This window comes from Pimephales promelas, chromosome 6, assembly GCF_988280905.1.
Source record: "Pimephales promelas chromosome 6, fPimPro1.hap1.1, whole genome shotgun sequence".
Taxonomy (NCBI): domain Eukaryota; kingdom Metazoa; phylum Chordata; class Actinopteri; order Cypriniformes; family Leuciscidae; genus Pimephales; species Pimephales promelas.
Window position 1 is genome coordinate 23579881 of NC_142774.1, and position 55987 is coordinate 23635867.

Below are 55987 nucleotides of genomic sequence, written 5' to 3' on the forward strand. Positions count from 1 at the left end.
ATAAAATAAAAAATATATATATATATATATATATATATATATATATATATATATATATATATATATATATATATATATATATATTTAGTCCAGTACAGAGATCATTTTTAGGTTGAAATAATTAGGCTAGGTGATTATTTTAACTCACAACAGTTAACTTTATAGCAGTTAAAAAGAAGTTGCTACTTAACCGGGCTTTTACCCCCACATAACAGGGAAGTCAAGGATTTAATTCATGATATTACTAGTAAGAATAAAGTGATATCAGTTCATAAAGTTATAATAACATTAGACCGTTTCCCGGCCGGGAGGTAGGCCTATATAACGTTACTTACAAAAATGAGTTATCAATTAAATAAATTAATTCAGCAAATAAATGTTGTACTAAAATGTAAATGTTTGACAATATAGCCTATAACAGCAATAGAATAGCTCTACAGTTTTTTTTTGCAGTACTAATGACCGTTAAAGCAAGACTAGTAAACAAAAAAAAAACACAGCCAATGTCCAAAGTGGCAATTAGTTAGGATAAGGGACACAGCGCATCAATGATTATCATGTTTGAAGCATGATCCAGGGGATTAAAACGTCCAAAATATATTTTAGGCCGAGTTGGTAACTAATAATAGTAGTAAAAGTGTAAAGTTGCATACAATGGAAATACTCACTAATGCAAGAAAAAAACTACCTCAAAAAACTGTTATCTGTGCTGTTGTCCAATAACTCCAGTTGGAATTTTCACCCCGATATGGCGCTACCGAAGCGCCATCTAGTGGCTGTTACCAAAAAAAGCATCAGAGTTTCGCCTGTTTGGTGGAGATATATAGATACAGTCGGTTGGTCTGGGAACGCCCCCGGGAACGCCCCGTCACGTGGTGTGAATTTAGCCCGTGGGGGAAAACATTGCCTTGGCGCTCATTGAAATACATGGGACAATCATGCCGAAGAGTTGCGGTGTCGTTTTCTGTACCACCAATAAACAAACAAATTATAAATTGAAGTTCTACAGCCTTTCTTACATACATACAGAACCGGATAGGAGGACAAAATGGCAAGATTAATCATATCTTATTAGATTACTGTGTGAGTAGAGGTCCGTGTGATATAGTAGTAGATGTTAAACTCGTATTAGGCAGTGGGCCAGATTTGTCTGACGTTATCCCTTACGAAAAAGAACTATAGTAATCCTATGGCTAGTATTCTATAGTAGTGTATAATACTTCTGTGATGTTCATTAATACCTATACTTCTAGGCTATGTCCCAAAATACTATAGTATTCCTATAGGATTAACGTTACTATAATATTTTGTCCTAAAATAGGCTACTACAAGATTCCTTTAGTTGTTTTTCATAAGGGATGTTATTAGCGTTATCAGCTGAAGGTTATCAGACTGCAGTCTGTGAGAATTCGGATAATGTCAGCAAAGTCCCTCTGCAACTTCGTAGCGACTACTAATGATCACCGTTTTACAAAAGGATTAATAGTTTGGAGTGAAGCATACGTACAATTGGTAAGTGACATGGTTTTATGGACTTATAGTAACTTATACGCAAGTTGATTGAGTTACAGGCTTGTGTTGCCGGTAGCTTCCGCGATGTCTTACCTGAAGATTCAACCAGATATAATAGTCTGGAAACGACACCTCCGGCCATTTGGTTGGGTCATTGACCCAGTTTTTAATTAAATAAGGGCAATCATAACCTATTACAGTTAATTTTGCAATGTACCGTTGCCGGTCGGCAGGCATAAATGACTCGCAATATGACATTTTTGTCATTCAAATACATAGGATGGTCGCGCTGCTTTCCCCCACGCCGACCACGCCCCCCAACTATGACGCGTTGCCGACTGTATCTATCCAGCTGCAGACCCGCAGCACCACCTGTTTCAGAACCCCAGCGCCAGAACCGGAAGTGAGGGAGGAGCGGAATTATTATTATTGCATTATAATTATTTTAGCATGAATGTAAGGACAAAACGGGCCTGAGAGTGAGTTCCCTTTATTTATTTTTATTTTTTATTTAGTTAGTTATTTGACAGGGACAATGTACATTAATTGACATTACTGTAAGCACCAGATATATATATATATATATATATATATATATATATGACTGTATATATGTATGGCTATATATGACTATATATATATATATATATATATATATATATATATATATATATATATATATATATATATATATATATTGTAGTAACAAAAGAATAGTATAGTCACTATTGAAACAAGTACCAGTATGAATAAAGTATCTAAAAGGGCACTGTAGGTCTAAATAATAAGCGCTAATTAATAAGTATGAAAAAGATTGTTATAAAAATAAGTACTACTTAGCATGAAAATAGAGAAGGTTCAAATGATTAAATGTTAAACGGCTTGCCATAGTTTTGCCTAGTCAAAATTGAATTATATCTTTTTCGATTAGTCACAATTATATGTTACAGATATAATACCCTATCCAAAATGCAATTAGCCTACGACTAGTCAGACAGACGTTGTTGATATCTAATGTTAATTCCGGACTATGATTCCGGATAGTCAAACTTAGCTTTTAAATGATAAAACAAGAAAGAGAGTTTTTAGTTTTTAGTTTTTTTCCGCGTCACATTCGAAATCCTCAAACTTTAAAATACAGTTACATCCCTCAAATGCATTTATAAGGAGAACGATTGGTAAACCATTATCGAAAGCATTTCCGTAACTGCATAGTTTTTCATGTCCTTTGCCCCGGTATGGTTTTCAGTGCGCGGCCATCTTAAATCCACTGCAAAACAGCCGAGTTGCGTGTGTCAGTGTGACAGATGAATGATACTGTCTATGGTTGTGGACCGACGAATCTGATCTTTCAATGTGATGACTCTGAAAAGATACTGATCGGGGAATTGGGAAACCATACATCTTCAATCAAGTTGGGAAAACGCGCTTAAATGTCTAGAGATATTATATATTTAATCGCATTGTCGGAATCTTTTAACCACCACCTGGACTTTGTTCAAATGTTTTGTGTCATATTTATGTAAAATGATGCTGCCTTTAGCATTAATTACAAATGCAAAACTGCTTAATTCTGGCTTTAGAATCAGGCATGGGATTCATAATGGAATAACAAATACGTCATTGTTGTCCAATTGTAATATATGCAGCAGGGCGGAGAGAAAGTGGATAAAACCAGTGGGCTATGACACCGGTGTTATGACTTACAACAGTCTGACCAAGCAGAAAGAACCCCTGGTTTTGGCTCAAGAAAGAATTGCTTCCTGGTAAGTTACACAGTGGTCCTTTAGATTTTCTTACATGTTATATAGGTTTTTTTCTATAACATCTTTTGTCAATTCCAGGTATAGCTGTGGTCCCACTGTTTATGACCATGCCCATCTCGGCCATGCGTGGTAAGTGCTTGCTAGTTAGTTTTTTTTTTTGTTTTTTTTTTTTTTGAGCATCTAAAATTCACAAAGGTAAATCTAGTAACAGAGGACAGCATAGTAGGTCAAACTAAAGAAAGATACATGTGCAATGAATATGTAAGAAAATAAATAAAAATGTGAATATGATGCTCAAAAGGAGTAGAAGCTAACGCCTACCACCTTTTATACATTTATGCAGTAGATACATTACTACAATCGAGAAAACAATTGATACATATTTGTGTTGGACGTTTCCAATTCCCATACAATCAACAAAATTAATATTCTTCCTTCCTGTACTTAGACAGTATGCAGTATGCTTGTTTTTACTTGGATTTGAACTGGTGGTACATTCTTGTTATCCGGACCCCACGATGTACCCCTAACCCCGCCCCTAAACCTACCCGTCACTGGGGTTAAGACCAATCAGGGATGACTATAGTTCCGAAATGTTATATGGTGGGGTCCGGATAACAGGATAGTACCGAATGGGCACTGCTGGGCTCTCAGGTTATTCCAGAGCCTGACGCCATACACAGACTCACACATACTTTTCCTCGTAGTTCTGAAAGCTGGTACTTTAAGTTGGCCATAACCTCTCAAATTGTAACAGCTATCTCTTTTTTTTGAATAATTTTTGAATATTTGCTGGTAGTACGACCCGATTTGCTTTATACACTAATTGTACAGTATAAAAATCAATGGGCTCTATGCACGGCGGTATTTCCGGTGAAGGTGTAAGGGTGCTCGATAACTTCCGCCGATCATACAGGGGTTGGACAATGAAACTGAAACACCTGGTTTTACAACACAATAATTTGTTAGAATGGTGAGGGCCTCATTTTGCATCCAAATACAGCACCAATTGACAGATAAAAGTCCTTCACAGTGACCAGAGGGATTATGAGCCGTTCCTCTTCCAGAACAGTGTCCAGGTCACTATATGATGCTGGTGGACTCGCTCCTCCAAAACACCTCAATAATATTCAGATCTGGGGACTGTGCAGACCATGGGAGATGTTCAACGTCACTTTCATCTTCATCAAACCCTTCTGTCACAAGTCTTGCTGTGTGTGTTGGTGCATGATCATGCTGATACACGGTTTGAGCATCATGATCCTCCAGAAGGGTTTGGTAGTCCTCGGCAGTGTCGTGTCCATCAAATACAATCAGGATTGTCATGATATTGGAGCTCAAACCATCACTGATCCACCCGTGCTTCACTCTGAAGATTGGCCGTCAGGCATATAGATGTGAAACCTCCAACATTGGCCAGTGTTTCAGTTTCATTGTCCAACCCCTGTAGAGTCCAATGCAATACTGAAAATTTATATTGAATTTTATACTCCATGGTTATACTAAAGAAACGTTAGTCACAAAAACAGTTAAAACAGACACCCCTCGTTGTGTTTATGCTTGTTTTTGAAATTATATTAAATAAACATAACTATATATAAAATTACATCTAAACATATGTACGTTTCGTTTCAAAGACGGGAGGACAGTAAATTTTGAAGACTCTGCCATAATCCCGTTTTTCCTCGATTTTCCTCCGCTTAAATCTCCACAACCGGAAATGGACGAGCATCCTTGCATCAAATGCGGAACTTATGCGTGCATATAGCCCACGAATTTGAGCATGTTACTTTGTAAAAACAAAATATTTTCGAGGTATCCTACCTTATGAATAGCTAAGCTCTGATTGCTCGTTTTTGAAGTATTACAAGGGAATGAAGGGGACTTTTATAATTATTACCCCAGACCTCAATTCCATAAATTTAGTATGGTAAAATAAGACAGGAATATAATATATACAGCGCCTTGTAATTTAAAACGTACTTAGCTTTGTTTATAATTGCAATATTTTTTGATATCTTCCTTTGTATGTGTCCAATGTGTGGTTTCCAGCTCAGTTTGTTGTCTATCGTGATTCCCAAGAATTTAATTTCTGTTACTTTTTCTATTGTAATACCATTTATATTTATCAGTAGTTCAGGATTTTCCTTATAATTGCTAAACATAATAATAATTTCAACAGCAGTTACGTAGAAACATGATTTGTTTTAGGTTTTTGCTAGGTTAATATTAATTCAATTTGTATACTATTATAGTTCATATTAAGATTTTAAATTTGAGTGAATCTTAGTTTTAGCAATTTTGTTGTTTTTATTTTTTATTATTATGAAATGTTGCCTTGACAGGTAGCTGAAATTAAATCATTTTATATTTTATTTCAGTTAACATTTATTTTATTTCAAATATAAAAAATGCTATTATTTTAGTTCACTATAATAACCCTTGGTTGGTGTTTGTTCAGCAGTAAATGCATTTCTCTGCCAGCTTCCTTTATTTTCTTCTTTTTCTTTCTTGTATGCAGCTCATATGTCCGATTTGACATTCTGCAAAGAATCTTATCTAGACTTTTTGGAATCAGTGTCATCCATGTTATGGTCATCACCGACATTGATGATAAAATCATACAAAGAAGCCTTGAGGTAAGTATCAATACTCTTTTACCCATGTTTCAGTACATAAAGTATTAGACATTTATGTGGAAGGATGTTTATACTTGGCAATTCTAAGACATGTAGAATTTATTTTTTTTTTTTTTTGGTTTAATTTCTTTTGCAGGAGAACATCTCTCCCACCGTCCTTGCAAGAATGCATGAGGAAGAGTTTAAGAGGGACATGCAAGCACTGCGGGTAAATCAATTTTTTTTTTTTTTTTTTTTTGTGGTGGTGGTGATTTGACTGAAACATTAATGTGTATTTGTCTGGTCTTTGTTCATTTGTCCAGGTTCTTCCTCCAGCTGTATACATGAGGGTGACAGACAACATTCCCCAGATTGTAGCTTTTATAGAGCGCATTATCAGAAACGGACATGCCTATGTCACAGATCAAGGTGACTCTCTTTCTTGTTGACAATTTTAAGGTCAAGTCTTCCAAGTTTTTTTTTTCTTTTTTTTTCTAAAAAGGAAGAGAAGATAAAACTAAATATCCAGTATGATTTGTTGACTCAGGGAACGTCTACTTCAACACTCAGTCCATTGGTAGCCGTTATGGCAAGCTTGTGAATCTCGGAGGCGTTGTTGAGGAGCAAGGTATATTTATGACATCTGTTTTTGTTTTGTCTTGGAGGTCTTCATCAATAACAGTAAATGTGGGTATATTCAATCTTTTAATCACACATCAGTTGTCATTACACATTTATTATAATATTTACTGTGTTATTGAGCTAACTTGTTTTACAAAACTACTGGTAATAGCTACAAAAATTACTGATAATATAAGTAATGTCTGTAGATAAGATCTATTTTTTTCTGAGATAATTAATATGCTCTTGAAACCATGACGTAAATCTAATAGAGTATTTACAATTTCTTGTATTTTAGGGGTTCAGGATAAAAGGGATCCAAGGGACTTTGCTCTGTGGAAAGCATCCAAACCACATGAACCTCACTGGGTTTCATCTTGGGGACAAGGGAGACCTGGGTGGCACATTGAATGTTCTACAATTGCAAGGTAAATGCTCTGCCTTAAGGCTGGCCCACAATAAAAGATTTTAATTGCAAGGTAAATGCTCTGCCTTAAAGAGCATAATGCAGGTAAAAATATAATCTAAATTAATAGATAATCTTGTATTAAAATACCATATGAAAAGTTAATGCAGGATTTAAAATGTTTTAAAACAACATAACGGCACTAATTTAGTAAATAAAGTGAGCGTTTCTTGGACTGCTCGTAAAAACGGCTTGTTTTCAACATCGCATCATTTTACATCACGTTACGGAGCCTCATCCTCGGCTCAGTGCAGAGTAGGCTGGTAATAAGTGAGAGTGATCATCAGTAAGTGTGCTTTCGGTACTTTTTGTATTTTAATTTATCATCATCATGGTAAATTATTGTGTTTGTGGAGGTTGCAAAAACTCTGGCCTGTCAGGACTTCAAGATCGAGTCCACAAGTTCCCATTTCAAGAAAAGGGACGGTGCTATAGCCTATATCTTTCGTTCCTGGTGTGGTTTGTGCAGGTGAAGAGATGGGATTTCTCTTCTGCATCGGCTAAACTCAGTCGTGTGTAGCGTTCACTTCAGATCAAATGATTATCATCTTGGCGATATTATGGAGTTCAACATGGGATGCCGAAGCAAGAATATTGATCGTTGTATACTATACCAATGGCATCAAATAGTGTGATATAGGTAGTCATGCCCTAAATAGAAGCAACTTGTAATTGAAAAACAAAATTGGTTGTTTAAATACTCAAATCTTTAATTTTCTGTTTATGTTATAACCCAGGTAAAAGGATGTATTAAAAATGTACCTGAGTATGTTTAGTACAATAGAAATATACTCAAGTATAGTTTTTATACATTTAATAGTATAAATCTACCCTAAACATACTAATGTCTGCTGGCCTGTTATAGGATCATAATAATCTGCACAATATTGGGAGCACAGTGTATCGTTAGTGAACGTGTATATCTATAAGCACTTCTCTCACCAAAAGGCACCTGTCCTGTTCTCCAATGGTTCTCACACCGCAACTCAATTTGTCTCTGACTGTTCTGTCTAACATTATCCTGGCCTGTCCCTGCTCTCTTGGCAGCATAGCAGGCTCATAACTTTATGGCTTGGTCCGTCATACAAATATTTCCTCAGTGTCCGAAATGTCATTGCGATCCATTGTTTTCCTGTTTGAATCGACCGCTCTCCCACCCGTTACGTCACGCCCGCCATGCCCATTTCAGACGCGGAAGTAAAATTTTCTCACAAAAACGAATCCAGAAGCTTCTGTAGCATATTTATAAGTATATTACAAAGAAAATCTAGTTCCTACATTATTTTTCTATGCATTGACTAGTTGGGTCCTCTAACCTGCAATAACTGGTCCACGTCTTTCTTTCTTCAGTCGAAAAGAAATTAAGGTTTTTGATGAAAACATTCCAGGATTTTTCTCCATATAATGGACTTCATTGGCCGCTAAATGGTTCAAGGTCCAAATGTGAGTTTCAGTGCAGCTTCAAAGGGCTTAAAACGATAACAGATGATGAATACGGGTCTTATCTAGTGAAACGATCGGTCATTTCAAAAATAAATAAAAACGTTTAAGTTTTATAAGCAAAAATGCTCGCCTTGCTCTTTTCTGTGATGCGTGTTCGTAGAAGCTGGTGTCTAGTCATACATCTTGTTTGCAGCAGGTCATAACAGCAAAATGGTGTTCTACTAAGTACTAAAGATGTTTGCCATGAAGGGGTTGAATAAATTTGAGTCATTTAAAGTTGCTTTTTCAGTTGAATTTGGGGAAACCACTTAAAACATTTGTTGTTGAGGTATTTCAATTTCTTTTGTTTGATTTGTTCATTATACAAACAGCTGATAGTCTGTATATTTTGCCAATAAACCTGATTTGCAATGGAGGTTGAATAATTTTGGTGAATTTTGGAAAGCATTCATTACCTATTTATTGTATATGTCACAATAGATAGATCTGTCATTACTCCCATTACTCCACCGTTTTGTTATTCCCTTAACTAAGACGAGTTGATGCATACCTCTCTTGTCTCAGTGCGTGCACTCAATCACTCACAGCCCAGTTCATTCAATATGGCCCAAGCAGAGAAGTGACCTCTGAACATGAACACATCTACATTTTCCCTATTTAAACACAGTTACACGAGTAGAGTAACTCGACCAAGAATGGTGACACAAAATAAAACGTTGCGCTTTTCTAAGCTTGTAAAGTGGATAACTATAATATATGGCGGAATACCACAGAAAGTGCTTGGGAGCACTTCGACTCGGCGCATATATATCTATGGACTTGGCGCAGTAATATCATCACTCTGGAGAGTGAGAGGACTTTTCACGAGTGATGATATTACTATGCCGAGTCGAAGTGCTCCCAAGCACTTGCTGTGGTATTCCGCCATACATTATAGTTATCCACTTTACACGCTTAGAAAAGCGCAACATTTTATTTTATTACCATTCTTGGTCGAGTTACTCTACTCGTGTAAATTTATTTAAATAGGGAAAACGTGGAGGTGTTTGGTCGCTTCTCTGCTTGGCCCATTTTGAATGAACTGGGCTAGTTAAGTGCCATCAAAGTGTCTCGTGCGCCAGAGCAATTGAGTGCACGCACTGAGATGAGAGAGGTATGATATCAACTCGTCTTAGTTAAGAGAATAACATATTTTAATATGAAAAAACTGTGGAGTATCCCTTTTAAGAGAATTAAAGTTTTCAGTTGAGGAATAGTTAGGATTTTTTTACTTTAACAAATATAAAATCTAAGGTCAAATACAAACATTGTTTTTAACTGTACAAAATGATGCTTATTTTTAGAATAATATAACACGTAAGTATAACCAAAAAAAAGTGACAAGCCTCTTTCTAAATGGTTGATTCTCTAGGAATGGATGGAGTTTTCAGCAAAATTACAAAATCATATTTTCACATGAAATTTTTTTTGTTGCTTTTCTTGTCTGTAGCTCAGTGTTTGGATGTCAGTTGGACATTCACTCCGGAGGGATTGACCTTGCCTTCCCACATCATGAGAATGAGATTGCCCAGTCTGAGGCATATCATCAGTGTGAACAATGGGGAAACTACTTCCTGCACTCCGGTAATGCCCTCAGTCGTCTGGTTAAGGAGTAGTAATATTTTAATGAGCATACTATATTTTGTAGCATAGGATCAGTGAATATGTAGCTTTACGGCTCGTAAAGGTCTATTTGATTGAAACTTTGTTTTTAAGGACACCTTCATTTGAAAGGAAGTGTAGAGAAGATGTCAAAATCATTGAAGAATTATGTAACTATAAAGGTAGCAAATTATAAAAATAAAAATGTGTTCTGTACGTTTAATAGACAATAGTGTCTTTTAAATCTACCTCTCTTTATAATCTAGGATTTTCTGGCATCTTACACTGCTAACGAGTTTCGACTCTTTTGCCTTCTGACCAAATACAGATCAGGTATGTTACATGCTGAAAGGGACTCCTGAAATAGATACTCCTACAAAGAGACAGATATTCTACATTTACTATAAATTTTCTGTGGGTCTTTTAACCTTTCCAGCAATTGACTATAGTGATGCTAGCATGAATGGAGCCCGATCTACCTTGTCCACCATCTCTACCTTCTGCCACAATGCACAGGCCTACATGCAAGGCCATTTACAGTGCCTGCCTATAGAGGAGGGACTTCTCTGGGAGAGGTAAAGACAGACTCTGATATACATTCATGTTAGAATACACTCACCTAAAGGATTATTAGGAGCACCATACTAATACTGTGTTTGACCTCCTTTCGCCTTCAGAACTGCCTTAAAGGAACACTCCGACTTTTTGGGACTTTAGCCTATTCACCTTACCCCCCAGAGTTAGATAAGTCCATACATACCTTTTTCATCTCCGTGCGTGCTATAAGTCTGTTTGACGCACCCACCGCTAGCCTAGCTTAGCACAAAGACTGGATGTGACTGGTTGCAGCTTTCATACTAATCCAAATGAGTGGCAAAATAACGCAAACGTTTTCCTATTTACATGTTGTGATTTGTATAGTCACATAATGTACAAATAACAAAGTCAAATGAGACACAGACATCTTTTAACCGTATAAAACCTGGGAACTATTCTCTGAAGGCGAAGCACTGCTACTTTGACGGAGTAATAACCGCATCACCTGAGACACGCCGTGGTGAGTAGCGGAGAGTTCGCTCAGTGTTTGGGTAACAGAGTCAGCAATTTATGAATAGTAAAAGCGTAGTTTAGAGTCATGGGTTTTCGCTCTATTGTAAATAGCTGCGACTGTAAACAGGGGAGGTAATACCACGTTTCACAGAATTCCAACTAAAAACGCTGACTGGATGAAGAAATGGCTAACTTACTCTGAATATTTATCCAAACACACCTAAGATTATCAAGGGACATTATGTTTGCTCGGTACATTTCAATGGACGACTATTTTGAAAAATGGAATTTGCCACACGGATCATAATGTGCTGAAGGATACGGCTATCCCATCGACAGCACAGACAGGACAAGTGGATCACCTGCGGCTGAGGTAAGTGTTCCGTTATGTTTTTAGATGACCTACTGTAACAGTGCCATTAGCCAGAGCTAATGTAACGTTAGTGACACTATTATATGATTAGGGTATGAATATGTTTTTATCTTGATGCGGTGCGGACGCGCTTGGGAAAAAAAAAACGAGCGCGTTTACCGCGTTGAACTTGCACCCTGCGCGCGGCACGCCTAGTAGCCTAAATTTGAAATAACCATGGAAATAACGAACTTGAGCGTGCAAAAGGGTACGATAGGCTGTGAGTTCATTGTGCAAAAACAATTTGTGCTATTACTTTCCCCTTATTCTATCCTATAGTAATGCAATACTGTATTATATAGGCTAATGTTGAATACATTTGGTTCAGCTAATAAATTGCATTTAAAATATATTGATTCCTGTAATAATAATTATTTATTCATGTGATATTTATAAATCTGGGTGCGTTTTTGGTTGGAAATCAATGAAACATGGTACTGTATTACCTGGTCTCCCCTGTTTATTGTCACAGCTCATACAATAAAGCAAACACCCATGATAAACTATGCTTTTCTATCTAACGCCAACACTGAGCGAACTCTCTGCTCCTCGTCACGGTGCGTCTCAGGTGATTGTTATCACTCTGCCCAAGTAGCAGTGCTTCGCCTTCAGAAAATATAGTATTTATACGGTTAAAAGATGTCTGTGTCTCATATGGCCTTGATATTTGCACACTCTGTGACTATACAAATCACAACATGTAAATAGGAAAACGTTTGCGTTATTTTGTCACTCATTTGGATTAGTATGAAAGCTGCAACCATTCACATCCAGTCTTTGTGCTAAGCTAGGCTAGCGGTGGGTGCGTCAAACAGACTTATAGCACGCACGGAGATGAAAAAGGTATGTATGGACTTATCTAACTCTGGGGGGTAAGGTGAATAGGCTAAAGTCCCAAAAAGTCGGAGTGTTCCTTTAAAGGACAACTCCGGCACAAAATGATCCTTTGGTATAATTACACATTGGTACATGGTCAACCGTTCTCTGAGATTTGTTTTCATGATATAGAATGTAAAGAGTTTTATCTCTAAAAACTGTTTAGCTTAATACACTAGTATATGGGGCATAGAGAAATGAAAATAAAAATCGATAGTTAATACCACTAACAGAGCTCAAAATAGCCCAACACTAACACTGTAGTATATTCAGGGTCCCTACATGCAAACCGAAGCATTGAGAACGTTGTAAGTGTACAGATCGTTTAATATGAAGATATTTTTGAAAGACAGTCCACTTCGCGAAAACAGGCAGGAGCCATCTTTGGAAAACAGTCTCAAGCAGTTGAACCACGAACGCCGATTCGACTGCTCGAGACTGTTTTCCAAAGATGGCTCCTGCCTGTATTCGCGGACTGTTTATAAAATATCTTCTTATTAAACGGTCTTATTACACTTACAACGTTTTCAATGCTTCGGTTTGCATGTAGGGACCCTGATTATGCTACAGTGTTAGTGTTGGGCTATTTTGAGCCTTGTTAGTGGTATTAACGATCGATTTTTATTTTCATTACTCTATGCCCATATACTAGCGTTATAAGCTAAAGTTTTTAGAGATAAAACTCTTTACATTCGATTATCATGAAAACAAATCTCAGAGAACGGTTGACTATGTACCAATGTGTAATTAGACCAAAGGTTCATTTTGCGCCGGAGTTGTCCTTAAATTCTATGTGGCATTGATTCAACAAGGTGCTGAAAGCATTCTTTAGAAATATTGGCCCATATTGATAGGATAGCATCTTGCAGTTGATGGAGATTTGTGGGATGCACATCCAGGGCACAAAGCTCCTGTTCCACCACATCCCAAAGATGCTCTATTGGGTTGAGATCTGGTGACTGTGGGGGCCATTTTACTACAGTGAACTCATTGTCATGTTCAAGAAACCAATTTGTTCTCATTCTGTTCGAGACTCATCAGACCAGGTTACATTTTTCCAGTCTTCAACTGTTCAATTTTGGTGAGCTCTTGCAAAATGTAGCCTCTTTTTTCCTATTTGTAGTGGAGATGAGTGATACCCGGTGGGGTCTTCTGCTGTTGTAGCCCATCCGCCTCAAGGTTGTGGGTGTTGGGGCTTCACAAATGCTTTGCTGCATACCTTGGTTGTAACGAGTGGTTATTTCAGTCAAAGTTGCTCTTCTATCAGCTTGAATCATTTGGCCCCTTCTCCTCTGACCTCAAGCATCAACAAGGCATTTTCGCCCACAGGACGGCCTCATACTGGATGTTTTTCCCTTTTCACACCATTCTTTGTAAACTCTAGAAATAGTTGTGCATGAAAATCCCAGTAACTGAGCAGATTGTGAAATACTCAGACTGGCCCATGTGGCACCGACAACCATGCCACGCTCAAAATTGCCTTAATCACCTTTCTTTCCCATTCTGACATTCAGTTTGGAGTTCAGGAGATTGTCTTGACCAGGACCACACCCCGAAATGCACTGAAGCAACTGCCATGTGATTGGTTGATTAGACAATTGCATTAATGAGTAATTGAACAGGTGTTCCTAATAATTCTTTAGGTGAGTGTATATGAGCTGTGTCATGAAAAGGTTTTATTTCCAGTCACTGCTCCCATCATTTTTATGTTTTGGATGTGATCCAAATCCTTGTGTTATGGACGTCACCATCTATGATAGTTGCTGTCACTGTGGTTGCAAGTGCTAAGGACCATTCACTCCAAGGATGATAACTATAACGACAAAGTTCTAATATTCACAGATATAGTTCTTAAAATCATTATCAATGTAAAAGAAATTAAACCACAAAGAGTCCAAACCACAACTACAACGATAACGGCATACTAGAGAAACAATATCATTGGAATCACTTTCAGAACAATTTTTTCCAGTTGATGAACGATAAAATTGACTAGGTGAAAAAGCTGATGATGAAAAAGCCTTTGTTTCGTACTCCTTTTTGTCTTCACTGTCTTTTTGTCAAGGTTATCTGCTACACGGACCAGTGTTGGGAAAGTACTCGCTGATGATTTTGACACCCCAAAAGCTGTGGATGCCATTATGAGCCTCATTCACCATGGCAACTGTCAGCTTCAGGCTGTTACTAAGGTATAGTCACTGAGGCCTCACATTCTTTATATCCTCATTACAAAATATTATATTTCAAACCTTAATTTATATTTATTAGTCAAAGACTAATTTTACTGTCTTTTTATGTTTGGAAGGTTCATGGGCCTAGGAGTCCTGTTGTATTTGGAGCCATGCTGTCCTATGTCAGGGAAATCATGGATGTTTTTGGAGTTGATTTACTGGATGGAAAGGTGAGAGATCAAACTTCTTTTTTTTCAATGTTACATTTCAAAATAAAAATTTGTTAATTTTTCATGAATAAATTAATTGGCACCATGGTCCCTACAAAGACAGCGCTCAATAGTCACCTGTATACACCGTTTAACAGTTTTGACTTCATACAAGTGGTGTTATTTATATAAACATAGCAAGTTATACAAGAGCTAAGAGATCACACAGCAACACGTCTGAAGCAGGAGAGGGAATCTTGAAGAATTGAGATCCTCACACCGTTTTTATCTAGTGCACTGGCAGCCGCCAACTCGGAGCCTCTCCAATCTGCCCATATATTCAGCCTGCCTGTCTAACACTGATGAGCACAGAGAACAGGAAAGGAAACAAACATACCTGCACACTCATATAAACTCCCACACAATAATGTGGACATGTTATTCTTAGAAACAAAGTTAGATCCAAGGATGTGTGTGTGTGTGTGTGTGCGTGCGTGCGTGCGTGTGTGTGTTCTAGTAGATGCCTCATTTCTTTGTCCTTTTTCTTTCTAAATATTAAATCATGGCAACTAGGGCTGGGTAATAAATATCGATTTCTCGATATGAATCGATTCTCATTTTTACTTACCGATATCGATTCTTAAATCTCAAGAATCGAATAGTCATCCTGTTTCATTTGAATTAATAGAACATTGTATCGCGGGACAAATAATCTTTGTCCTTTGTTACTATTATGAAACAAAGTCTCAATTTTCAAATTACGTCCATTTTCTTTAGAAATTCAAAATCATAAATAACGTTTTGGTGCTGTGGCGTGAGATCTCTCTGGCGCAGCTCAAGAGAAGCAGCAGCGCTGATCTCTCTTCCGGCTTAATAATACCAGTTACAGCGCGAAATATACATGAATGAGCTTCTGAAAGTGTGTTAAAAGATAGAGTACAACTTATCGAAATCCGTATCATTTCACATTGATTCGCTCAATCAGCGTTTCAACCGTGGAAAGACGTCAGTTAAACAGCTTGTAATCAATGTCATGTAACGTCATATTGACCTCAGAAAACCCACATCAACTCGTTAGTCAGCTAGAAAAAAATAACTCTAGAGAGGAGCATTTTGCTAAATAAATACACCATACTACATATGCATTATAATCTTTATGTTCTTCAATATTTAATGCATATTTGAATAAATCTGGCAAGTTTTTATGACAGCCACCATTTAAATGTTTATATTTCATATAATCTTCTTATTATAAAAATAAATAAAAGTGTAATTTAAGTGTTTGTATAGCTACAAAACAGTGAATTATTACCTTCATATTAGGCTGATGAAACCTAATAGGCTACAACTAGACTCCCATAGTTTAAAGCATTAGTTAAGAAATTTGATTTCCTTGAGAAAATTTGCCATTTATTGTAACTGATATCCAAAATAATCAATATTGAATCGAATCGAAATTGAATTGAATTGCAAGCTTGTGAATCGAAATCGAATCGAATTGTGAAATTTGTCTCAATACCCAGCCCTAATTGCAACACATGATGTTTTATTAACAAAGTTCGGGAGGAGCACTTTCAAAAAATGAACCTAATTAACACAGGAGGAGCACATTCAGTTCATGACATAAGAGCTATACACAGTATACAGCAGACTTGCCTCTGTTCGGTTACAGTTTTCCAGCATCCCTCCACCACCCAATCTCCTCACTTTTGACTATTCCTATCTCAACTTGGGATGGGGAAGTATTCTGGGTTCAGGACAAATTCTGGGCTCGGACCCCTGCCCTCGGACAGCACGCCAAATACGCATAATCTGTATATTGTCTAATTGTACTGTATGTAAGTGTGATCTCTTTCATTTCAATGCTTTTACTCTGTGTCCCTTAGGTAGTCCATGATTCCTCCGGAGTTTTGAACAATGTGGTGGAGGAGTTGGTGCATTTTCGTAGTGAGGTTCGTAAATTTGCACTTTCTGTGCAAGACCAAGCTCCACAAGACACCAAGACTGGCAGTGAAATGCAGAAAAGTCATCCACAGCCAGACAGAATACCCTTGCTGAAGGCCTGTGATGCCTTAAGGAATAATCTAGCACCCCTTGGAGTCCACATTAAGGTAAGATTTCATCGTGTCAGACTAAGGCTGAATCCCAATTCTCTGTCTTACCCCTTCCCCTTCGTCTTACCCCTAGCTCTTGTCCCTCGAAACCAAATGGTAAGCGCTAGTGCAAACATACCCCTATGAAATGAGACACCACTCGGTTACGTCATCTTGCATCGTCCTTAACTGGCGTCTGTGTCACCCGGGGCAACGAGTGTTGATCACAAACTTCTCGAAACTTTCAAGATGCCGTCAAAATGTCCGGGATTGGGATTTTGCTTTCCGTCTTCACTATTCATTATATTTACATGCACAAGGTGTTGTTTCAATCGGACAGAATTCTTTCATTTAAATCGGTGAATCTGAATGTATTGTTGATCTAATATTCCTGTGTTTTCATCTCAGTCGGGATCTGTTTGAAGCTGAATGCATCTGAGAAGCTGATCACGTACATGTCTGTGTCAAATAATGTACACATAATGAAAGGCGACTGTAGAAAGCAAAAGCTGAATCCCGGACATTTTGGGTGATCTTGAAATATGGGACTGATTGTGCAAATCAGCAATGTAACGTTAGCATAGCCTAGCGTAGCAAAGTAGCAAGTTTTAAAAACTTTAAAAACGTTTCAATAAACAACATAGTTGCAAATATATATGTACATAATTGTGTAGAGCACAAAACACGACGGTCATATTTTTTATCAATCATTTAAGCGAAAAAACTTGTGCATTTCTTACCCCTTGGTTTCAAGTAAGCTCATGAAAATTCTTGATCTTAAGGGGTATATACCCCTTCACCTTACCCTTACCCCTAGATCAAAATGAGAATTGGGATAGCCCTTCCTCTCACGTGAACGCGCAAAACTAAGGGGAAGGGGTAAGACCGAGAATTGGGATTCAGCCTTAGGCTCTTTCTCAATTTCAAGAACGCAAAGAACGGACTTGCGTTCTCGGTGAGATGTGCTGCATCCTTGCTACTAAACTGAACATCTCAGCAAATGGCGATTAGCGGCCAAACTACAAGAAATGCAATATAGCATCACAAACCTATGTCACAACCTATTAAAGGGTTAGTTCACCCAAAAATGAAAATTTTTGCTGTACCAACCCCTTAACACCTTCGTTCGTGTTCGGAACACAAATGAAGATATTTTTGATTAAATTTGAGAGGTGGATCACTGCTACATAGGCTGTCAAAGGGATCGAAACTTGACAGCCCAGAAAGTCAATGAAGAAAATGTTTAAATATTCCATGTGACAACAGTGGTTCAAGTATAAGTTTATCAAGCGACGAGACTACTTTTTGTGCGAAAAAACAAACAAAAATTACGACTTTATTCGACTATTCCCTTTCTTCTTCTAATCAAAAATATGTTCATTTGTGTTCCGAAGACGAACGAAGGTCTTACGGGGTTGGTACAGCATGGGGGTGAGTAATTAATGACTTAATTTTCATTTTTGGGTGAACTAACCCTTTAAACATTTCTTTCATATTATTATAGACATTGTTTTTATACAAGTTTATTTTTTACTTTACCGTGAGTTTATGGTTTGTCAATGTTAGATTCTTCTTAATATGCCAATAAAAATACTGCCGATTTCTTAAGGTCTTTATCACTTTATTAAAATTAAGCAAAAGTGATGGACACATGTTTACTTTCACAAGCTGTCATGCATTTCAAACTCGCAGCGGGAATCTTTTAAGTGAAAACGAGAAGCTTAAAGCTTACAGCTTATGTTGACTGCTTGCAGTGTCTTCTGAGATTTTTAACGGTTCGATTCTCTCAAGTCTGCATTCCATGTGTCCTCTATCAAGAACACATCCAGGCATTTTCATTTGTCCTCTGTACTTGCGTTCTTGAGTATTGGAATTGTACTTTGACGGTTGATAATGATGTAGTACGAGAAAACAAGGATGCAAGATTGATGAAGAACACATATTGAGAAACAGCCACAGTGCAGCAGAGCTTTCAAAGCCTCCAACACCTACTCTCAAAGCACATTGCAAGGCTTATTGTGTTTAACGGTGCTAATATTTTGATTTTGGTTTCAGGATAGAAGCCCAATCTCCACTTGGGAAATTACAAGAGGAGAGACAAGGAAGAATTAACCACTGACTGAATTGGGCCAATCCTTTATCTATTAGAACTTGGACATGCTGTTTGAAGCATCTCATCGGTGACTGTTCAAGTTTTTCTTTAAAGAAATTATTTCAACTGAAGACACTTTCAAAAAAATCCAGTCATTACCTAATAACTATTACCCAACTAAAGTTGGAACACAAGTGTAATCATAACCACATATTGAATATGTAAATGTTAATAAAACAACTCTGTTCATAGTTTATCCTCAAGTAGAGCTTAACCCTTTCTCAACCATTCTTATACAGAAATAACTAAAGCAAAGGATCCTTATTGAGCTCCACTGGCTCAAGGTCAGAATGGAATGGTACACTACACACTAATCATAATGTTACAAGTTAGGGCAAAGTTATTCACATTTGGCAACTTAATGTTTGATTGGTGGAAGACTTGTGCAGTGTCTATTTTCACATAATTTGACACCTTAAGTTTGTTTTTTGTTTTCTGGAAAGATTTATCATTTGATATTAGAGCATATTCTGTAGTGTTTCTCTTAAAGTCCCCGTGAACCGGAAGTTGCAAACGATTTTTCTCCAGTGCTGTGACGTATTTCCAAGTGAAACGGAATATTGAACAGAGGGCAGGGTTTTACTCTAGCGCTCCTCCTCTCCATCTCTCGCTCATAGCAAACTAACGGTTTGAGGGGAGTGGTTAAGCGTTTCCCCACCCAAGTTGTGAAACCTACGTCATCAGAAAAAGAAACCGTTCCAGACCGGAAGTAACTTTTCAGATTTTGATGAAAGATTACCAAGGTAAAACATTTTTTAAATATATTTTTACTTGCACGGATTAATTGTTCACCACAAGACTAGTAATATGCGCTAACAAAGTAAATAGGTTCAATTTTGATTTCACGGGGACTTTAAGTCCTGTGTACATTTAAAATAATTATACCACTGTTTTAGCAAGACAGGCATTTTTGACTATTAACTATCATAATGTCTGAAAATTATACAATATTATATGAAAAACTTTTTATAATGCTCATTTGTCAACATGGTAAGCAGTAGCCTATAACATTCCCCTTAAATGGGGAATAATAATAATAATAATAATAATAATAATAGTTACATTGCATTTATATAGTGCTTTTCTTGGCACTCGAAGCACTTTACGGGGAATCTCCTCAACGACCACCAATGTGCAGCAGCCACCTGGATGATGCGACAGCAGCCATATTGTGCCAGAACGCCCAACACACACAATGTTGCCAGGGTAGCGGTTTTCCCGCACAATTGGGCTATTTTAAAAAAAGAGTTGCGGGTTGCGGTTTTTTGGGCTACATTTATTATGTACTGCGGCCACAAAAATAATAATAATTAAATTGTAGACAAAGAAAAAATTAAAAGGGAACCGTTTATTAGTGGGTGTTGTTGATCACCGGGAATGAATATTTGGCAACAACTGTGGCGGGCGCTGTCTATGGGTGGGCGAGTGGACGCGTCTCATGTGTTTTTGACGTAACATCACAAATCTAGCATCATCACATCACATTCGAAGTGTTCCAAATGATGATAGAAAAACGTCCTGTAAATATTGCAAATGTGAAATCAGAGTTCACCAGTGATCTAGTAGCTTATGCTGCGACTGAATAACATAAAAAAAACATTATTTGATACAGGCAAAGTTCCTTTCTAAGAACTAATGTTGCTGTGAAAGAGGAAGCTGGCTGCTCACGTTGTGTGTCACTCAAGCACTTAAACTGTTGATCATTTAGGAAGTGACTACTAGGGTCAGAAAATATCAGAGAGGACAAGTTCTTGACCTTTATTGTATGAGATTGTGTTTCAGTGTGTGATATTAAGATTTTGGGTGAGACAAAATGGCAAAAAATTTAACTTAACACACACACACATATATATATATATATCTATGTATCTATATATCGATATATATTAATGTATATATATATATATATATATATTAAATAACCAGGTTAACTTTTATTTAAACAGGTTAATCTGTTGAGAACAAGTTCTCATTTGCAACCATATACAGGTGGAACTCGAAAAATTAGAATATCGTGCAAAAGTTCATGTATTTCAGTAATTCAAATTAAAAGTTGAAACTTTTCATGATATTCAAATTTTTCGAGTTTCACCTGTATAAAGAGGGAATTTATATATATATATATATATATATATATATATATATATATATATATATATATATATATAAAATTGGGCTAGTTTTCATTCCAGTTGGGCGGGTTTTGAGTTGTCATTGGACTTGAAATATTTCTGGGACCTGGCAACCCTGCACACACACTTATTGGTGGAGGAGAGAAAGTGATGAAGCCAATTAGTGTAAGAATAAGAGTGAAATATGTTAGAATAAAAAATAATGAGAAAAAAACACTATCTTAATAACTTAAATGAATGAACTGGGAAGAAGTCATTCCTCTAATTGCATTCACCTAAATAGACATAAATAGCTTGGAACAATTGGAAAAGATTCATTTATAAATAAAGTATTTTATTTTTTAAAAAAATCTGTCTTGACTTGTGTGACGACATATTTAGTGTAAATCGGGTTTCAGGACTTTTTATCATTGTGCCATTGGTCTTGAGTTTCCTGTTGCGTCATTGCTAGAAGTGAACTTTTAAGTGCTTTGACATGGACTGTGTTTTTAAGCACGAACAAGACCATTTCAAAACAATTAAATGTCTCGGAAGACCTGGTGACTGCTCCTTAAGGTTTTTGTGCGATATAAGCCAAAACTGGAAACCTTTTGCGAGCATTTGGAAGTCTGAAGTAATTTTGTGTCCTCGCGGTTAAAATCATGTCTCCACCTGGGAAAATGAGAAAGCCCGATATTAAAATGGTTGTCATAGGAGACATGAATGTAGGGAAAACGTCCCTGCTGCATAGGTACACAGAGAGAAACTTTAAGGACACTTTGAGCACAATTGGTGGAGCATTTTTCTTGAAGCAGTGGGGTCCATACAACATCTCCATCTGGGATACAGCGGGTAAGATTGAGATCCAAATGTTATAGCCTAACGTTACCTTAATTTTTATCCTGACCATAGATGACCCAAAATCTCATCTCAGGACTTTTGATGAATGTCTGTAAAATGTTTTATTAATCTTAATCAACTTTTGTAAGATTTAGTCAGTCAAAATAGTTTTGAGTTATTGATCTAATTTCAGTGATAAATGATGTATTATGTTGAATATCAGAGTTATTTTATCTCTATTTGTTAATGAGGGATTTGTGGAGTAAAAGTTCTATTTTGAAGTAAAAAGATAAAAATAGACCCTTTGGGTAAGGTGACCCACGCCCCAGAATTGGCACATAGGGGCCCAAGGGGCATGTTGTTACTAGTGTTATTATTTTAAAATTTAATAATTATTGTAATTAATGAGGTTATTTTAAGTATTTCATTTCAGAAATCTTTGCTTTCATTAAAACCTATAGGCTAGTTCAGTGACATTCATAGTGTTTCTATTGACATATCTTCAATTAAAATAAGCTGGCAATTAAATGTCCCTGTAGCCCTATTTTAAAACATTAGTCATATATATATTTTAGAGTTTTACGGCTCTAGTTGTTGTATTCTTTTAAATGTCAGATTGTGATATTTAGATATAGAGATAGTTGATCCACATGTGATTGTGATGAAATCAAGTGACAAACCTCATATTCTCGTGTTCGCTGCGGAATGTCCCTGATCCATTCTATGTCATGTTCCTCAGATGTCGATTCTGTTCATCAGTCTAAATAAATCTGATTGAGTAATTATATATGATCTGCCAAAATTGACTTTAGTTCCATGAGGGAAAAAAAGTATATTTTTTTAAATCTTTTTCTAGTTTTTAAAAGCAGTGCGTGGAAAAAGCATGTTGCCATATTATCTCGTGTTATTTGCAGGATTTTGCAATCTTATAGTTTCAGCAATAAATGTGGATTCTTTTTTTTTTACGCTTGTGTTTTTGCTGAAGCACTTATAGTAAAGAGGTAGTTTGCACAGTTCTGTCATATTTACTCAACCTCATGTCTTCCAAACCCCAATGCTTTTCTTTCCTCTGTGAAACAGAAATTATAGACAATGAGACTAGGTGAAATATTCATACTCTAATCTATTCACAATGAAAGCGAAAGGTCTTCTGAAGTCATAGCTGAAGTGGCAGCTTTGAGTGAGGAACACAAATTTCACAGCTGAATCTGCACTCTGTCAAAAAAAAGAAATATTCCACCCCATAAATGATCAGAAAAAAACTTGACCTTGAGATGGGGTTGAAAAAGGAACATTATTTCATTTAATTGTTAGTAGAATGTACTTACCTCATTGATGAAGGAAGGAGGGAAAGTAATAGGTTACCAAAACATGAAATTTTTGCATTACATTTTTTTTTTTCATGTCAAACAAATACAAATTTTATAGAGTCACAAACTGGACTGACAGCTTACAGACTCAGCTATATACAGTATGTATTCTGTCACAACAGTTCTCAAGGTGGCAGTTCATTGGAGGGCAAGATTACTGAATAAATTATGTTATATAAGTGTGTGTTTATTAATTTATATAGAAATATATATTATGCTACTCTTGTACTGTGGCCAGTTGTTATATGTGATATATTCATCTCTGTTTTTTTGTGCTTCTGATTCCATCAGGTCGTGAACAGTTCCATGGTCTGGGCTCCATGTATTGTCGTGGCGCTGCAGCCATCATTCTCACGTATGATGTCACAAACTGGCAGAGCTTTGTAGAGCTTGAAGATCGCTTCCTCTCTCTCACTGACTCTGCCAATAGTGACAGCATATTTGCCATTGTGGGCAACAAAGCAGACCTTACTGACCCTCAAGCCCAAATTATGACCCCAGAGGAAGTCAGGGCAGAAGAAGGTAGTGTACTTCCCCTTTCATCTTGTCCCACACCCCCTGACTTTCCCTTGCACAAGCAGGTGAATCAGGATGATGCCATAGCACTTTACAACCGCATAATACGCTATAAGGCACTAGAGGGCATCAGTCCACCAGCAGAGAAGATGTGCTTCGAGACAAGTGCTAAGACTGGATTTAATGTAGACGTTATGTTCGAAACACTCTTTGATCTACTGTTGCCATCCATCATTCAAAAACACTCCCAAAGTGAGTCACCCTCATTGTGTTTGGAGGACTATGATGAAGAGGGGAGGAAAAGTAAAGGGGGCTGTTGCACATGAGAATATTTGCTGAAGAGTGTTTGGAGTCATGCATGAACATCCATCGGTTTATGGACATTGTTACGTGATCTGTTTACTTACATCAAATCTTGTACGTTGTCACAGTAGTCTCTGCTTTGGCTCATCATTGTGTGTGTGTGTGTGTGTGAGAGAGAGAGAGAGAGAGAGAGAGAGAGAGAGAGAGAGAGAGAGAGAGAGAGAGAGAGAGAGAGAGAGAGAGAGAGAGAGAGAGAGAGAGAGAGAGAGAGAGAGAGAGAGAGAGAGAGAGAGAGACTTGTTTTTTTTTTTAATCGAGCACAAGGACTTTGAACTTAAGTTACTCGGTGTTTTGTTCAGTGTTTGAAAAAAACTTTTGCTGATAATTTACTCACCCCCATGTCATCCAAGATGTCCATGTCATTCTTTCTTCAGTCGAAAAGAAATTAAGGTTTTTGATGAAAACATTCCAGGATTTTTCTCCTTTACTGGTAACCAAACAAGGTCCAAAAGACACTTTCAGTACAAACTGCAAACTGTTCAAAGGGCTTTAAACAATTCCAGACGATGAAGGGTCGTATCAAGCGAAGTGATTGCTCATTTAAAAAAAAAAGAAGAAGAAGAAGAAGAAGTTTTTTTCAACATTTTTTTAAACATTTAAAAAAAAAAAAAAAATTCAACGAGCGAAACGATCACTCATTTAAAAAAAAACAAAGTTTAAGTTTTATAAGCTGCTCAAATGGTCACCTTGCTCTGTTCTGTGACGCACGTTTATGACTCCCCTGTTCGAACTCGTTCATCAAAATGAACAAATCTTTTTCCGAGTCATTTCGAAACGAACGAATTGACTTGAAAAAAAATTTGTTCATTTTTTGATGAACGAGTTCGAACAGGAGAGTCATGAACGAACATGGGTGCAAACTCTATCATAGCATTTGAATGAATGTTCCTATTTTTGTTTTGGGAGTTCCCAAAAACAGTTTAACGTGCATGCAAGGATAAAAAAACATTTTATTTGTCTTATAATATGCTTTTATTTTTACCCGATTTGCTCAACGACTCCCAAAAGATTCGTTGGACGATTCATTTTCCCAAATACCTCCTTTGAGTGACTCGAATCTGCGGCGATTGTTCAAATGACCCAGTCAGTCGTTATTGGTAAACCGTAGGCAGAGACTGTCGGCAACGGGATGCCCATCACCATTAATGGATTATAGCTTGTCAAGTGTTGAAAATTGTATACAGTGTATGAACAAACATGTCAGAAAAAGTGCACTTTCCACACGGTCCCTTACTCGCGTCGCCGTTAAGAGCGAGTAATTGCGAAATCACATTGCGGTGGCTTTTGAGGGGCAGTGCTTATTATATAGAGCGAAGTCATGTTTGGCTAAGTCGTTTAGGAGGTAATTGCCATTTTTCAGTGAATGTCTGGGGCAGTGTTTCCCAACCCTGTTCCTGGCGACACACCAACACTGCGTGTTTTCTTTGTCTCCCTAATCATACACACCCGATTCAACCCATCAGCTCATTAACCCACCTGATTATGAGCTGATGGGTTGAATCAGTGTTGGTGTGCCGCCAGGACAGCCCGATCTCATGAAAGTTCCAACACAGTCTCATGAAGATGCGTATCTATACCACGAGTGTCATTTCTCGTGGCATTTATACGCCAAAAGTGTTTTTTTCGTTACGCACTAAAAAACCCTGGGTTAGGTTTAGGGGGGAGGGGGGTGGGGAGTTTGTGCGTATTATACGCAAAAAAGTGCGTATCTTATGTACGCGAAAATCGCGTGCCAAATACACGCAAAAACTGTTTTTGGCGTAGGCTATAAATGCCACGACAAATGACATTCGTGCCATAGACACGAACTTTCCAGCCCAATCTCATGAAAGTTCGTGTCTATGGCACGAATGTCATGGCCAGGAACAGGGTTGGGAAACACTGGTCTGGGGAATATAAAAAACAAAACTAACTTTAGAAGCTTCCCGCTTAGAAGCTGCGCGGAGTGTACACAACACACACAACAAAATATAATATTGTGCATGCTACAGAAACCATAACAGCAAACATTATTAATAGCCTATGCTTAATAAATGTATTAATTTGTTGCTGAAACATTAAAACGAAAATAGAATTTATATGAAACGAATGCACTTTAAAGACAGGCTTTCTACAAAACAAAACTTAATAAATGGTCAAAATCATGTCTGCCCCACACCAAATGTTTTCCGATAGACCTATTGGGTAGCTTCTGATCCTTTCTTACTCATCTCATGTGGTTCCCTTTTCATATACGCTACTCAACATAGATGAAATAGTAAAAAATAAGTAACATAATATTATTAAACATAAATGTGAAACGTTTATTTTATGTTTTTTTTTTTTAAGTTATATCCTGCCATTCCGCTTTGCTCACTTGCTATGTAGCCTATACATGCATGTGTGTGTCCATGTGCTGGAGGGGTGCCCATCCCTACTTTTGAATATCGTTATCATTATTGATAATTTTTAATAATTATTTTTTCATGGATATGTAGTGAACAAATTGGTACTATTTGTTACAGGTTTGACACTTTACTAAAAATGACTCTGAATGTGCTATTAATAAATAACTTTACATAGCCTAACTGTTAAAAATCCCAATTAGTCATTATATTGGGAGACACGCCCACTTCCTTGAGCTTCCTTCACCTGAGGATAATTACCTACCAATCACCCTCACTAGTGTGTTTCTCTTTGTGCTGACTGTTTGCTCCTCTGCTTGCTGCATGCGTTTGCTGTGTCTATGACTTTATAAGTTCATTTAAACTTTCTGTATTGATATTAATTTGATAACTGTTGATTTGTTTAAAGATTTTCTTTATGGTGATGTGAATGTATATTTATATAATTTGTATCAGTAAAGTTAACTTTGTTTGATTGTAGACACCAGCAATATGCAGCAATTGTAAAGTCATATGAAAGAAATGGGAGAACCAAGAAAGAAAGCAAATGGCAATAAATAAACTGAGAAGTAACTTCTGGACTCATTCCTGTGTTCTAATTGACTAACACAGTTAAACACCAGATATTTTACACTAACATTATCATTACTTTTTTTAAGGTTGTTTTACTAAATTTAATTTCTATTAATTTATAGTATCAGCCCTTGATTATATGTTGCATGTTCTTTTGTTTTCTTTTCTTTCTGTTCTTTAAAAGACAACCCATACATTTTTGAAAAAAAAAATGGATGGATTTATAGCATTTTAAAAAAAAAACCTTTTAATTTATCATAAACAATATTGTTGTTTAATAATCGTTGTTCGAAATGTTCAGTATTTTTAGATTAACATAGAGATTAGACCTTTTAAATCCAGTTATTTGAATCAGATTAGCGCCATCTGCTGAGAGAAAATAAAATAAAACATGTAATGTCATGGTGTTTTATGCCTTTATAGCTCTCTGGAGAAACTTGTGAATTCTCTAGTAGTTTTTGACACAATTACTACTTTTAAGCTGTGGATTTGAATGTATTCTAAAATAATACTTTTGACGAGGTTTATTAAAAAAACATTTTGATTTGAAGTGTACACGTTTTTGCATTATTATTACTAAACCCGAATGAAGGGAAAGCATTTTGTTACACATAACATTAAAATAAACAGCAAATCTTTTATCACAGCTCAATCCACCTGGATCTGATCTCATTTCAACCTCTTATTTCAGTCTCCTGACTCAGTGATGCTGCAGCCCACCAGTTAGTTTGTGGATTATTGTGTTTTTAAAAATTTAATTGTTTGGTCAAAAGTGACCGAAGAGCAGCATGACAGAGTAGACTTTTTTGGATTTGTACAATTTGATGAAAAAGTAAATTAACTATTTTAATTAGCTATATTATACTTTCAGTAACATTCCAATAAATTGTAGCTTTAGCCTATTAAGTTCTGAAAATACTTTAAACTAGATTCACAGGTCTCAACAGCTTAAAATATAATTGTGTACGCCTGAAATATATGAAAACACACACACACACACACACACACACACACACACACACACACACACACACACACACACACATAGGCTATATATATATATATATATATTGTTTATATTCATGAAAACCTTCTGGATCTTTTTTTAAAGATTAATGCAAAATCACAGTATTCAGGAGAAATGTTTTACTGTTGTTTCCACCCCTGGCCGACTCCTGGCCACCCCATTGGCCAGTATTAATTTTTGTAGCATCAGTTATGCATTTTATAAATAAGTCAAAAATCTTCTTAAGTAAAAGAAGACGGGGAATTATGTGTCGTGACGTGCTTTTTAAGTGCCAAATTTTTAAGCTGTTACAGCAGCTTTTTGATGTGTTTTTATGCCACGTTTTGACAGCGCGCTTTTCGGCGCCTACCGCTTTTTTCACGTCGGATTGGGTGACAAAATCATCTGAAGTCATTCCATAGCTTAATGTGTGGGACACAGAAGTGTTTTCCCTCCTCTGTGGCTGTCAATCATTCTCCATTCATATTCAAACAGCACGCGCACCTCTTGGATGCACGGTAAAACTCTCTCCAATATGATATATTCACATTATAATGTATGATCTGTAGATAAAAGGCTGTATCTTCGCTGTTGCTGTATATTCTCGGAGTTTGTTGCTGTTTTTAAACGACTCTTTATACCGTGTGCTTGTTAGATCACACGTATTCCAAGGACTATGAATCGGCATCAAACGCACAATAACTGTGAAACAAAGGAACAAATGAAATCGCACTAGGATTTGTGTGCTCGACATTTTTTCGATTTGTGACATGGGCTTTTAAATGCGCACTTATGCAGCGCAGCGCAGTGCTACACATTGTGACTCCATGTTGCTTTGAGCACATCATTCTGCACCCGCGATGCGCATACACGCTGTGTGCTCTCTGTTTTTCATGTTATCATTGGTACTGAAGCTGCGCACTGAAATATTATTTTGTTATACCTAGCCTGCTCAATACATTTTAAATAACCATAATTTAATTGTATATTATTTATTTGTAGTGTAGGCTATGCACTTCTGAATTCTTGACATTAATATATAAATATAAAATTGTGACATGTATGATTGCCTGATTGAATTTTAATTTTTTTTTCAAGAATTACATTTTGCTGCTGATTTATACACTCATTAAGTTTATTAAAAATTCATAATACATTTAATTTTTAAAGGTGTTAACTGTAATCTTACACTGCAAAATAATAACTTAAAAATTATTAAATTCATCACAATTAAAAATATCTGGAAATTTGCCGTGGGGCAACGGCTCTTATATATATCATATAATATATCATAATATATCATTATTTATATATTTATATATATATAGTTGGGCCCTACTAATATCATTAGTAACATTAAATATTACACAATAAATCAAAGTAAATCAGTAGTTTCCTTGTTTGGCTCAATACAGTTGGTAATATAGGTTAACCTAAGAACTTATTATGTATGCAGAGTTGTTACTGTTAGCGCTACTACGTTATAATTAAATTTATATTTAATGTGGTTTCCACCGTGATGGACAGCGTCGCTCATGTTATAGCCTACAGTGTTCATAGAAATAGGCCTATTGAACAGGCTAGTTGGGTAATAGACTAATAGTGATAGTTTGTTAATAGTACAATCATAAACGACAAATGTGAAGGTTCTCAGTCCACTAATAATCCAACAAAGTTTAAAACCTAGGGCAGTTCAAAACGATTACAAAAACATACCAATAGGTGTCGCACTGTGTCTGCTGTGTGCGATCATGGAGATATTGATTTATGTTCCGTAATAAAAACTTTCCATTATAACTGTGCTTTCACAAATCATGTTTCTTATTTGCACTGCAGCTTAAGGCATTAGCCTACTCACCAAAATAAGCTTTTTCTCCTCATGTTTGGCATAGGCTATTGGCAATTATTAAATAATAAAACAGTAGTCAACATGACAATCACTGCAGGGGTCTGTGATATTTAGAACAAGAATCTGGTGGATTTTTCTAAAAAAAAGAAAATATTTTATTATGTTTTTTTTAAGTCTGCCGACACCAAGCGCATACACCTTGAGCCTACGCAACTTCGTGTCCCAGCTAGCATGAACAATCAGCCCGCGAGCTCGGCTGCCCCGCGGCGTGTGCGGCTACGTGTTAACCGGGCTGATTGTGGCTGGCAGACGTCGCTCTGGAACATGCATTTTTGTTACGGCTGTAAAACACTGGGCCGATTCATGTTCACCATAAAAACCGGCGCCGGCTGTATGATCTAGACCACTTCTGGAAATGACTCGGCATAGGTTTAATCAAGGATGGTTTAATAAGCAATAGCCTAATAACATTAAAAACATATTTTAAAATTTACGTAAATTCCTGACCGTATCAGATAGATGCGGTGCGGTAAATAATAATTAAATAGTGTTGTTTTGCACAGAGGATTCTTTAATATACCAAAGCGAAAATATTTAGTTGTCATGAAAATCATTCTTTACATTTATGTATTTTAAACATGCATTCGCGTTTAAGCTGACATAGACGCGCAATATAGCGTAAATGGCGCGACCATGGGTGCGAACGCGCTTCTATTGCGTGACAGCTGTAGGCTATTATACTGAGGCAGCTTTTGAAAAGCTGTCTATGGTAAAATACAGAAAAGTTTGGGCCCATGGTGGGACTATCATTGGATACCACCTGATGAATTTTGTTTTTCTAGCACCTCATATTCATTGTAGTCTTCTTTGAAATGTGTACCTTGAACTATTTTACATTCCAGATTGATTAAAGGCCAGATGTTGTCAGCAATTACTAGGCATATTGGTAATGAGCAGAATAACCCATAGGCTACTTAACAACTGCCATCATTATTTGATACAAGACCACTTGAGAACACCTAAAGTTTTGATAATATTTATTTAATATAATTTATGGAATTCTACTTTAAAATAGCCTACTTTTTTTCAGATAAAGTTCATGCAGCGTAGTGATGCACATTTCACTTCTCCATCATCTATTGTGATATCTGTCATTGCACAGTCCAAATGATATACTGAGCTGCAGTCAGAGGGACTGTAAGCAAACAGAAGTTTAATGCTTATGCTGATTAAGACACATAGGGCTAGGTGTACAGACACATTCTCATTTCTTAATTTTCTGCCATTCTAAAACATTTTTAATATTTAAACTTTCATTGAAATATAAAGACAGTGCTGCAAGTCTGATCATAAGTAAGGACATTAAAATATGGACATGAATGTTCAAAAGTTATTGGAAACATTTTGTTGCAGTTATTGCTGATGTAATCAGCGTTGACAGCCTGTTTTTTTTTTGTTTTTGTTTTTTGTAATGTAATTATGTTTTTGTTATTTCTTTTGAGGACCTTGTAAAATATTCTTACCATAGGGCTTGACAAATATTCTGCAGCCATTGATTGTACATCCAATGCCTTTGAAAGCATGAATGTGCTATATAAAGTTTTAAGACTTGTATGGATTCTTTTCACTTGCATGACACTATCCGAATTTTGTATTTTATACACACTGGAATGTATACAGAGAAGAAAGAATTACACAGCACACTGGTAAATCATTCTTTTGGCCAGATGGCCTACATTAGGACATTTCTGATGTGAGTTTGTTGTCTGAGCTGCTAAAAAGCTGATAGCAGTGTTAGAATCATAGTTAGAATCAGGTTAAAACAGAATCAGGTTTAACTCTGCACTGTAAAAAATTTGGAGTAGGATTTACTTGAAAAAAACCTTGCTAAACGATCTCACTCAGAAAATGCTAGTAAATTTACAAAGATTTGCCAAGTAAAAACCTAAACATATTTATCAGTAGCTTTAATTAGAAATCTTTAAGTTAAATTTACTTGGAATGTGGAATTAAGTAAACTTTACAAAAAATAAGTAATTTTAACTCGGCTTGTAAAAGGTTGATTAATACCGATTTCCTTTGACTTTGTATTACACTTCACTAAAACAATTATCTTGAATTTTATTAGTCATTTATAGTATGTTCTTTACTTAGATCATCTAAGTAATTTTATATACATCATGTCAGACTTTAAGCCTTATGTGAATGCAAACACCTCAATACTTGGTAGACAATACACAATGGTGGTAACATTTGATGGATCGTTTTTGTGTTTGAATGTGTCGTTTTAAGCAAAAAATCGAAATTACTCGAAAAGTCACAAAATGGCAATTTACTAATACTGAAAACAAAAATCAATGATAAAACAGTGTAAATACAGCTGGAAACCAGTGAAAAATGAACCTCATTAATTATTCAAGGTCCAGTGCATGATGGGAACCCCAGTATCAGAAAAGTTGAGTAATTTTTACTTAATTTTATTGAGTTGATATTACACTTTCATTTATACTCGCTTGAAATAAGTACTGATATGGAATTTACTTAGTTTTTTAAATTCTTGCCTGAACTAACTTTTTCAAGTAAATTACATTGGGTTTTTTCACTAGTATTTACTTAAAGGTGCAATACCTAAGATTTTTGCATTAAAATATCCCAAAATCACAAGGCCAGTGTTATATATTTAGTAAAGATGATAACTCACAATATTTCAAATGTTTCAAACAATGTTTAAATCGCGAGAAAATTGAGATTTTAACCAAGGAAACGGCACGTGTCAGCAGGGGTGAGCTGGGAGTCGCGAGTCAATCGCGTCATATCCGCTTACCTCGGTTTCCGCTCTTACTACGTGTAGTCCTGGACAAATGCGGTAGTTGTAGTTGTGCGTTAGCGCCTATCAAACGGCAGCTTGTTTCGCGCATTTGTTATGGAATGGAGCACATATATTCTTTTCATTTATTCTCGGAATGTGAACTGTTGGCTGTAAAGGGGGTCGCACACCGGACGAGAAGCGCCGCGTCACGTTTAGGACAACTCCAGTAACGTTATCGAACACCGGACGCGCACTTTCTCATCAGTGTATGGCCAGCAATATTGTTATGTTTAATGACAGAAAATGAAGATAATGTCTGTTCTATGTCTGTTCTATGTTATGATTGTACTGTACAATTAAATACAATCGTTGCTGAGTCTGCATTCTGAAAACTTTACCTCAGATCATCCGTTCACAGAATGAATTGAGAATCTCACGTGAAAAATCTAATAATAATCAGTAATTGTCATTCAAGCAGCTGATTTCTGTAAATGACTGCAAAACTAAATGCATAGATATTGCAGCATAGGGCAAAGTCAGGATCCATTAGCAACGGTTTGAGGCAAAAATAATTACAATTTTATATAAAACTATGTAAATGGCGCTCTGTGGCGCAGCAGGGTTTTGAACACGGTCCTGAAACGTTGCTGGGCGCCGCGGACAGACGCCGAATGGCGCCGCCGGTATGTGTACACTTATAGATAATAATGTGTTCGAATAATTATGTGGTGCAACGCGGCGCTGCAGCTTCTCGTCCGGTGTGCGACCCCCTTAACGTTAATTTTGTGAAACTGTAGCTGTGGTTGAATACTTACACGACATGAAAAGATGTGTCAAATGTACATTGCAGACATCCCAAGTCTCCCGGATCTCCCGCATATTGATAGCGTTTCCCTGATGCCCGCAAATTAGTTCAAATCTCCCGGGATATAATGTTAGAGCGAGACATACATACTGCGCGCATAACATACAGCGCGCTGCGCGTGCACTGTACAGAGGGAGAGACTTTGCGTTTGTGCCTCGCGAACGCGAAAGTTAGCCTTCCCTCCCACCCCCACAATCTTGTTATCGAAATATACCTCCCGGAAATGAATTCTTGCAGGTTGGGATAACTGACATTAAATTGATTTTTTATTTTTATAAAGTTACCAAGGAGGGCCAACCACGTCAACTCCTTGCGAGAGACCTGCCCCTTCAAACCCTCTTCGTCCAGTGACTCGTACAGTAACATCTGTGATAACTAATTTACTTTTAAACCTGACTTTTCTTGCACGGTTATTTCAGTTTAATGAAATACAAGCATGTCATTAAACGCAACGTTTATAGAAATCGAACTTTACCTCATCCATGACAACTAATTTTCGATTCCCGTCTGACTGATTTATCCACGGTGGAGTTGAAAACAACAGTTCCCATCATTCCGCGTTCCTCCACGGCGTCATCAAGCAAAGCCGTTGTTGTTGTTTTGAATGTAGCGCCCTCTAGCGGCATCTAGATCTTAGGTATTGCACCTTTAACCAAAAAATAATTTTTTACAGTGTGGGCTGGATGAATGATAATGATGATAACTAGGCAAATAAAATCAAAAACCAAATAAAATGAACAACAATAAATATATCTATTCTGTATCAGTAGTCTTGATTCAAAACAGTTACCAAAGACACCATACAGTCAGTCATTTAAATAATGCCACCTGCTGGTAGAAAGGGGGAAACAGTGGTCCATAATTACGGTGGGAAACCACATTAAATATAATTATATAATATAGCGCTAACAGTAACAACTCTTCACACACAGTAAGTTTTTAGGTTAACCTATATTACCAACTGTATTGAGCCAAACAATGCGCTCATTAAACGTGACTGGTGATGTCTGGATAGGCATGATATTAAATCTAGCTGTAATAAACTACTGTTGCTAACATATTTATTCCGGTCCAGGTTTCTATTTATTCATTAATTTTTCTTCTTCTAACGTGACTCTGGTATAACCCTAGTGCTGCATATTATGACCGATCTAATTGCTTGGCTTTTATTTTGATAGGCCATATTTACTATTACTTCCGGGTCACGTGACCAACCTGTCCGTGTTTTAATGTAGATCGTCAAACGGAAGAATGAAAAAGGAATTTCAATCTGCTTTTTTGGATTCAGAACCAAAAACGGGAAAACGAATCGGTTACCTAACGTAACCTCGGTTCTCTCTAGATGAGGGAACGAGTATTGCGTAAGCTAGCTTACGCTACGGGGAAAGATTCATCTTTGCTGAGAAGTTGAAGCCAAAAAATTATTCCATAATTTTGTAATCATTGTCAACGCAGTCTCTTCTGAGGCAGACCATGAGCGGGCTAGCTAGCGGCTCATTGGTTCGCTCAGAGAGAATGCATGAACCTATGGGAGAGCGGCGCTGAGTCCGCGCCCAATGAGCGGACGGCGCTCGCTCACTGCGTCACAGCCCGCCAAAAGGGGCGTGGCTACAGTGTATAAGGTAGCTCTCCCAGCTAGTTCGTCGATTCTGTAGCATGAAGCGAAACGCTAGTGGCGCAAGCACGGCCGGAAACGCAATACTCGTTCCCTCATCTAGAGAGAACCGAGGTTACGTTAGGTAACCGATTCGTTCTCTTACGAGAGGTTCTCTCGTATTGCGTAAGCTAGCTTACGCTACGGGAACACCTGGTCAACGCCGTGCGCGCTAAGTAACCACTAAGCATCCCAGGGGGAAAACACCGGGGGAATCTTTAAGTGGATGAAGATAATAAGGCGGCCAGCATAGCGGCCGTTATCATCTAGTGCAAAACGCCCTAAGGCGGCCGGCGAAGCTCCCGATAGTGCGGCTTTCTATAGGAGAGCTGTGAGTATTAGACCGCCAGAATTTTAGCCTGTAAGGCTGGAACTTCCAAGTTATAAAATCTGACAAAGGTGGAGGGGGAGGCCCATCCCGCAGCCACGCAAATGTCGTGAATGGAAATTCCGCAGGACCATGCCCACGATGAGGCCATGCCTCTGGTGGAATGAGCCCTGATGCCCAGAGGGCAAGGCAGGTCTTTAGCGGCATAAGCAGAGGCAATCGCGTCTACTATCCACCTGGATAGAGTCTGTTTCGAGGCGGCTAATCCCTTGGTGCGGCCACCGAACGACACAAACAGCTGCTCTGAGCGTCTGAACGCGGCAACGCGTGTAGTGTACACTCTGAGAGCCCGAACCGGGCAGAGGCGGTCAGCGTCACGTTCGCTATCGGATGCAGGCAGCGCCGATAGAGAGATCACTTGCGCCCTGAAGTGGGTACCAATCTCTTTTGGAACATACCCGTGTCTAGGTTTCAGAATGACTATGGAGTCATTTGGTCCAAACTCCAGGCACGCGGCGCTCGAAGACAGCGCGTGAATGTCCCCCACTCGTTTTACTGAGGCGAGTGCCGTCAGAAGAACGGTTTTTAGCGAGAGGTATTTTAGCTCAACGGACTCAAGTGGTTCAAACGGTGGGGCTTTCAGGGCTTCTAGAACTATAGAAAGATCCCAGACCAGCACCGTAGGGGGGCGAGGGGGGTTCATCCTTCTGGCTCCCCTGAGGAAGCGGATGATAAGCTCGTCTTTGCCCAGAGACTGGGCGCGCCGGGGTTCAACGAACGCCGCGACGGCTGCCACGTAACCTTAAGAGTGGATGGGGACCTGCCCTTATCCAGCATCTCCTGAAGGAACACGAGCAAAGACAAAACCTCGCACGTCCGTGGGTCCAAATTTTTGTCGGTGCACCATTTGGAGAACACAGACCATTTTGCAGCATAGAGCTTTCTGGTAGAATCCGCTCTGGCGTGTTTGATCATGTTCAGAACCCCTTCTGGCAATTTGACGCGTAGTCGTTGGTCACCCATGCATGAAGCGCCCAGCGCTGTGGATGGGGATGCCAGATCGAGCCGCGGGCTTGAGTGAGGAGATCTGCTCTGATTGGAATGGGCCACGGGGCTGTCTGTGACAGCCGCGTAAGCTCCGGGAACCAAATCTGATTCTCCCAGCGCGGGGCTATGAGGAGCACCGAGTGGCGTGAGTCCCTGATTCTCTGAATGACCTGCGGTAGCAGAGAAATCGGGGGAAAAGCATAGAGCGGGCGGCGGGGCCAATCCTGGGCTAGCGCGTCCTCGCTCTTTGAGAAGAATATTGGGCAGTGAGCGTTCTCTTCTGACGCGAAAAGATCTATCTCAGCTCTGCCGAATAGGCGCCACAGCGTTTGGACTGTTTGAGTGTGCAGGGACCATTCTCCGGGGGAGACCAGGTTCCTGGACAGCATGTCTGGACCGTCGTTCAGATGGCCCGGTACGTGCGTCGCTCTGAGCGAGAGCAGGTGACTCTGGGACCACAATAGGATGCGGCGTGTCAGATGAAAGAGATTCTTGGATCTGACGCCGCCCTGACGGTTGATGTATGATACCACGGGCATATTGTCGGAGCGAATCAGGACGTGGTGACCGTGTATGCGCGGGAGGAAAAACAGCACCGCGTTCTCGACCGCGATCATTTCCAGACAGTTTATGTGCAGAGATACATGTCTGAGTGATCTTGATCATCTGGCGGCCCGTCGTCCACTCGCGGTGGGATACGCGGCTCTTTAACCAGAGTTGAAGGGGGCGCATGTGCAGAAGACCCAGCTGTAGCACAGCGGAGGCTGAAGCCATATAACCCAGCATCCTCTGAAACGATTTCAGGGATGTATGGGTACCCATCTGAAAGAGGCGGCTAGGCGCTGAACACGGCGCGCGCGCTGTGTGGATAAGCGAGCCGTCATAGTGACAGAGTTCAAATCTATTCCAAGGAACGAAATAGTTTGACCGGGCTGGAGAGAGCTCTTTGTCCAGTTGACAGAGAGTCCCAGCGCTTCCAGATGGTTGAGGAGAACTGTGCGGTGCGACAGAAGCTCCGTCTGGGAATCTGCTAGAATCAGCCAGTCGTCCAGATAATTTAGTATGCGCAGCCCCTGACTTCGCAGGGGGGCGAGCGCTGTATCCATGCACTTCGTGAACGTACGGGGTGCTAAGGATAGGCCGAACGGGAGAACGGCATACTGGTAACTTGACCCTCGAAGGCGAAACGTAGGGATGGCCTGTGATGAGGGTTTATCTGGATCTGAAAATAGGCGTCTTTCAGGTCTAGAGAGATGAACCCCAGTCCCCCTGGCGGACGTGCGCGAGGAGTTTCTTGACTGTGAGCATTTTGAACGGTCTCTTCATGAGCGCTTTGTTCAAAGCCCTGAGATCTAAGATCTTTCTTGGGAACCAGAAAATAACGGCCGTAAAACCCCGACTCGGTCATAGATGGCAGGACTCTCTCTATAGCGCCCTTCTGCAGTAGCTTGGCTATTTCTAAGCGAAGCGTGTTCATAGCAGCCGGGCTGACAGTGGATTCGAGCCGCACGCGCGAGCGTGGCGGGCGGCGACGAAACTGTAATCGATAGCCATACTTTATTATGCTTTAAAGCTCACTGCGTCAGAGCCCGCCGAAAGAGGCGTGGCTACAGTGTATAAAACTGGCTCTCCCAGGCTCGGAAGTTGATTCTTCATCATTCAGCGAGCTACACGCATCCGCTGTCCTGGGAAGAAGCCGCCGTCGTCAAAGAAGGCACCTTCTAGCGAGCTCCAGAGACTGAGGAAGCCGGCCGTCTGCCACCTTCAGCCGTCCTGCAAGCTAGCGCCGTCCGACGCCGTATCCTTTTCACTATATTCCTCAAAAAAGAGCTCGAGCGTCTTTTTCAAGATGCCTCGTTTCTGCGGCTCATGCCGCTCTCCACTCGAAGAAGGAGACCGCCACCCCATCTGCGCTCTCTGCCTCGGAGTGGAACACGCAGAGCTCGCCCTCGCCAACGGAGGATGCGACCACTGCGAAGACCTGCCTCTGTCCTCCCTGCGGGCACGACTGCAGGCGGTCAAGACCGCTCCCGCGCCGTCTCTCACGTCGCCGCGGAAGAAGAAACGCCGCTCCCAGAGGCCGCCGGAGCCCCCTGCGGATCCATGCGGGCCGCTGCTGCCGCCCACCGACCGCTCTCCCTCTCCGCCCCAGCCGGACGTACAGTTGCCGCCGAGTGGCCGCTCTTTCGCCTCCGACGACACCGCGGATGAGAAGGACTCTTGTTCGCTGCACGCTTCGGACAGCGAGGACTGGTCGTCGATCGATTCTTCGACGAGAGAGTCCGCCGGGACCCACGCCGGCATAGAAGAGGAACTCCTGCGTCTCCTCTCGCAGGCCGTCGACCGCCTGGGACTCGAGTGGTCGCCTCCCCCCGTGCAACCACCTAATCGCATGGATGGTAAATTCCTGCACCGGCGCCCGGCCCCCGCCTGCAGCCGGGCTGCACCATTCCTGCCTGAGCTTCATAACGAGCTCACTAAGTCCTGGAATGCCCCTCTTTCGGCACGAAACCACTCCGACGCGTCGAAACCACTCTGACGAAAACCGCCGAGAGGGGATATACTGCCATGCCGCCCGTCGAGGACCTGGTCGCCGCTCACCTTTGCCTGCCCTCTGCTAGATGGCGGTCTTCCCCTACGCTTCCTTCTAAAGCGTGCAGAGCGACCTCCACTTTTCATGCCCGCGCTTACGCCGCCGCCGGACAGGCCGCTTCAGCACTGCATTCCATGTCTGTCCTCCAAGTGCTACAGAGCGACATCTTGTGCGAGATGGCGAAGAGCGGTAGGAACCCACCCTTTCGGATTTGAGAAGCGCGACGAACCTCTCCCTTCGCGCCACTAAAGCCGCCGCACAAGCCCTGGGGAGATGTATGGCCAACCTCTGTGTCGCTGAGAGACACTTGTGGCTCACGCTGGCCGACATGAGAGATTCAAAACGCGCCGTTTTCCTCAACGCGCCTATCTCTCCGACCGGCCTCTTCGGATCTGCCGTCACGGGCATCGTTGACCGCTTCTCCGAGGTACAAAAAGCCACCCAGGCCATGAACATGTTCCTGCGCTACTGCGCCAGCACTTCTGCAGGCCGCCCTTGCGAGCCCCCTGCCAGAACCCCGCAACAGCGCCCGCCTCAGCAAGCTCAGCAGCCCCAGCGTAGTCAGACGCCGCAGACAGCCTCCTCCCCGGGGGCCTCGACCCAAGATCACGCTGAAGCCTGATCAGCAAAAGTCTGCCTAGCACAGCTGAGAAAAAGACGGCTCTCTCCCGCTGCGGCCGGACCGCCGTCAAAGTTTCGCCCTCTGCTAGTCCCCGAAGCCTCGCCGACTACAGTAGTGTTTACCGCCACAAACAAGCCGGTTTCTCTGCCCGCTTGCGAGCGACAAAAAGCCGTTTTCACGGCTACCCAGAGAGTTCACAAAAAGAGCATAAAAGCCTCAAGTGTAAAACATGTGCCCACAAACATGTGTTCACTCATACACACAAGCACCATATGCCCCGTGTCTCCCACAGAGCCCAGTCTCACAGAGCGGCCACTGTCCGCTCTAGTAGCAGAAAACATAAACACGCCCATGAGCCCGTGCGCGTGTCCCCCCTCTGCTCGCTCTGTCTCACGGCCCAAAAACTCCTCTCTGAGTGTAAGTCCCGTTGCCACACACACTCTAAGCGCACCCACACACAGTGTTCAGCCCGCTATATGCAGCGATCAGGGCGAAACTGGCCGATCAGGCCGATCTTAGATCTCAGGGTCTTGAACAAAGCGCTCATGAAGAGACCGTTCAAAATGCTCACAGTCAGAAAACTCCTCGCACACGTCCGCCAGGGGGACTGGTTCATCTCTCTAGACCTGAAAGACGCCTATTTCCAGATCCAGATAAATCCTCGTCACAGGCCATTCCTACGTTTCGCCTTCGAGGGTCAGGTTTACCAATATGCCGTTCTACCGCGACGCACGTACCGGGTCATCTGAACGACGGTCCAGACATGCTGTCCAGGAACCTTGTCTCCCCCGGAGAATGGTCCCTGCACACTCAAACAGTTCAAACATTGTGGCGCCTATTCTGCAGAGCGGAGATAGATCTTTCCGCGTCAGAAGAGAACGCTCACTGCCCGATATTCTTTTCAAAGAGCGAGGACGCGTTAGCCCAGGATTGGCCCCGCCGCCCGCTCTATGCTTTTCCCCCGATATCTCTGCTACCGCAGGTCATTCAGAGAATCAGGGACACACGCCACTCGGTGCTCCTCATAGCCCCGCGCTGGGAGAATCAGATTCGGTTCCTGGAGCTTACGCAGCTGTCACGGACAGCCCCGTGGCCCATTCCAATCAGAGCAGATCTCCTCACTCAAGCCCGCGGCTCGATCTGGTATCCCCATCCACAGCGCTGGGCGCTTTATGCATGGGTGACCAACAACTACTCGTCGATCTGCCAGAAGGAGTTCTGAACACGATCAAACATGCCAGAGCGGAATCTACTAGAAAGCTCTATGCTGCAAAATGGTCTGTGTTTTCTAGATGGTGCACCGACAAAAACTTGGACCCACGGACGTGCGAGGTTTCGTCTTTGCTCGTGTTCCTTCAGGAGATGCTGGATAAGGGCAGGTCCCCATCCACTCTAAAGGTTTACGTGGCAGCCGTCGCGGCGTTCGTTGAACCCCGGCGCGCCCAGTCTTTGGGCAAAGACGAGCTAATTATCCGCTTCCTCAGGGGAGCCAGAAGGATGAACCCCCCTCGCCCCCCCCACGGTGCCGGTCTGGGATCTTTCTATAGTTCTAGAAGCTTTGAAAGCCCCACCGTTTGAACCACTCGAGTCCGTGGAGCTAAAATACCTCTCGCTAAAAACCGTTTTTCTGACTGCCCTCGCCTCAGTAAAACGCGTGGGGGACATTCACGCGCTGTCTTCTAGCGCCACGTGCCTTGAGTTTGGACCTAATGACTCCATTGTCATTCTGAAACCTAGACATGGTTATGTCCCAAAAGCGATTGGTACCCACTTCAGGGCGCAAGTGATCTCTCTATCGGCGCTGCCTGCATCCGATAGCGAACGTGACACGGATCGCCTCTGCCCGGTCCGGGCTCTGAGAGTGTACACTACACACGCTGCTGCGTTCAGACGCTCGGAGCAGCTGTTTGTGTCGTTCGGCGGCCGCACCAGGGGTCTTGCCGCCTCTAAACAGACACTGTCTAGGTGGATAGTGGATGCTATTGCTTCTGCTTACGCCTCAAAAGACCTGCCTTGCCCGCTGGGCGTCAGGGCTCATTCCACCAGAGGCATGGCCTCATCGTGGGCATGGTCCTGCGGAATTTCCATTCACGACATTTGTGTGGCTGCGGGATGGGCCTCCCCCTCCACTTTTATCAGATTCTATAACTTGGAAGTTCCCGCCTTACAGGCTAAATTACTGGCGGTCTAGTACTATACAGCTCTCCTTTAAGAAGCTGCACTATTGGGAGTCCTATCACAACCGGTTCGCCCCTTGTGCTTCCCCCCTATGTGCTTATGTGTTATACGTTCACGGCCCGCTGTGCCGGCCGCCTTAAGGGCGTTTTGCATTAGATGATAACGGCCGCTATGCTGGCCGCCTTATTGTCTTCCTCCACCTTAAGATTCCCCCGGTGTTTTTCCCCCTGGGATGCTTAGTGGTTACATAGCGCGCACGGCGTTGACCAGATGTTCCCGTAGCGTAAGCTAGCTTACGCAATACGAGAGAACCTCTCGTAAGAGAACGAATCGGTTACCTAACGTAACCTCGGTTCTCTCTAGATGAGGGAACGAGTATTGCGTTCCCGGCCGTGCTTGCGCCATCAGCGTTTCGCTTCATGCTGAAAGAAATCAACTTCCGAGCCTGGGAGAGCCAGTTTTATACACTGTAGCCACGCCCCTTTCGGCGGGCTCTGACGCAATGAGCAAGCGCCGTCCGCTCATTGGCCGCGGGCTCAGCGCTGCTCTCCCATAGGTTCGTGCATTCTCTCTGAGCGAACCAATGAGCTGCTAGCTAGCCCCGCTCACGGTCTGCCTCAGAGAGACTGCGTTGACAATGATTACAAAATTATGGAATAATTTTTTGGCTTCAACTTCTCAGCAAAGATGAATCTTTCCCGTAGCGTAAGCTAGCTTACGCAATACTCGTTCCCTCATCTAGAGAGAACCGAGGTTACGTTAGGTAACCGATTCGTTACGTGCTGCCACCTACTGGAATACTCTCATAATCTAAGTATTGTTTCATTTTGTCATTAATTTCATATTTAAAAGGCTATTCAAAATTTTATATTTTAAACGTTAATGTCATAATACTATGTAATTGTAATTACTGTGTAAATCCTCTGAGCAGCATTAAACAGTTAATAGTAGGCTTACTAATAGGTCTACATGCCATTCAGAATTCAGATGCAGCTTCTTTGGTTGATACCATAGACTGTAAAAAAAGATACTAATTTAAATTGATTGGTAACAGTTTATTGTCTTATTATTCTAATTAAATTTGTCGATTACATTTTTTTTTATAAAAGATGACAAATAGCCTACATTTAAAAAATATTAGAATAATTGCCCTTGCAAAGGTAAACATAATAAGCTATGAAAGCTATAAGCTATGAAAAAGAAACAAACAAACAAACAACAAAAAAACGAATAGAATAACAACCTAAATAGATGCGTTGTGACATTGACACTAAATAATGCAATTTATATCTTTTCATATCTATCATATTTGAGCTTCATCCCTTGTCCAAAACTCAATGTGCAGTCTAAAATAATAGTTATGACTGCTGCATATTTACACTTAAATGGATACTGGTCTGCGCGCTGTCCAGTGGGTCATCCAGCTTTTAAGTAGGCTAATGATGGGTCATGTGGGTGCAGATGCGAGATAATCTACATAATATTTCTGAAATAATCAGCTAATATTTCTCTAGTGTGTGTTGTCGAATCCATGCCTATAGAGAAGAAAACCCTTTCTAAGCCCTGCCCGGCGCGTTTTGTGTTAGCCCGGTTGTTGGATTAGAGTAGGGTGACCTTTGATTACCAAAACCAGGACACTCGGCCCAGCAAACACATGGGCCAACTCAAATGATACTCGAAGTTTACTCAAAGAGACCTTATTCATTTCAATACATTTAAAGTAGATTATGCCTCCTCTGTATGGATAGAAAATTGTTATATTGTTATATGAAAAAAACAGGACAGTTGGTCACCCTAGATTAGAGAGAGTTTATTTGTAATAAACACTTTACGAATCCGTGCAGCGGAGGACTGTGGAAGACGTAGACAGTAAAAGAAACGGAAAGCATTGATATTTGGTTGACCAATCAGCAGAAAGGGGCTTTTCATGCGCGCCCACATGTGGAAATCGAATAGTCAAGCCATTTTTTTTCCATTTTCTATCCCTGAACAAAAAAAATATAAAAATCAAGCCGAATTCTCATTTTTCAATTTTTCTGGAAAAAAGAAAAAAGAATAAATGAGCCATTTTCTCATTTTTCTACTTTTAATATCAAATCGAAAAACAAATGAACGCAACGTACACGGACCAGGGTGGTTTCTCGTTATTTTGTCTTTTGTTTCAAACGAAAAAACAAACTATAAAAATGTACATGGACCGTGTCAATATATAAAAACTACAAACCATGAAGCATTGCGGTTTAGGCGCGCTTTCTGGGCGTTTTTCTAGATGCGACCTGATTGGTAAAACTTTTAATTTTTTTTTTTTTTTGTGCCATATTAGGACGTTGTAATAAAGAAGAAATGATTGACATTCTTGTGGATGAAATGAGACAATCAAACAATTAAACATATAAAATGTATGGTGTTTCATAATTTAAATTATTATTAATTAAACCTTGTTAATAGAGAGCAATGCTGCAAACAGGAATAGGGGAAACAGCTATGTTTATGAAAATATTATCAATTATAAAATATCAGAAATTACATTTTAACTGTGGGATAAGTCTGGCCAGACATATGTGGGCCATATTTCTATATTTTTTACGTGTGAGCCAACACTTAACCATGGCCCATATTCTATTTGTTTTCCCATACAGCCATGGCCCAAAAGAATGTTTTCCCATACAGAAAAGTCATATATTCACAAATAATGTGAAGCACTGTAAAATATATTGAAATACATTTTGAAAATATATTTTTGTTAAAGAACATGTTAACATGTTCACTGTAAAATATATTTTACAGTGTTTCACATATATGTGAATATATTACTTTTCTGTATGGGAAAACATTGGGATTTTACTCAAAAACATTTTAAAAGGATTTTAAATGTGGCTCAAGATCGGCCATATACGTATGGCCCGCATATCTATATTTAACATCTGGGCCAAATACTCCGTTTGACATCTGGCCCATGTCTTGGGTGCCGTCTTAAATCCAGTGCCATCTCTGCCAAACCTGGGCCATGTTTGGCCCACATGCTGTATGCCAGTGCCGGATGAATGCCAGCTGTGCCAGACACATGCCAAATCTGTGCCAGAATTCTTTGCTACCTGGGAGGATGGTGTGTTCTGCAAAGAGAGTTGGGGGTAAAAAAAATAATTCTGCAATGTGCTGCTGGTCAAGCAAATGTGTAGGCTGCTATTTATTTTCTTTGATAGAATTGTAAATCTGTCTATTAAAATACTGATATTCTGGTCTAACTCATACTCGAACATCCTGCTGTCCTGTATCTCTTTCATTCTGATTTTATTCTGATCAGAAACATAGGGAAGGGAAGGGGAAGAGATTGTAAAGGGTCTTTGGGTGTAACAATACCTTTATGTCACGATTCGATACATATCACAACACTGAACTCACGATACGATATTATTGCAATACTCCAAGACACATGATTAAAAGGTTAACAAAAAATTGACTGTTGATTAAAATGCTAACTTTGACATTACATTATGGGTTTAAATGAATAAGCTTGGGCCAGAATAAAAATATGCATGATTCTGAAGCTGAAAATACAGAATTATTTTAGACGAATATTCTTGCACTTTTTATGACTACATATATATTTAGACATATTTCAAATAATGCTAGACACTTTTTACTGGTTACATAAGTCGTTTGCCATTATCGGGACCCAATATATATTCCCCCATTGAATTATTATACATTATAATAAGGGAAAAATATATATATATTATACATTGTAATCAACAGTAGGTAGTACTGACACTGACACTAAAACTTTTGTGAGAATTTTTTCTCACACATTAATTTTTATTTTGGGGAACCACTATCCAAGTATACGGTTTGTTGTTAGTACTGCAATAACACAAGTTAACTTATGCTGATAGTTTACTACATACTTGTAGCACATTTTTTGTCACAGTGTATGAATTCATTGTCTCTCTCTCGTCTCGCGTGCTGTTGTGTGTGTGTGTAATTCAGCAGTGATCAGCAGCGCCAGCTGGCTTAAATCTGTTTTACCCTATGTTCATTTAACTGGTGTCTCATGTTGTCAGATCGTTGTTCCTCCCGGTGTGTTCCTGTTCCTGAGTTTGTTGGCTTCCTGTGGATTTCCCTGTTCGTCTTCGTTGTTCTTCGAGTTCCACCACGCACTTCCATGGATTCACTGCACTCACGGATTATCTTCACTGGACTGGGAGCACTGCACTGGTTGTTCACCGAGGTCCCTGCTGCATCCCTCTACATCCCAGTACTATATAAGGCTAAAAAATGTAAAAATATATTGATAACAAAATAAGCTACACAGACACAGCAACACATTGGCAGACACAGTAATACTGATGCAATGAGGTTCAGAACAGCTTTGAAAAGAGCTGAACCAATCATAATCAACAAATGAAACTATCTGTTTTATAATGTGTATTCTCAGCATGGAGATAATTAAACCAACATACAAAGTGGATTTTCTCTTTATGAGTGTCTTATAAATGGATATACCAGTAGCTTACATCTTTCTACACCCACACCACAAGATGTACTGTCAAGGTGTACTACAAACTTTTGGTCTCCAGACTATTATCTCAAAGGCAAATACAACAAATCTTGGATTAGAAACACATCCAGCATCTTAATCTGTTTTTTTGTAGGTCCATAATCTATGCTTGGATAATTAGTCTAATTAGCAGACCGTAAACAAATTAGAGGAAGAGGAATCACCTTTGCACAACATAAATGAGCAGGAGGAGAAGTGGGGTTAGGCAGTACTTTGGATTATCCTGTAAAAGGAAATTTTAGTGTGTGAGTATTGTTCGCTGTTTACATATACATAGTTCCCACAGGCGAATTAATGTCACGTGACCTCCCCGGAGACGCCATCTTTGAGGGCAAAACCGCTGTGTTTACCATAGGCGTTTACCAAGTTTGATCAGAGAATGTCGTTTTACAAACAAATATTTATTTCTGTTTATATTGTTATGCAAATCATGAAGACAGAGAGAGCTACAATGCAAAAATTTCATTCATAAATGGTGTGGATCCGTATGCAGTAACGAAGGAAGCACTGATTATGCAACTTTCCCTCAGATACAGTATTTTCATGTGTACCATTATCTGGTATTGGTGAGGAGTTTTTACACATGTAAGCAATTCTGAGCCTGGAAAACACTGGAGGTGTACGATCAGATTGACGTGGGGTTGGTTTGGTGACGTTTGCTCAAGTGCAATCGGTGGAAAAGTAACTTAGTCATCATAGCGAAGTAGCATGATGCTAATCTGTCTATTAAAAAGCCATAGCCTGCACAACTTAATTCCTATGTTCCCCTAAAAACAGTCACCGGTGCTTTCTGTAATATGCATGTTCTTGCGGGCGTCATGGTTCGGTGCATGAATATAAAAATAAATAACTTGCGTGCAATTTAATTAATGTAATGCGAAACTACATTATACGCGGGATCTTTAGGGACATAATCTGAGATTGCAATGCTGGAATGTGAGATCAAACAGTGGAAACAATGTTGTTTTGTATGTTTTTAATACCTCGTCATTTAGTTCATACAGGACATTATTCAAACTGCAATGTGTTAACTTATATTTGTTTACACTAGCAATAAAACACAACATTGTGCTTTTGTCAAACAAATTCTTGCGTGTTTTGAGCGAGTTTCTTTCCTGTTTATGCTCGCCAGCCATAATCTCCGTCGTTGTTCGGACAAAAGCTTCATCCATACGGAGTCTAATGACGGGTATAGTGTAAAATCCCGATTTAACTGAACCTCTGGCACGATTTTATCATCCATTGACCCAGCAGGAGATGACCATTTTCACTTAATAGCACGAAACTCATTTCACTTCGTTCAAGTCGTATTGCTTCTTCTAATGTTTTGCCCTCAGCAATGGCGCCGGATCGGCAAATGCCCGTATGTTGTGACGTCATGTGGGAACTATGTATATACCTGTTCTTAAAGGAGAACTCCGGCGAACAATGAACCTTTGGTCTAATAAAACATGGGTACCTAGTCAACCGTTCTCTGAGATTTGTTTTCATTATTATCAAATGTAAAGAGTTTTATCTCTAAAAACTGTTTAGCGTATAATGCTAGTAATGGGGGCATTGACTTAAGTAAAAAGAAATCGCTATAGTTTATACCACTAACAAGGCTAAAAATAGCCCCACACTAACACAGTAATATAATGAGGCTCCATACATGCAAAACGAAGTATTGAAAACTTTGTAAGTGTTCAGACCGTTTAATAAGAAGATACTTTATGAAGACAGTTCACTTCGCATATACAGACAGGAGCCATCTTAAAAAATAGTCTCGATAAGTCGATCACTGAACTGTCACGGGTGTAGGTGCAGGCAGAAGGACAGGCAGAGTCCAAATTCAAACGGAGATTATATACTTTAATTCAAATACAGGCAGGAAGACGGGGTACACAGCGTAACATCGAACTTTGACCGACAAACACAGGCTGACAGAGGGAGAACTAAATACACAGAGGAAACAGGACTAATGGGGTGAAAACAGGTGAAACAGATGAAACAGGACGCTGAACGGGAGGCTGATGAGGGAGTGAGTTCAGGTGTGCAGACGAGAGGATCATGGGAAGTGTAGTGCAGATGACGAGACAGACTGGTGCAGACGGAGGACTGTGACATCACTCCCCCCTCCCGGTAGGCGTGACCTCACGCCGTAACATCAACGGGGAGGGGGGGTGGACGCCCTGGAGGCTGTAGAGGACGTGGTCTGAAGCAGGAAGCCCCCCCAGGGCGGAGCAGAATGAGGGCGAGGCCAGGGCGGAGCAGGATGAGGGCGTGGCCAGGGCGGAGCAGGATGAGGGCGTGGCCAGTGTGGAGCAGGATGAGGGCGAGGCCAGGGCGGAGCAGGATGCGGGCGAGGCCAGGGCGGAGCAGGATGAGGGCGTGGCCAGGGCGGCCATGGCGGTGAGGTCCCTTCGGGCGGCCATGGCGGTGAGGACCTTTTAGGCGGCCACGGCGGTGAGGACCCTTTAGGCGGCCACGGCAGCGAAGACCCTTCAGGCGGCCACGGCGGCGAAGACCCTTCAGGCGGCCACGGTGGCGAGGACCCTTCAGGCGGCCACGGCGGTGAGGACCCTTCAGGCAGCCACGGCGGTGAGGACCCTTCAGGCGGCCACGGCGGAACTGAAAGGCCGAAGAACCATGGCGCCAACGAAGTCCTGGCACGCTGAAGCCACGCCATAGAGCCACGGGACCGAAGAGGCGACGCGGGGACGGGTGACCGGAGTGACGATGAGGCGAGGGAGGCCGACGGGGAGACCAGAGGAAGGGAGGAGTCCAGGGATGCCGAAGGGGTGCAGGGTGAGGGTGCAGCCCGAATCCCGGAAGTCCGTGGCTGGTACTGGGCGTCGAGCAACGAGGGCCGACCTGGCGTGGCGCTCGAGCCCAGCGGAGCTTCCGGGCAGACGGACTGCGGAGGCGATGAGGGAGTGGTGGGTCTAGGTGAAGGCGGAGGGCTGACAGGGTGAGATGAAGGTGTGGGCTCTGAGGACAGAAGTGTAGACCTGAACTCGGCCTTACTGAAGGGGCTTGAGTGAGCAGAGGGGATGACCAGCAGTGGTGGATGAACAGTCCAAAAGTGATGGTTAGGAGGAGGTGGGAGAGGGAGGCTGGGAGGGACCATGGTCTCGGGCTCTGGCTGGACGGTCTCGGCCTCTGGCTGGACGGTCACCGGTGCAGGCTGGACGGTCTCTGGCGCTGGCTGGACGGTCTCTGGCGCAGGCTGGACGGTCTCTGGCGCTGACGGTCTCTGGCGCTGGCTGGACGGTCTCCGGCGCTGGCTGGACAGTCTCTGGCGCTGGCTGGACGGTCTCTGGCGCTGGCTGGACGGTCTCTGGCGCTGGCTGGACGGGGCTGGACGGAACCAGCGGAGAAGAGTGCTCGGGCTCGGAGAGGCTGGACGGAACCAGCGGAGAAGAGAGCTCGAGCTTGGGAGTGGTGCTGGTGACTGTCTCCACTGTGAATGGAGATTCACAGCACACCAGCACCCACTCCACACAGGCGGCCAAATTCTCTTCGGGACCGCTCCCTGGGAGGCGTGCCCGGGACCGCTCGCTGAGGCTGGCGATGTAGAATACACACAGCGAGCGGTCAGAATAGTGGGTGAGGCACGCCAACTCCAGAAAATCCCTGGTGTGGGACTCCAAGGAGCGGTCTCCCTGTTCCAGGCAGAGGAGGGCTACCGCTGGAAGATCCATTCTTATTTTACTTTTTTAGGTCGGTCGATCTGTCACGGGTGTAGGTGCAGGCAGAAGGACAGGCAGAGTCCAAATTCAAACGGAGATTATATACTTTAATTCAAATACAGGCAGGAAGACGGGGTACACAGCGTAACATCGAACATTGACCGACAAACACAGGCTGACAGAGGGAGAACTAAATACACAGAGGAAACAGGACTAATGGGGTGAAAACAGGTGAAACAGATGAAACAGGACACTGAACGGGAGGCTGATGAGGGAGTGAGTTCAGGTGTGCAGACGAGAGGATCATGGGAAGTGTAGTGCAGATGACGAGACAGACTGGTGCAGACGGAGGACTGTGACATGAACGCCGTTCATACAGTTCAGAAGTTCGCTGAACTTCATACAGTTCAGATCACTCAGCACGACATTTGTGGTTTGACTTATCGAGACTATTTTTTAAGATGGCTCCTGCCTGTATTCGCGAATTGAACTGTCTTCATAAAGTATATTATTATTAAAGGGTCTGTACACTTACAAAGTTCTCAATACTTTGTTTTGCATGTATGGAGCCTCATTATGTTACTGCGTTAGTGAGGGGCTATTTTGAGCCTTGTTAGTGGTATAAACTAGCGATTTCTTTTTACTTAGTCAATGCCCCCATTACTAGCATTATACGCTAAACAGTTTAGAGAGATAAAACTCTTTAAAACTCTTTAGAGATAAAACTCTTTACATTCGATTATCATGAATACAAATCTCAGAGAACAGTTGACTAGGTACCCATGTTTTATTAGACCAAAGGTTCATTGTTCGCCGGAGTTCTCCTTTAAATTAAATTATATATACCTGTTCTTAAAATGTGATATTACATGTTATGCAGCAACTAATTTAAAGGGATCCACTACAGTTATAATAAAATGGTCTTTAAAATTCAGATCATCGACATCAGTGTAGTAAAGCAAGCAAAACATTTTAATAACTAATTTGTGGTGAGCAGGACGGCCGAGGGACGTGAGAGAAAGTCGCGAGGCCGGTGGTGCGATTGCTAATGAGCAGCACCTGTGAGGCACACCGGTCTCGCATCTCTCACGAAGGAGCGGAGCCATAAAGGGGGAGCGACGGAGTGGATGATCGAGAGAGGAACAGGCCTGCTTTTATTTGTATTTTATATTTTATTTGGTAAGCCAGCAGTCGTCCGTGAGGGGCTGCTGGACGGTATTTATGTTTTATTTTGGGTAGCCAGCAGTCGTCCGCGAGGGGCTGCTGGCAGGTAATTTGTTTGTTTATTTTATTTAAATAAAGTTTTATTTTATTATTATTATCCGGTTCCTGCCTCCTTCTTCCCTGAACTTTGTTACATAATTTTACACCTAATCCACCCAATCCCCAGTTAAAATATTTTTGCTTTTCTATTTATAGGCCTACCTGATATTTCTAATCAATTATCATGATTCAACTTTAAAAACATATAATAATTGATTTTACTTTATTTAATTTAAAGGGGTGGTTTACTGCTTTTTTTTCTTTGCATGATTGTGTTTATGGGGTGCAATTTAACATGTATTCATGGTTTTTCTTTTTTTTTTAAAGTCTTATTTTTCATAAATTTCACCTTTAATGTAAGCCTGCATGTGTTGCATGTGTGTTCCTGTCAAATGTACATAATGGTATTGATACTGCAGTATGAGTATGAGCCAGAATCAGACCCAGAACGCGGTGATGAAGAGAGGCAAGCAGAACCTCACCACACACGGCTCTTACAAAACATTTCAGAATGGTAATTTGCCTATATTTTTTAACTTTATACACGTTTGTTTTACATAATAGCATCGAACTAACTGGCTACTATATACACAAACAGCGTTGGCACTGGTTTACGTTCTTGATCAAATCGAAAAATAACGTCATAAAGTATATATACATGAAAAAATACATTTGCAACATTAGTATACAAATTCAGGTCCAAAATGTTTGTACGCATTTGTCGTAGACACAAAATAGCATAACTAGTGGCCTAGTGACTATAAAGCCAGCACTAGCATTTGATAAAACTAAAACATTAGTTCTGAAATTATACATGCAAATACATTTAGTCTTAGCCTACTTACAGGTTGTGGCCCAACAGCTGCTGCCTCTGGTTTTAAAGTTGGAACTTCATGTTTTAGTAACAGTTTCTTGTTGAATCCGTCACTGAATTTGTGGAGATTCTGGAAGCTGTCTTTTTTAAAATGCACAGCACAGAGAGCTAAATTACGATTGTAATTTTCAGGAACATAATCAAACATAAATTGTATAGCCTACATTGTCGACGAACTACAACATCCACAGGAAGCCCGAACACAGAAGACCTGACAGCTGGGTGAACATAACACACACTCGACGAGCCGTAGAAATATGGCCTTTTTTGCATATTCCGGAGGGAGGGGTTAATGCAAGTGTATGGTTTAGTGACGTCTAAAACCCAGCTGTAGTCCCATCGAGTCGCTTTTGTAGGCATTAGAACTTCCTGATTTTTAAAAGACGATATCTCTGCTTACATTGAACTTTCAGCGCTCCAACTTTGCAGATACTGTTCATGCACCAACAGCAACATGAAAAAAGTGAAATCGCAATCAACCCCCCTTTTAAATTATTTGAATTTACTATATTTATATATGTGGATCACTACTGCTGCTATTTGTCACAGGTTATAGTGCAGGATGAAGGACACATTGGGACACACTGGTGTCTCACAGTGGATTTGAACCCAGGTCTCTCCACTGTGCCATCACCACAGCCTGTAATATTATTAATAATAATATGAAGATACTAATATACTAATATTAATGAAATTAAATATTGTTGAAAAGGTTATTTATAACATTATTAGGGTCCGATATAGCAATTTCAAAGCAGGGTTCTTTATGGAACCTTATAAAAAGGGTCTATATAGCACCAAAATTGGTTCTGCTCTTGTTACAAAGAAGAACCCTAATTTAGTACTGTTTAGAACCATTTTTCTTCAGAGTGTATAATGCCTGATGAGTTTGAAGAACACCTGACAAGAGATCAGACACCATTCCTCCATAGAGAATCTCTCCATATCCTTTAGATTCCCAGCTCCATATTGATTCTTCTTTTCAGTTCACCCCACTCATTTGAGGACTGGGACGGCCATGGCAGAAGCTTAATTTTGTGCTCATTTGACACATTTTTGTGTTGATTTTGAGTTTGTTTTGGATCGTTGTCTTGATTGAAGCCAACTACGGCCCATTATAAGATTTCTAGCAGAGGCCGTCAGGTTTGGATTTTTTTTTTATTTGTTGGTATTTGCTAGAATCTATGATACCATGTACAGTATCTGAACAAGACACAGGACCTCCAGCTGAAAAATAGGCCAAAAGCATTAAAGAGCACCTATCATGGATTTTTGAAAATGACTGTTCATGTAGTGTGGAATATAGCTCTAAGGGAATGAAAACATCCTGCAAAGATTTATATCTGAAAGTGCACCGTATATAAAGTTATTGTCTTTCAAAAGTGAGAGTCGACTCTGAGTCTCTGAAATGAATTGTTTTTGAAACGAGTCATTAGCTGTTACATCGTGACGTAGAGAGGTCATTGGCCGCTCCCAACAACTGCATGCGCAGACTTGAAGTGATGTCTAGAACACATTCAAATACTTCAGCTAAATCACATCATGTCGAGAAGACGCTGTGTTTTACATTGCAAAGACAGTTCAGCCACTTGTTTCCATTGTCCAGGGACGAGCATGTGAAGAATCAGTGGTCAGAGTTCATATTTGCAATGATACCACAACAGTATAGCCCGAACCTTGTGTTCGCATCATTTTAATGACGAATCATTCGCAAGCCGGTTGTTCCCGAAGGAGAGCTCAGTATCCAGTGTATATGGATCAGGTTCATCCTCCTCCGAATCACAATCTGTAAGTATTATTAATAATGTTTGCTGTTATGTTTTTTGTAGCATGTACAATATAGTTATATTTTGTTGTGTGTGTTGTGTACACTCCGCGCAGATTCTAAGCGGGGTAAAGTTAGTTTTGTTTTTGATATTCACCAGACATTCACTGAAAAATGGCAATTACCTCCTAAACGACTTAGCCAAATATGACTTCGCTCTATATAATAAGCACTGCCCCTCAAAAGCCACCGCAATGTGAGTTTCACCAGGAAAGCTCGCTCTTGGCGGAGACGCGAGTAAGGGACCGTGTGGAAATTGCACTTTTTCTGACACGTTTGTTCAAACACTATATACAATTTTCAACACTTGACAAGCTATAATCCTGGTTATGGGCGTTCCTTTGCCAACAATCTCTGCCTACGGTTTACCAATAACAACTGACTGGGTCATTTGAACAATCGCCGCAGATTCGCGTCACTCAAAGGAGGTGTTTGGGAAAATGAATCGTCGAACGATTCATTTGGGAGTCGTTGAGCAAATCAGTTAAAAATAAATGCATTTTATAAGACAAATAAAGTGTTTTTTTATCCTTGCATGCACGTTTAACTGTTTTTGGGAACTCCTAAAACAAAAATAGGAACATTTCAAATGCTATGATAGGGGCTCTTTAAAGATCCAGCGGTATATTTAACCTTTGGGCAATGGGTACTTTTTATCCCTGTTTGCACCAAACCCATCTAGGTTAGCAGTCAAAAAGCTACTTTTTTGTTCAGTTTCATCTGACCATAGAATCCGGTCCCTTTTGAAGTTCCAGGCGTGTCTGACTTAAAATGCAAGTTTTGTTTTTGGAGGAACGAGGAGGATTTTTCTTGAAACCATTCCAAACAACATGTGGGGTTGATTTATTTATTTTAGGCTTTCTGACTCCAAGACTCAACTAATCTCTGCAATTCTCCATCTGGGATCCTTGAAGAGTCTTTGGCCACTCAAACTTTCATCCTCACCGTGCATTAAGACAAATAAACACACGTCCTTTTCCTGGCAGATCGTAACATCTTCAGTTGATTGGAACTTCTTAATTATTGCCCTGATGGTGGAAATGGGAATGTTCAAATGCTTTAGCTATTTTATTACAGTCACTTTCTATTTTGTGAAGCTCAACAATCTTTTGCTGCACATCAGAACTATTCTCTGGTTTGTTTTACTCATTGTGATGGAGAATTAAGGGAATTTTGCGTTTGTGTTTCCTCATATTTATAATGTATAAATATTATATCCTGTGAAACAAGAAGTCATAGCTAGACAATTTCATGTTCACCCTGGTGCGCTAAAAAATGGGAATATTAATGGGAATATACTTCCCATATTTTAAATATTTTATTTATATTTTTTAGGGGTGCCAATTATTGGCCATTTACTAATGCCATGAAAGGTTATATTTTTGCTTTTTTTATGATGTTTATTAACAAGGTTCGGGAGGAGCAGGTGCAGATAATTAACCCAATCAGCACAAGTGGAGATCAATCAGTAATCAACTCAGGACAAGATAACAGCAGAACCCACTCTTGTTCCTTGACAGTTTATCAGCATCCCACCTCCACCCCATCTCCTCAATTTTAGTTCCATCTCTAGTTCCATCTACTCTTACCAACGGGGAAAGATCATAATTTTTGTAGCATGATCCATGGGATTAAAACGTACAAAATATATTTCAGAC

The 55987-nt window shown here is 40.4% G+C and overlaps 2 protein-coding genes across 4 annotated transcripts; both read left to right on the top strand.

Annotated features, from left to right (window-relative positions):
• Positions 1-2775: 2775 nt before the first annotated feature.
• Positions 2776-19233, top strand: cars2 (cysteinyl-tRNA synthetase 2, mitochondrial). 3 transcript variants are annotated; one of them, XM_039694851.2, is made up of 16 exons: positions 2776-2926; positions 3162-3278; positions 3357-3407; positions 5800-5917; positions 6054-6125; positions 6220-6325; positions 6444-6524; positions 6816-6945; positions 9916-10049; positions 10182-10249; positions 10334-10400; positions 10504-10642; positions 14471-14594; positions 14711-14806; positions 16672-16896; positions 18934-19233. In XM_039694851.2, the coding sequence occupies exons 1-16, from the start codon at positions 2820-2822 to the stop codon at positions 18988-18990; spliced, it is 1692 nt and encodes a 563-aa protein (XP_039550785.2). In that variant the 5' UTR covers positions 2776-2819; the 3' UTR covers positions 18991-19233. The 3 variants fall into 3 exon arrangements, with proteins under 3 accessions (XP_039550785.2, XP_039550793.2, XP_088988402.1); XM_039694859.2 differs by having other exon boundaries at positions 2789-3278; XM_089132276.1 differs by lacking the exon at positions 6444-6524 and having other exon boundaries at positions 2790-3278.
• Positions 19234-21591: 2358 nt separating this feature from the next.
• On the top strand, positions 21592-27188 carry LOC120495333 (ras-related protein Rab-20). The gene is made up of 2 exons (XM_039694839.2): positions 21592-21993; positions 23643-27188. Exons 1-2 carry the CDS (start codon positions 21804-21806, stop codon positions 24191-24193), a joined length of 741 nt encoding a protein of 246 aa, XP_039550773.2. The 5' UTR covers positions 21592-21803; the 3' UTR covers positions 24194-27188.
• Positions 27189-55987: the final 28799 nt, after the last annotated feature.

Bases quoted from the DNA above. Each gene is read 5' to 3' on its own strand.
- cars2 (XM_039694859.2), top strand. From the start codon at position 3,040: ATGATGCTGCCTTTAGCATTAATTACAAATGCAAAACTGCTTAATTCT. The intron at 6,326-6,443 runs GTGACTCTCTTT...TTGTTGACTCAG, and splicing joins TGCCTATGTCACAGATCAAG to GGAACGTCTACTTCAACACT. The intron at 10,250-10,333 runs GTAGCAAATTAT...TTTATAATCTAG, and splicing joins AGAATTATGTAACTATAAAG to GATTTTCTGGCATCTTACAC.
- LOC120495333 (XM_039694839.2), top strand. From the start codon at position 21,804: ATGTCTCCACCTGGGAAAATGAGAAAGCCCGATATTAAAATGGTTGTC. The intron at 21,994-23,642 runs GTAAGATTGAGA...TGATTCCATCAG, and splicing joins CTCCATCTGGGATACAGCGG to GTCGTGAACAGTTCCATGGT.